Raw genomic sequence first — 70302 nt, forward strand, 5'->3', positions numbered from 1 at the left:
AAAAGTTAGGTGAAATACTCCCACAAGCAGCGGATGTCTCTGTTTCCATTTCCAAAATGCACGCACGCACGGGCCCATGATCCCCACTCACACTCTCCTTCCAATCTCACACACCTCGCTTTGGTTTGAAATCGTGTATGTTTTCACAATGGGATTTAATTTGAAGAAAGCAGTGCTGTAACAACCCGGGGATATTGAAGAGATGCAGTACAAGAAGATACAGAAAAGGCAAATGATAACAATGAATGTTCTCACACTGTGAGCTACAGTTAAAGGCTGACAACATTTAAAGTCTCATGCAGCAGGTCCGGGTCCAAATCTTTCACGTGGCATCTCCTTCTGTTTCTGTCACTCCTTTTCCTCCACGTAGAGTAGATTTGGAATTCCTGTGCGGCTACATTGCGCATTTTCCAGATCTGCTTCGAGCGCAATTCACTCCAGTTCATCAATTGCAAACATTAGTTTGATCAAGGAGAGAGGACACCTTTTCACAGACAAGGGCTGTTCATCCTATTGTTTTTCTAGCAGAGTAGGGCAGATGATCAAAGTAACCGGATTGGGTGAACTGTCCGTACAGGTGCCTGGTGGGCTCGTGGTTATGATTCGGCGTTCACACCTCTATAATTAATTACATGAAACCAAATAAACTCGACGAAAAGAGGAATATTTCTGTAAACACCATTAACCAACCTATAACTTTCTGTTGCAGACTGAAAGAGACGCTAACGTGGTTACCGAGTGACAGTCACAAGTTTAATAATGATTTATTTTGTATGTGAAACGCTTTTCAGACTGCATTTTAGGAGACTGGTTGCACAGCTTGCTGGAGTAAAACATGCCATCATGTCGTGATCGCGGGTTTGATTGCTGTATGGGCTGATAAGGGCCTTTGTTTTGGGTTTTCGTAATTTTAAAATCCAAGCTTTACAATCAGATCCACAGACAAATTCACGGGACAATTTTATTGAATAACATCCATTGCAACTTTACCCCTGGGCCGGAGAAACACGTCTTTCTTTTTCTTTTTCTTTCTCCGGTTTGCAGAGAAACGTTCAACTCGCGGCCTGTTCCCATTAATGATCATCAGCAACAACAGAAAGACAGAGCGGGTCTGACCGCCCCGAGATGTGGAAAAGGGATCAGTTTAGAACAAATGCATCAAATCAAATGGTCACCCGGCACCGAGAGAGGAAAAACCAAGAGGAAAAGGCAGAAGGTAACAGAGAAATAAAAACCAAATACAGACGATATAAATATTTCACATCGTTGATGTCTCTCTGTTCCATTCCCAATCCTTCAGTGGCGGGGATAAAATTTCACTGCAAATAAATGCGAGAATCGACCCAAAGAAGAAGAAACTAAATAACAAAAAACTGCCAAACACTGGGTTACACCAAAGACCTTTAAGTTTTCAGTCTAATGCAACCGCGACTGAGCTGTTGGGACACCAAAGCAAATGCAATTTTTCGCCATTGTCTTGCAAGAAAATATCACCCCAGCGACGCCTTGCTGTTCATTACTACACTTCATATATAAACATCACACTCATATATACACACTCACAGTTCATAGATAAACACCACACTCATATATTCACATCCACTGTTCAAGATATAAACACCGCACTCATGCACACAACAACAGTTCATATATAAACATCGAACTTATATATACACACCCACAGTTCATAGATAAACATCGAACTTATATATACACACCCACAGTTCATAGATAAACATCGCACTCATATATGCACACCCACAGTTCATATGTCAATACTGCACTCAGATATACACATCCACTGTTCGTATATAAACATCTCACTCATATACACTCACACACAGTTCATATTTAAACATCGCACACCTATATATACACCGACAGTTCATATATAAACATCGCACCCACATATACAAATCCACAGTCCATATATCAACATCGCACTCATATATACATACCCACATTTCATATATAAACATCGCACGCATATATAAACACCCACAGTTCATATGTAAACATTGCATTCATATACACTCACCCACAGCTCATATATAAATATCGCATTCATTGATAGTCACCCACAGCTTATATATTAAAATCGCATTTTTTTTATTCGTGCATGCGATGTGGGCGTCGCTGGCGAGGCCAGCATTTATTGCCCATCCCTAATTGGCCTTCCAGAACTGCTGCAGTCCGTGCGGTGAAGCTTCTCCCACAGTGCGGTTAGGAAGGGAGTTCCAGGATTTTGACCCAGCGACGATGAAGGAACGGCGATATATTTCCAAGTCGGGATGGTGTGTGACTTGGCGGGGAACGTGCAGGTGGTGTTGTTCCCATGTGCCTGCTGCCCTTGTCCTTCTAGGTGGTAGAGGTCGCGGGTTTGGGAGGTGCTGTCGAAGAAGCCTTGGCGAGTTGCTGCACTGCATCCTGTGGATGGTAAACACTGCAGCCACAGTGCGCCGGTGGTGAAGGGAGTGAATGTTTACGGTGGTGGATGGGGTGCCAATCAAGCGGGCTGCTTTGTCCAGGATGGTGTCGAGCTTCTTATGTGTTGTTGGAGCTGCACTCATCCAGGCGAGTGGAGAGTATTCCATCACACTCCTGACTTGTGACTTGTGGATGGTAGAAAGGCTTTGGGTGGTCAGGAGGTGAGTAACTCGCTGCAGAATATCTGACCTGCTCTTGCAGCCACAGTATTTATATGGCTGGTCCAGTTAAGTTTCTGGTCAATGGTGAGACCCAGGATGTTGATGGTGGGGGATTCGGCGATGGTAATGCCGTTGAATGTCAAGGGTTAGGTGGTTAGACTGTCTCTTGTAGGAGATGGTCATTGCCTGGCCCTTGTCTGGCGCCAATGTTACTTGCCACTTATGAGCCCAAGCCTGGATGTTGTCCAGGTCTTGCTACATGCCGGCTCAGACTGCTTCGTTATTTGAGGGGTTGCGAATGGAACTGAACACTTTGCAATCATCAGCGAACATCCCCATTTCTGACCTTATGATGGAGGGAAGGTCATTGATGAAGCAGCTGAAGATGGTTGGGCCAAGGACACTGCCCTGAGGAACTCCTGCAGCAATGTCCTGGGGCTGAGATGTTTGTCCTCCAACAACCACTACCATCTTCCTTTTTGCTAAGTATGACACCAGCCACTGGAGAGTTTTCCCCCTGATTCCCATTGACTTCAATTTTACTGGAGCTCCTTGGTGCCACACTCGCTCAAATGCTGCCTTGTTTTCAGGGGCATTCACTCTCACCTCACCTCTGGAATTCAGCTCTTTTTTCCATGTTTGGACCAAGGCTGCAATGAGGTCTGGAGCCGAGTAGCCCTGGCGGAAACCAAACAGAGCATCGGTGAGCAGGTTATTCGTGAGTAAGTGCCGCTTGATAGCACTGTCGACGACACGTTCCATCACTTTGTTGATGATTGAGAGTAGACTGATGGGGCGTTAATTGGCCGGATTGGATTTGTCCTGCTTTTTGTGGACAGGACATACCTGGGCAATTTTCCGCATTGTCAGGTAGATGCCAGTGTTGTAGCTGTGCTGGAACAGCTTGGCTAGAGGCACAGCTCGTTCTGGAGCACAAGTCTTCAACACTACAGCCGGGATGTTGTCGGGGCCCATAGCCTTTGCTGTATCCAGTGCACTCAGCCGTTTCTTGATATCAAGTGGAGTGATTCTAATTGGCTGAAGACTGGCTTCTGTGATGGTGGAGATATCGGGATGAGGCTGAGATGGATCATCCACTTGGCACTTCTTCCTGAAGATGGTTGCAAACGCTTCAGCCTTGTCCTTTGCACTCACGTGCTGGATTCTGCCATCATTGAGGATGGGGATGTTTACACAGCCTCCTCCTCCCGTTAGTTGTTTAATTGTCCACCACCATTCACGACTGGATGTGGCAGGACTGCAGAGCTTTGATCTGATCCGTTGGTTGTGGATTCGCTTAGCTCTGTCTATGGCATGTTGCTTCCGCTGTTTAGCATTCATGTAGTCCTGAATTAAAGCTTCACCAGGTTGGCACCTAATTTTTAGATACGCCTGATGCTGTTCCTGGCATGCTCTTATGCACTCCACATTGAACCAGGGTTGATCCCCTGGCTTGTTTATTAATGGTAGAGTGAGGAATATGCCGGGCCAAGATATTACAGATAATGCTGGAATACAATTCTGCTGCTGCCGATGGCCCACAGCACCTCATGGATGCCCAGCTTTGAGCTGCTAGACCTGTTCTGAATCTATCCCATTTCGCACGCTGATAGTGCCACACAACACGTTAGATGGTATCCTCAGTGCGAAGACGGGACTTCGTCTCCACGAGGACGGTGCGGTGGTCACTCCGACCAATACAGTCATGGACAGATGCATTTGCGACAGGTAGATTGGTGACGACGAGGTCAAGCAACTTTTTCCCTCGTGTTGGTTCTCTCACCATCTGCCGCAGTTCCAGTCTGGCAGCTATGTCCTTCATGCCTCGGCCAGCTCAGTCAGCAGTGATACGACCGAGCCACTCTTGGTGATGGACATTGAAGTCCTCCATCTGGAGTACATTCTGTGCTCTTGCTACCCTCAGTGCTTCCCCCAAGTGGTGTTCAACATGGAGTGGGATTGATACATCAGTTGAGGGAGGGCGGTAGGTGGTAATCAGCAGGTGGTTTCCTTGCCCATGTTTGACCTGATGCCATGAGATTTCATGGGGTCCAGAGTCAATGTTGAGGACTCCCAGGGCCACTCACTCCTGACTGTATATCACTGCACCGCCACCTCAGGTGGGTCTGTCCTGCCGGTGGGACAGGACATACACAGGCATGGTGATGGACGAATCTGGGACGTTGGCTGAAAGATATGATTCTGTAAGTATGGCTATGTCAGGCTTTGCTTGACTAGTCAGTGGGACAGCTCTCCCAATTTTGGCACAAGTCCCCAGATGTTAGTGAGGAGGACTTTGCAGGGTCGACTGGGCTTGGTTTGCCTTTGTCGTGTCCGGTGCCTAGTGGTCCGATGCCGGGTGGTCCGTCCGGTTTTATTCTTATTATGACTTTTACTAGCGAGATTTTACAACTGAGTGGCTTGCTAGGCCTTTTCAGAGGGCAATGAAGAATCAACCACATTGCTGTGGCTCATTTATACTCACTCACAGTTCACATATAAACATCGCATTCATATATACTCACCCACAGTTCATATATAAACATCGCACTCATATATATATACACCCACAGTTCATATATAAACATCGCTCTCATATATAAACTCATTCGGTTTATAAAGCAACAGCGCGCTCATACACCCACACCCAGTTTATAGTAGCAGATCGGTACCGATCGCCGATAGAGCTCTCAGATTCCGAGAGTCCGAAGTAGCAGCGACCGAACAAATTCTGGATCTCATCCTTAACACAGACCGGTCGATCCACCTGTAAAATTACATCGCACTTGGATATCAGGGAGGGTAATGGTTTCTGAGAATGTATCAGGGAGCCTAATGGCTTCTTAGTGGCGATCCATTGGGGCAAGGGGATCTCAGAGAGGGGAAGGGACTGTCAGAGGGTATCAGAGAGTGTAAGGGGATCTCAGAGCGGGGAAGGGATAGTCAGATGTCATCAGAAAGTGTCAGGGGGCTCAGAGAAGGGAAGGGACTGTCAGAGGGCATCGGAAAGTACATTAAGAACTGAGAGAGGGGAAGGACTGCCGAGTCTGAGAGAGTGTAAGGGGGCTCAGGGCAGATCTGTGGAAGGGGAACTCAGTGGGTATGAGAGAAGGTAAAGAACGCTGACAAGGTTCAAAGATGATCATGGACTCTCTGAGGTCAGAGACAGAGTGTATCAGAGAAGTTAAGGAGCTCAGCGAGAATCAAAGAGGGTAAGGGGGCTCAGGATGGATCAGAGAGGCGAATGGATCCAGAGATGTCATCTTCCAAATATTACAATTTCGATCATTCAACATTTTTTATAACAGCAATAAATGAAGCCGATTGAACCGATAATCTGCCGTGTCCCATCTGGAGGGAATGTAGAATCGGGAGGGACTGGATATTTATCAACGCTCAAGGTTTCATTTCACACAGCTCAGTGTTGTGTCTGTTTTTTAACTGGGTTTCATGAACTCGAGAAAAGAGGTTGCAATTTGAAAATTTTATCACCCATTGTGAAAAATAGAACACAAATCGCCCAACGTGGGGCTCGAACCCACGACCCTGAGATTAAGAGTCTCATGCTCTACCGACTGAGCTAGCCGGGCTGGTTGCTAAAATTCTTCCCATTCTATTATTGTAGAGAGACAGCTGTTGGCTTTGCTGCAGGGGTTCAGTTCGTTCTGCAATCTCAGGGTTTCTCCTTCTGTGCACCTGATTTTCATTCTGGAGTCAGTCTGATGCCTTTTGAACGTCATTCAGCACCACGCTGAGCTGAAAAGGAACATCGGAACAGGAGAGGGCCATTCAGCCCCTCTTCCTGCTGTGCCATTCAATTCGATCATGACGTGATCTGCAACTCAACTCTCCTTCCCCGCCTTGGACACATATCCCTTGGAACCCAAACCGAGAAATGATCTATCAATATCAGTCTTGCAAACTTGAATTGAGCCACAATCCACATCCTTTTGGCCGAGAGAGTTCCAGCTTTCGGCCGTATTTTGTTTGCTAAAGTAATTCCTGATTTCTTGCCTGATTGGTCTGTCTCCAATTTCAAGATTAAAACCCCTCATTATGGATTCCGCCAACATCGAGAGAGATGACACAAAGATAGACAGAATTATAAGCAGTGCAGATGGAAGAATGAGATTACAGAGAGATATTACTCGATTAAGTGAATTGGCAAAACTGCGGCAAATGGATTTCAACGTAAGCAAGTTTGAGGCCGTCCACTTTGGACCTCAAAAAGATAGATCAGAAAACATATTAATGGATGTTACTCCAAAAATTTGACCTCATGACATTTTGTGTGGATTCGCTTGTTTCCAAAGTCTGCCAAACTTTTAAAAGTTACCAACGCATTGCAATAGGAACCTTATGGCCCGTACGGGGATCGAACCCGCGGCCTTGGCGTTATTAGCACTACGCTCGAACCAACTGAGCTAACCGGCCATGTATGTAATTAGCTTTATGGGCTTACCCGCGTGTTGGGTAGTTTGTGTTTATTTTTACACCAGCTGACAGGGTTTTGCAACGAATATTGAATAAACCACATCCCTTAAACATTGTTACTTGTTTCTGTATGTACTGTCGAGGATGTAGATCAAAATTAACAAACAAAGAGCACTTTAATGTAACAAATTAAATTCCGATCAATAATATTTTACTCACAATGAACAGACCATCCATAAAACACTGCCCCGCTATAAAACCTGTGGGCAGGACCCTGAGCTACTGTGAAAATGATATCACCGCAACGTGATTCGATCACGCTGCGTTTCGACGTTGAGTCAGATGTCTGTCTGTCTATCCGTCTGATTGGATCTCTGCCTTATTCTCAGGCCAGGCTTTTTCTTTGCTGGCTGCAGGCCTCGCTCCCCGACTGACTGAACAACTACCGGGCCGTGTGTCAGAATCAATGACTGTGACTGACTGTCTGCCCATTTATGGCCACATTTCTGAGTTCCTGCCTTCGCTGTGTGTCGCAGGACTGTCTCTGTCCCTTCGGATCACAACACACCCACAAGCTTCACGACTGAACGCAGGTTTGGTCAGTCTGTCCTCGCAGGTCCTTCGGAAGCTAATGATTTTGAACTGAATTATTTTTCCTGAGTGACTTGTGAAGTTTGGTTCAGCGATATGTTCGCGAAAGAGAACGGAGGAAATAGTTAGTGTGCAACTCGACATTTCTCGACATCGGAATAGAAAACGTGATTGGATGGATAGAAGAGGTCTGAAAGGATGGCCGATCGGCTGTGGGTGGCACCGAATTCTGCAGTGGCTGCAGTGGTTCATTACCGGTAATGAAAATGAGGTAATATACTACCACAAGCTGCCGGTGCAAATCGTTCAATATCCCAAACTTGACCCACCGAATGAAATGAAGCTCCTGGGAAAGGTACAAGACAACGCCGGTCTATCGGGCATCGTTTGAAGCAACTGGCAGTTAAAAGTAGCATCTACAGCCATGCAAGTACTGCCATGTGCCGCTGCGATCGCCGAGTGGTTGAAGCGTTAAATTCAACATCAAATGGAGTTTTCCTTCGCAGGTTTGATTTCTGCTCGCTGAATTATTGTTTAAAGATCCGGTCAATACACAAATGAATGAACTGGATCTAACTCACTTCATTTATCTCTCTCAGAGCATGAGAGATACTCGAGCGTGGCCGGCGCTTTTAATTGGGTGCCCAATGTACTCTTGCAAAATTCAAATACACAAGAAAGAATCTTGCCCAATCTGCAACTAAAATTCTGCTACTTTGCAGAACCACCCATTTATAAGCGACTTTATTCACATGAATCTCTCTATCTCTCCTTGTCTCTTGTCTCGATGTTGTCCCCTGATGGACTTCTCAGGCTTCCTGGAACGGTAAAGGCTGATCGAACCTGCAACACCAGCAGGGAAAGGTAAAGGAAAAAAAAGATTGAGACGGTCGGAAAAGTAAAGGTGCAACCCAGCTGATAAATTCGAAGCTAATGTCTCCACATTTTTGTCTCTTCGCCCTCACAGTGAAAGAAAACAGCAATGTGAGTAAAATATACTTATGGTAGCTTGTCGACTCTGACGATGCCGAGACAGATGCCAATGTAGCTTCAGATTAACTAATTCTGAAAAGTATTATTTGAAAAAACAAGTCGTACATTGTAAACGAATTTAGTAAAGAGAGACTAATATTGGTGACTGGAAATAGGTCGTGTACAACTTGATATTGCTGTATTTTGGAATAGAAAACGAGATTGGGTGGACAGAAGCGGTTGGAAAGGATAGCCGATCGGCTGAAGACGATGGTGAAATTTTAGACCGGCTGCAGGGCTTTCTGGCAAGCGGCTCGTTGGTCTAGGGGTATGATTCTCGCTTAGGGCGTTTTTCTAATAGAATATGCGAGAGGTCCCGGGTTCAAATCCCGGACGAGCCCTGTTATCTCACTGCTTTTTAGTGAAAAGTCACCAAGTGGATTCTGACATCTTTGCAGTTGTTCGAATTGAATTATATTTGAGCTCCAGAGGACAATGTGCAGAAGTTTCCAAGGCGCAACACACACGGAGTAAATAAAATGTCTCAAGATGATGTGGAGATTGAAGCTGAATGTGAATTTACCCCAATTTAGGCGGTCTCATTGATATTCGGTGACGGGATCGAGAACCACATATTCAAGTTTGCCGATGACACAAAGATAGACAGAATTATAAGCAGTGTGGATGGAAGAATGAGATTGCAGAGAGATATTACTAGATTAAGTGAATGGGCAAAACTGCGGCAAATGGATTTCAACGGAAGCAAGTTTGAGGCCGTCCACTTTGGACCTCAAAAAGATAGATCAGAAAACATATTAATGGATGTTACTTCAAAAGATTGACCTCATGACATTTTGTGTGGATTCGCTTGTTTCCAAAGTCCGCCAAACTTTTAAAAGTTACCTCAATATTGCAATAGGAACCTTAAAGCCCGCACGGGGATCGAACCCGCGGCCTTGGCGTTATTAGCACCACGCTCGAACCAACTGAGATAACCGGCCATATATGCAGCTAAGCTTTATGGGCTGAGCATGGTGTTGGGTAGTTTGTGTTTATTTTTACACCAGCTGACAGGGTTTTGCAACGAATATTGAATAAACCACATCCCTTAAACATTGTTACTTGTTTCTGTATATACTGTCGAGGATGTAGATCAAAATTAACAAACAAAGAGCACTTTAATGTAACAAATTAAATTCCGATCAATAATATTTTATTCACAATGAACAGCCCATCCATAAAACACTGCCCCGCTATAAAACCTGTTGGCAGGACCCTGAGCTACTGTGAAAATGATATCACCGCAACGTGATTCGATCACGCTGCGTTTCGACGTTGAGTCAGATGTCTGTCTGTCTGTCCGTCTGATTGGGTCTCTGCCTTATTCTCAGGCCAGGCTTTTTGTTTGTTGGCTGCAGGCCTCGCTCCCCGACTGACTGAACAACTACCGGGCCGTGTGTCAGAATCAATGACTGTGACTGACTGTCTGCCCATTTATGGCCACATTTCTGAGTTCGTGCCTTCGCTCCGTGTCGCAGGCTTGTCTCTGTCCCTTCGGATCACAACACACCCACAAGCTTCACGACTGAACGCAGGTTTGGTCAGTCTGTCCTCGCAGGTCCTTCGGAAGCGAATGATTTTGAACTGAATTATTTTTCCTGAGTGACTTGTGAAGTTTGGTTCAGTGATATGTTTGCGAAAGAGAACGGAGGAAATAGTTAGTGTGCAACTCGACATTTCTCTACATCGGAATAGAAAACGTGATTGGATGGATAGAAGAGGTCTGAAAGGATGGCCGATCGGCTGTGGGTGGCACCGAATTCTGCAGTGGCTACAGTGGTTCATTACCGGCAATGAAAATGAGGTAATATGCTACCACAAGCTGCCGGTGAAAATCGTTCAATTTCCCAAACTTGACCCACCGAATTAAATGAAGCTCCTGGGAAAGCTACAAGACAACGCCGGTCTATCGGGCATCGTTTGAAGCAACTGGCAGTGTAAAGCAGCATCGACAGCCATGCATGCAAGTACTGCCATGTGCCGCTGCGATCGCCGAGTGGTTGAAGCGTTAAATTCAAGATCAAATGGAGTTTTCCTTCGCAGGTTTGATTTCTGCTCGCTGAATTATTGTTTAAAGATCCGTTCAATGCTCAAATGAATGAACTGGATCTCACTCACTTCATTTGTCTCTCTCAGAGCATGAGAGATACTCGAGCGTGGCCGGCGCTTTTAATTGGCTGCCCAATGTACTCTTGCAAAATTCAAACATACAAGAAAGAATCTTGCCCAATCTGCAACTAAAATTCTGCTACTTTGCAGAACCACCCATTTATAAGCGACTTTATTTGCACGAATCTCTCTATCTCTCCTTGTCTCTTGTCTCTATGTTGTCCCCTGATGGACTTCTCAGGCTTCCTGGAACGGTAAAGGCTGATCTAACCTGCAACACCAGCAGCGAAAGGTAAAGGAAAAAAAGACTGAGACGGTCGGAAAAGTAAAGGTGCAACCCAGCTGATAAATTCGTAGCTAATGTCTCCACATTTTTGTCTCTTCGCCCTCACAGTGAAAGAAAACAGCAATGTGAGTAAAATATACTTATGGCAGCTTGTATACTCTGACGATGCCGAGACAGATGCCAATGTAGCTTCAGATTAACTAATTCTGAAAAGTATTATTTGAAAAAAGAAGTCGTACATTGTAAACGAATTTAGTAAAGAGAGGCTAATATTGGTGACTGGAAATAGGTCGTGTACAACTTGATATTGCTGTACAGAGGAATAGAAAACGAGATTGGGTGGACAGAAGCGGTTGCAAAGGATCGCCGATCGGCTGAAGACTGTGGTGAAATTTTAGACCGGCTGCAGGACTTTCTAGCAAGCGGCTCGTTGGTCTAGGGGTATGATTCTCGCTTAGGGCGTTTTTCTAATAGAATATGCGAGAGGTCCCGGGTTCAAATCCCGGACGAACCCTGTTATCTCACTGCTTTTTAGTGAAAAGTCACCAATTGGATTCTGACATCTTTGCAGTTGTTCGAATTGAATTATATTTGAGCTCCAGAGGACAAAGTGCAGAAGTTTCCAAGGCGCAACACACACGGAGGAAAAAAATGTCTCAAGATGATGTGGAGATTGAAGCTGAATGTGAATTTACCCCAATTTAGGCGGTCTCATTGATATTAGATGACGGGATCGAGAACCACATATCCAAGTTTGCCGATGACACAAAGATAGACAGAATTATAAGCAGTGTGGATGGAAGAATGAGATTACAGAGAGATATCACTCGATTAAGTGAATGGGCAAAACTGCGGCAAATGGATTTCAACGTAAGCAAGTTTGAGGCCGTCCACTTTGGACCTCAAAAAGATAGATCAGAAAACATATTAATGGATGTTACTCCAAAAAATTGACCTCATGACATTTTGTGTGGATTCGCTTGTTTCCAAAGTCTGCCAAACTTTTAAAAGTAACCAACGCATTGCAATAGGAACCTTATGGTCCGTACCGAGATCGAACCCGCGGCCTTGGCGTTACTAGCACCACGCTCTAACTAACTGAGCTAACCGGCCATGTATGTCGTTTAGCTTTATGGGCTTATCCGCGTGTTGGGTAGTTTGTGTTTATTTTTACACCAGCTGACAGGGTTTTGCAACGAATATTGAATAAACCACATCCCTTAAACATTGTTACTTGTTTCTGTATATACTGTCGAGGATGTAGATCAAAATTAACAAACAAAGAGCACTTTAATGTCACAAATTAAATTCCGATCAATAATATTTTACTCACAATGAACAGCCCATCCATAAAACACTGCCCCGCTATAAAACCTGTGGGCAGTACCCTGAGCTACTCTGAAAATGATATCACCGCAACGTGATTCGATCACGCTGCGTTTCGACGCTGAGTCAGATGTCTGTCTGTCTATCCGTCTGATTGGGTCACTGCCTTATTCTCAGGCCAGGCTTTTTGTTTGCTGGCTGCAGGCCTCGCTCCCCGACTGACTGAACAACTACCGGGCCGTGTGTCAGAATCAATGACTGTGACTGACTGTCTGCCCATTTATGGCCACATTTCTGAGTTCCTGCCTTCGCTCCGTGTCGCAGGCCTGTCTCTGTCCCTTCGGATCACAACACACCCACAAGCTTCACGACTGAACGCAGGTTTGGTCAGTCTGTCCTCGCAGGTCCTTCGGAAGCTAATGATTTTGAACTGAATTATTTTTCCTGAGTGACTTGTGAAGTTTGGTTCAGTGATATGTTTGCGAAAGAGAACGGAGGAAATAGTTAGTGTGCAACTCGACATTTCTCTACATCGGAATAGAAAACGTGATTGGATGGATATAAGAGGTCTGAAAGGATGGCCGATCGGCTGTGGGTGGCACCGAATTCTGCAGTGGCTGCAGTGGTTCATTACCGGTAATGAAAATGAGGTAATATACTACCACAAGCTGCCGGTGAAAATCATTCAATTTCCCAAACTTGACCCACCGAATCAAATGAAGCTCCTGGGAAAGCTACAAGACAACGCCGGTCTATCGGGCATCGTTTGAAGCAACTGGCAGTGTAAAGTAGCATCTACAGCCATGCAAGTACTGCAATGTGCCGCTGCGATCGCCGAGTGGTTGAAGCGTTAAATTCAAGATCAAATGGAGTTTTCCTTCGCAGGTTTGATTTCTGCTCGCTGAATTATTGTTTAAAGATCCGTTCAATGCTCAAATGAATGAACTGGATCTAACTCACTTCATTTATCTCTCTCAGAGCATGAGAGATACTCGAGCCTGGCCGGCGCTTTTAATTCGGTGCCCAATGTACTCTTGCAAAATTCAAATACACAAGAAAGAATCTTGCCCAATCTGCAACTAAAATTCTGCTACTTTGCAGAACCACCCATTTATACGCGACTTTATGTCTCTATCTCTCCTTGTCTCTTGTCTCTATGTTGTCCACTGATGGAATTCTCAGGCTTCCTGGAACAGTAGAGGCTGATGCAACCTGCAACACCAGCAGGGAAAGGTAAAGGAAAAAAAGACTGAGACGGTCGGAAAAGTAAAGGTGATAAATTCGTAGCTAATGTCTCCACATTTTTGTCTCTTCGCCCTCACAGTGAAAGAAAACAGCAATGTGACTAAAATATACTGATGGCAGCTTGGAGACTCTGACGATGCCGAGACAGATGCCAATGTAGCTTCAGATTAACTAATTCTGAAAAGTATTATTTGAAAAAACAAGTACATTGTAAACGAATTTAGTAAAGAGAGGCTAATATTGGTGACTGGAAATAGGTAGTGTACAACTTGATATTGCTGGAAATAGGAATCGAAAACGAGATTGGGTGGACAGAAGCGGTTGGAAAGGATAGCCGATCGGCTGAAGACTATGGTTAAATTTTAGACCGGCTGCAGGGCTTTCTAGCAAGCGGCTCGTTGGTCTAGGGGTATGATTCTCGCTTTGGGCGTTTTTCTAATAGAATATGCGAGAGGTCCCGGGTTCAAATCCCGGACGAGCCCTGTTATCTCACTGCTTTTTACTGAAAAGTCACCAATTGGATTCTGACATCTTTGCAGTTGTTAGAATTGAATTATATTTGAGCTCCAGAGGACAAAGTGCAGAAGTTTCCAAGGCGCAACACACACGGAGTAAATAAAATGTCTCAAGATGATGTGGAGATTGAAGCTGAATGTGAATTTACCCCAATTTCGGCGGTCTCATTGATATTAGATGACGGGATCGAGAACCACATATCCAAGTTTGCCGATGACACAAAGATAGACAGAATTATAAGCAGTGTGGATGGAAGAATGAGATTACAGAGAGATATTACTAGATTAAGTGAATGGGCAAAACTGCGGCAAATGGATTTCAACGTAAGCAAGTTTGAGGCCGTCCACTTTGGACCTCAAAAAGATAGATCAGAAAACATATTAAGGAATGTTACTTCAAAAGATTGACCTCATGACATTTTGTGTGGATTCGCTTGTTTCCAAATTCTGCCAAACTTTTAAAAGTTACCTAAATATTGCAATAGCAACCTTATGGCCGGTACGGGGATCGAACCCGCGACCTTGGCGTTATTAGCACCACGCTCTAACCAACTGAGTTAACCGGCCATGTATGCATCTTAGCTTTATGGGCTTAGCATGGTGTTGGGTAGTTTGTGTTTATTTTTACACCAGCTGACAGGGTTTTGCAACGAATATTGAATAAACCACATCCCTTAAACATTGTTACTTGTTTCTGTATATACTGTCGAGGATGTAGATCAAAATTAACAAACAAAGAGCACTTTAATGTAACAAATTAAATTCCGATCAATATTATTTTACTAACAATGAACAGCCCATCCAAAGAACACTGCCCCGCTATAAACCCTGTGGGCAGGACACTGAGCGACTGTGAAAATGATATCACCGCAACGTGATTCGACCACGCTGCGTTTTGACGTTGAGTCAGATGTCTCTCTGTCTATCTGTCTGTCTGTTTATCCGTCTGCTTGAGTCTCTGCCTTATTCTCAGGCCAGGCTTTTTGTTTGCTGGCTGCAGGCCTCGCTCCCCGACTGACTGAACAACTACCGGGCCGTGTGTCAGAATCAATGACTGTGACTGACTGTCTGCCCATTTGTGGCCACATTTCTGAGTTCCTGCCTTCGCTCTGTGTCGCAGGCCTGTCTCTGTCCCTTCAGATGACAACACACCCACAAGCTTCACGACTGAACGCAGGTTTGGTCAGTCTGTTCTCGCAGGTCCTTCGGAAGCGAATGATGTTGAACTGAATTATTTTTCCTGAGTGACTTGTGAAGTTTGGTTCAGTGATATGTTTGCGAAAGAGAACGGAGGAAATAGTTAGTGTGCAACTCGACATTTCTCTACATCGGAATAGAAAACGTGATTGGATGGATAGAAGAGGTCTGAAAGGATGGCCGATCGGCTGTGGGTGGCACCGAATTCTGCAGTGGCTGCAGTGGTTCATTACCGGTAATGAAAATGAGGTAATACACTACCACAAGCTGCTGGTGCAAATCGTTCAATTTCCCAAACTTGACCCACCGAATCAAATGAAGCTCCTGGGAAAGCTACAAGACAACGCCGGTCTATCGGGCATCGTTTGAAGCAACTGGCAGTGTAAAGTCGCATCTACAGCCATGCAAGTACTGCAATGTGCCGCTGCGATCGCCGAGTGGTTGAAGCGTTAAATTCAAGATCAAATGGAGTTTTCCTTCGCAGGTTTGATTTCTGCTCGCTGAATTATTGTTTAAAGATCCGTTCAATGCTCAAATGAATGAACTGGATCTAACTCACTTCATTTATCTCTCTCAGAGCATGAGAGATACTCGAGCGTGGCCGGCGCTTTTAATTCGGTGCCCAATGTACTCTTGCAAAATTCAAATACACAAGAAAGAATCTTGCCCAATCTGCAACTAAAATTCTGCTACTTTGCAGAACCACCCATTTATACGCGACTTTATCTCTCTATCTCTCCTTGTCTCTTGTCTCTATGTTGTCCACTGATGGAATTCTCAGGCTTCCTGGAACGGTAGAGGCTGATGCAACCTGCAACACCAGCAGGGAAAGGTAAAGGAAAAAAAGACTGAGACGGTCGGAAAAGTAAAGGTGCAACCCAGCTGATAAATTCGTAGCTAATGTCTCCACATTTTTGTCTCTTCGCCCTCACAGTGAAAGAAAACAGCAATGTGACTAAAATATACTTATGGCAGCTTGGAGACTCTGACGATGCCGAGACAGATGCCAATTCTGAAAAGTATTATTTGAAAAAACAAGTACATTGTAAACGAATTTAGTAAAGAGAGGCTAATATTGGTGAATGGAAATATGTAGTGTACAACTTGATATTGCTGGAAACAGGAATCGAAAACGAGATTGGGTGGACAGAAGCGGTTGGAAAGGATAGCCGATCGGCTGAAGACTATGGTTAAATTTTAGACTGGCTGCAGGGCTTTCTAGCAAGCGGCTCGTTGGTCTAGGGGTATAATTCTCGCTTTGGGCTTTTTTCTAACAGAATATGCGAGAGGTCCCGGGTTCAAATCCTGGACGAGCCCTGTTATCTCACTGCTTTTGACTGAAAAGTCACCAATTGGATTCTGACATCTTTGCAGTTGTTCGAATTGAATTATATTTGAGCTCCAGAGGACAAAGTGCAGAAGTTTCCAAGGCGCAACACACACGGAGTAAATAAAATGTCTCAAGATGATGTGGAGATTGAAGCTGAATGTGAATTTACCCCAATTTAGGCGGTCTCATTGATATTCGATGACGGGATCGAGAAACACATATCCAAGTTTGCCGATGACACAAAGATAGACAGAATTATGAGCAGTGTGGATGGAAGAATGAGATTACAGACAGATATTACAAGATTAAGTGAATGGGCAAAACTGCGGCAAATGGATTTCAACGTAAGCAAGTTTGAGGCCGTCCACTTTGGACCTCAAAAAGATAGATCAGAAAACATATTAAGGAATGTTACTTCAAAAGATTGACCTCATGACATTTTGTGTGGATTCGCTTGTTTCCAAAGTCTGCCAAACTTTTAAAAGTTACCTAAATATTGCAATAGGAACCTTATGGCCCGTACGGGGATCGAACCCGCGACCTTGGCGTTATTAGCACCACGCTCTAAGCAACTGAGCTAACCGGCCTTGTATGCATCTTAGCTTTATGGGCTTAGCATGGTGTTGGGTCGTTTGTGTTTATTTTTACACCAGCTGACAGGGTTTTGCAACGAATATTGAATAAACCACATCCCTTAAACATTGTTACTTGTTTCTGTATATACTGTCGAGGATGTAGATCAAAATTAACAAACAAAGAGCACTTTAATGTAACAAATTAAATTCCGATCAATATTATTTTACCAACAATGAACAGCCCATCCATAAAACACTGCCCCGCTCTAAAACCTGTGGGCAGGACACTGAGCGACTGTGAAAATGATATCACCGCAACGTGATTCGACCACGCTGCGTTTTGACGTTGAGTCAGATGTCTGTCTGTCTATCTGTCTGTCTGTTTATCCGTCTGATTGAGTCTCTGCCTTATTCTCAGGCCAGGCTTTTTGTTTGCTGGCTGCAGGCCTCGCTCCCCGACTGACTGAACAACTACCGGGCCGTGTGTCAGAATCAATGACTGTGACTGACTGTCTGCCCATTTATGGCCACATTTCTGAGTTCCTGCCTTCGCTCTGTGTCGCAGGCCTGTCTCTGTCCCTTCGGATGACAACACACCCACAAGCTTCACGACTGAACGCAGGTTTGGTCAGTCTGTTCTCGCAGGTCCTTCGGAAGCGAATGATGTTGAACTGAATTATTTTTCCTGAGTGACTTGTGAAGTTTGGTTCAGTGATATGTTTGCGAAAGAGAACGGAGGAAATAGTTAGTGTGCAACTCGACATTTCTCTACATCGGAATAGAAAACGTGATTGGATGGATAGAAGAGGTCTGAAAGGATGGCCGATCGGCTGTGGGTGGCACCGAATTCTGCAGTGGCTGCAGTGGTTCATTACCGGCAATGAAAATGAGGTAATATACCACCACAAGCTGCCGGTGCAAATCGTTCAATTTCCCAAACTTGACCCACCGAATCAAATGAAGCTCCTGGGAAAGCTACAAGACAACGCCGGTCTAACGGGCATCGTTTGAAGCAACTGGCAGTTTAAAGTGGCATCTACAGCCATGTAAGTACTGCCATGTGCCGCTGCGATCGCCGAGTGGTTGAAGCGTTAAATTCAAGATCAAATGGAGTTTTCCTTCGCAGGTTTGATTACTGCTCGCTGAATTATTGTTTAAAGATCCGTTCAATGCTCAAATGAATGAACTGGATCTAACTCACTTCATTTATCTCTCTCAGAGCATGAGAGATACTCGAGCGTGGCCGGCGCTTTTAATTGGGTGCCCAATGTACTCTTGCAAAATTCAAATACACAAGAAAGAATCTTGCCCAATCTGCAACTAAAATTCTGCTACTTTGCAGAACCACCCATTTATAAGCGACTTTATTTACATGAATCTCTCTATCTCTCTTTGTCTCTTGTCTCCATGTTGTCCCCTGATGGACTTCACAGGCATCCTGGAACGGGAAAGGCTGATCTCACCTGCAACACCAGCAGGGAAAGGTAAAGAAAATAAAGACTGAGATGGTCGGAAAAGTAAAGGTGCAACCAGGCTGATAAATTCGTAGCTAATGTCTCCACATTTTTGTCTCTTCGCCCTCACAGTGAAAGAAAACAGCAATGTGAGTAAAATATACTTCTGGTCGCTTGTGGACACTGACGATGCCGAGACAGATGCCAATGAAGCTTCAGATTAACTAATTCTGAAAAGTATTATTTGAAAAAACAAGTCGTACATTGTAAACGAATTTAGTAAAGAGAGGCTAATATTGGTGACTGGAAATAGGTAGTGTACAACTTGACATTGCTGTCAAGAGGAATAGAAAACGAGATTGGGTGGACAGAAGCGGTTGGAAAGGACAGCCGATCGTTTGAAGACTATGGTAAAATTTTGGACCGGCTGCAGGTCTGTCTAGTAAGCGGCTCGTTGGTCTAGGGGTATGATTCTCGCTTTGGGCGTTTTTCTAATGGAATATGCGAGAAGTCCCGGGTTCAATTCCCGGACGAGCCCTGTTATCTCAATGCTTTTTCGTGAAAAGTCACCAATTGGATTCTGACATCTTTGCAGTTGTTCGAATTGAATTATCTTTGAGCTCCAGAGGACAAAGTGCAGAAGTTTCCAAGGCGCAACACACACGGAGTAAATAAAATGTCTCAAGATGATGTGGAGATTGAAGCTGAATGTGAATTTACCCCAATTTAGGCGGTCTCATTGATATTCGATGACGGGATCGAGAAACACATATCCAAGTTTGCCGATGACACAAAGATAGACAGAATTATGAGCAGTGTGGATGGAAGAATGAGATTACAGACAGATATTACAAGATTAAGTGAATGGGCAAAACTGCGGCAAATGGATTTCAACGTAAGCAAGTTTGAGGCCGTCCACTTTGGACCTCAAAAAGATAGATCAGAAAACATATTAAGGAATGTTACTTCAAAAGATTGACCTCATGACATTTTGTGTGGATTCGCTTGTTTCCAAAGTCTGCCAAACTTTTAAAAGTTACCTAAATATTGCAATAGGAACCTTATGGCCCGTACGGGGATCGAACCCGCGACCTTGGCGTTATTAGCACCACGCTCTAAGCAACTGAGCTAACCGGCCTTGTATGCATCTTAGCTTTATGGGCTTAGCATGGTGTTGGGTCGTTTGTGTTTATTTTTACACCAGCTGACAGGGTTTTGCAACGAATATTGAATAAACCACATCCCTTAAACATTGTTACTTGTTTCTGTATATACTGTCGAGGATGTAGATCAAAATTAACAAACAAAGAGCACTTTAATGTAACAAATTAAATTCCGATCAATATTATTTTACCAACAATGAACAGCCCATCCATAAAACACTGCCCCGCTCTAAAACCTGTGGGCAGGACACTGAGCGACTGTGAAAATGATATCACCGCAACGTGATTCGACCACGCTGCGTTTTGACGTTGAGTCAGATGTCTGTCTGTCTATCTGTCTGTCTGTTTATCCGTCTGATTGAGTCTCTGCCTTATTCTCAGGCCAGGCTTTTTGTTTGCTGGCTGCAGGCCTCGCTCCCCGACTGACTGAACAACTACCGGGCCGTGTGTCAGAATCAATGACTGTGACTGACTGTCTGCCCATTTATGGCCACATTTCTGAGTTCCTGCCTTCGCTCTGTGTCGCAGGCCTGTCTCTGTCCCTTCGGATGACAACACACCCACAAGCTTCACGACTGAACGCAGGTTTGGTCAGTCTGTTCTCGCAGGTCCTTCGGAAGCGAATGATGTTGAACTGAATTATTTTTCCTGAGTGACTTGTGAAGTTTGGTTCAGTGATATGTTTGCGAAAGAGAACGGAGGAAATAGTTAGTGTGCAACTCGACATTTCTCTACATCGGAATAGAAAACGTGATTGGATGGATAGAAGAGGTCTGAAAGGATGGCCGATCGGCTGTGGGTGGCACCGAATTCTGCAGTGGCTGCAGTGGTTCATTACCGGCAATGAAAATGAGGTAATATACCACCACAAGCTGCCGGTGCAAATCGTTCAATTTCCCAAACTTGACCCACCGAATCAAATGAAGCTCCTGGGAAAGCTACAAGACAACGCCGGTCTAACGGGCATCGTTTGAAGCAACTGGCAGTTTAAAGTGGCATCTACAGCCATGTAAGTACTGCCATGTGCCGCTGCGATCGCCGAGTGGTTGAAGCGTTAAATTCAAGATCAAATGGAGTTTTCCTTCGCAGGTTTGATTACTGCTCGCTGAATTATTGTTTAAAGATCCGTTCAATGCTCAAATGAATGAACTGGATCTAACTCACTTCATTTATCTCTCTCAGAGCATGAGAGATACTCGAGCGTGGCCGGCGCTTTTAATTGGGTGCCCAATGTACTCTTGCAAAATTCAAATACACAAGAAAGAATCTTGCCCAATCTGCAACTAAAATTCTGCTACTTTGCAGAACCACCCATTTATAAGCGACTTTATTTACATGAATCTCTCTATCTCTCTTTGTCTCTTGTCTCCATGTTGTCCCCTGATGGACTTCACAGGCATCCTGGAACGGGAAAGGCTGATCTCACCTGCAACACCAGCAGGGAAAGGTAAAGAAAATAAAGACTGAGATGGTCGGAAAAGTAAAGGTGCAACCAGGCTGATAAATTCGTAGCTAATGTCTCCACATTTTTGTCTCTTCGCCCTCACAGTGAAAGAAAACAGCAATGTGAGTAAAATATACTTCTGGTCGCTTGTGGACACTGACGATGCCGAGACAGATGCCAATGAAGCTTCAGATTAACTAATTCTGAAAAGTATTATTTGAAAAAACAAGTCGTACATTGTAAACGAATTTAGTAAAGAGAGGCTAATATTGGTGACTGGAAATAGGTAGTGTACAACTTGACATTGCTGTCAAGAGGAATAGAAAACGAGATTGGGTGGACAGAAGCGGTTGGAAAGGACAGCCGATCGTTTGAAGACTATGGTAAAATTTTGGACCGGCTGCAGGTCTGTCTAGTAAGCGGCTCGTTGGTCTAGGGGTATGATTCTCGCTTTGGGCGTTTTTCTAATGGAATATGCGAGAAGTCCCGGGTTCAATTCCCGGACGAGCCCTGTTATCTCAATGCTTTTTCGTGAAAAGTCACCAATTGGATTCTGACATCTTTGCAGTTGTTCGAATTGAATTATCTTTGAGCTCCAGAGGACAAAGTGCAGAAGTTTCCAAGGCGCAACACACACGGAGTAAATAAAATGTCTCAAGATGATGTGGAGATTGAAGCTGAATGTGAATTTACCCCAATTTAGGCGGTCTCATTGATATTAGATGACGGGATCGAGAACCACATATCCAAGTTTGCCGATGACACAAAGATGGACAGAATTATAAGCAGTGTGGATGGAAGAATGAGATTACAGAGAGATATCACTAGATTAAGTGAAAGGGCAAAACTGCGGCAAATGGATTTCAACGTAAGCAAGTTTGAGGCCGTCCACTTTGGACCTCAAAAAGATAGATCAGAAAACATATTAATGGATGTTACTCCAAAAATTTGACCTCATGACATTTTGTGTGGATTCGCTTGTTTCCAAAGTCTGCCAAACTTTTAAAAGTTACCAATACATTGCAATAGGAATCTTATGGCCCGTACGGGGATCGAACCCGCGACCTTGGCGTTATTAGCACCACGCTCTAACCAACTGAGCTAACCGGCCATGTATGCATTTTAGCTTCATGGGCTTACCCGCGTGTTGGGTAGTTTGTGTTTATTTTTACAACAGCTGACAGGGTTTTGCAACGAATATTGAATAAACCACATCCCTTAAACATTGTTACTTGTTTCTGTATATACTGTCGAGGATGTAGATCAAAATTAACAAACAAAGAGCACTTTAATGTAACAAATTAAATTCCGTTCAATAATATTTTACTCACAATGAACAGCCCATCCATAAAACACTGCCCCGCTATAAAACCTGTGGGCAGGACCTTGAGCTACTGTGAAAATGATATCACCGCAACGTGATTCGATCACGCTGCGTTTTGACGTTGAGTCAGATGTCTGTCTGTCTATCCGTCTGATTGGGTCTCTGCCTTATTCTCAGGCCAGGCTTTTTGTTTGCTGGCTGCAGGCATCGCTCCCCGACTGACTGAACAACTGCCGTGCCGTGTGTCAGAATCAATGACTGTGACTGACTGTCTGCCCATTTCTGGCCACATTTCTGAGTTCCTGCCTTCGCTCTGTGTCGCAGGCCTGTCTCTGTCCCTTCGGCTCACAACACACCCACAAGCTTCACGACTGAACGCAGGTTTGGTCAGTCTGTCCTCGCAGGTCCTTCGGAAGCTAATGATTTTGAACTGAATTATTTTTCCTGAGTGACTTGTGAAGTTTGGTTCAGTGATATGTTTGCGAAAGAGAACGGAGGAAATAGTTAGTGTGCAACTCGACATTTCTCTACATCGGAATAGAAAACGTGATTGGATGGATATAAGAGGTCTGAAAGGATGGCCGATCGGCTGTGGGTGGCACCGAATTCTGCAGTAACAATGTTTAAGGGATGTGGTTTATTCAATATTCGTTGGAAAACCCTGTCAGCTGGTGTGAAAATAAACACAAACTACCCAACACGCGGGTAAGCCCTTAAAGCTAAGACGTATACATGGCCGGTTAGCTCAGTTGGTTAGAGCGTGGTGCTAATAACGCCAAGGTCGCGGGTTCGATCCCCGTACGGGCCATATGGTTCCTATTGCAATATTTTGGGAACTTTTAGAAGTTTGGCAGACTTGAGAAACAAGCGAATCCACACAAAATGTCATGAGGTCAATTTTTTGGGGCAACATCCATTAATATGTTTTCTGATCTATCTTTTTGAGGTCCAAAGTGGACGGCCTCAAACTTGCTTACGTTGAAATCCATTTGCCGCAGTTTTGCCCATTCACTTAATCTAGTAATATCTCTCTGTAATCTCATTCTTCCATCCACACTGCTTATAATTCTGTCTCTCTTTGTGTCATCGGCAAACTTGGATATGTGGTTCTCGATCCCGTCACCTAATATCAATGAGACCGCCTAAATTGGGGTAAATTCACATTCAGCTTCAATCTCCACATCATCTTGAGACATTTTATTTACTCCGTGTGTGTTGCGCCTTGGAAACTTCTGCACTTTGTCCTCTGGAGCTCAAATATAATTCAATTCGAACAACTGCAAAGATGTCAGAATCCAATTGGTGACTTTTCACTAAAAAGCAGTGAAATAACAGGGCTCGTCCGGGATTTGAACCCAGGACCTCTCGCATATTCCATTAGAAAAACGCCCAAAGCGAGAATCATACCCCTAGACTAACGAGCCGCTTGCACGAAAGCCCTGCAGCCGGTCTAAAATTTCACCATAGTCTTCAGCCGATCGGCTATCCTTTCCAACCGCTTCTGTCCACCCAATCTCGTTTTCCATTCCGATATCCAGCAATATCAAGTTGTACACTACCTATTTCCAGTCACCAATATTAGCCTCTCTTTACTAAATTCGTTTACAATGTACGACTTGTTTTTTCAAATAATACTTTTCAGAATTGGTTAATCTGAAGCTGCATTGTCATCTGTCTCGGCATCGTCACAGTGTGCAAGCGACCATAAGTATATTTTACTCACATTGCTGTTTTCTTTCACTGTGATGGCGAAGAGACAAAAATGTGGAGACATTAGCTGCGAATTTATCAGCTGGGTTGCAACTTTACTTTTCCGACCGTCTCAGTCTTTATTTTCTTTACCTTTCCCTGCTGGTGTTGCAGGTTCGATCAGCCTTTACCGTTCCAGGAAGCCTGAGAAGTCCATCAGGGGACAACACAGAGACAAGAGACAAGGAGAGATAGAGAGATTCATGCAAATAAAGTCGCTTATAAATGGGTGGTTCTGCAAAGTAGCAGAATTTTAGTTGCAGATTGGGCAAGATTCTTTCTTGTGAATTTGAATTTTGCAAGAGTACATTGTGCACCCAATTAAAAGCGCCGGCCACTCTCGAGTATCTCTCTTGCTCTGAGAGAGATAAATGAAGTGAGTTAGATCCAGTTCATTTATTTGAGCATTGAACGGATCTTTAAACAATAATTCAGCGAGCAGAACTCAAACCTGCGAAGGAAAACTCCATTTGATCTTGAATTTAACGCTTCAACCACTCGGCGATCGCAGCGGCACATGGCAGTACTTACATGGCTGTAGATGCTACTTTAAACTGCCAGTTGCTTCAAACGATGCCCGATAGACCGGCGTTGTCTTGTAGCTTTCCCAGGAGCTTCATTTGATTCGGTGGGTCAAGTTTGGGAAATTGAATGATTTTCACCGGCAGCTTGTGGTAGTATATTACCTCATTTTCATTACCGGTAATGAACCACTGCAGCCACTGCAGAATTCGGTGCCACCCACAGCCGATCGGCCATCCTTTCAGACCTCTTATATCCATCCAATCACGTTTTCTATTCCGATGTAGAGAAATGTCGAGTTGCACACTAACTATTTCCTCCGTTCTCTTTCGCAAACATATCACTGAACCAAACTTCACAAGTCACTCAGGAAAAATAATTCAGTTCAAAATCATTAGCTTCCGAAGGACCTGCGAGGACAGACTGACCAAACCTGCGTTCAGTCGTGAAGCTTGTGGGTGTGTTGTGATCCTAAGGGACAGAGACAGGCCTGTGACACAGAGCGAAGGCAGGAACTCAGAAATGTGGCCATAAATGGGCAGACAGTCAGTCACAGTCATTGATTCTGACACACGGCCCGGTAGTTGTTCAGTCAGTCGGGGAGCGAGGCCTGCAGCCAGCAAACAAAAAGCCTGGCCTGAGAATAAGGCCGAGACCCAATCAGACGGATAAACAGACAGACAGACAGACAGCTCAGGGTCCTGCCCACAGGTTTTATAGCGGGGCAGTGTTTTATGGATGGGCTGTTGATTGTTAGTAAAATAATATTGATCGGAATTTAATTTGTTACATTAAAGTGCTCTTTGTTTGTTAATTTTGATCTACATCCTCGACAGTATATACAGAAACAAGTAACAATGTTTAAGGGATGTGGTTTATTCAATATTCGTTGTAAAACCCTGTCAGCTGGTGTAAAAATAAACACAAACTACCCAACACGCCGGTAAGCCCATAAAGCTAAGATGTCTACATGGCCGGTTAGCTCAGTTGGTTAGAGCGTGGTGCTAATAACGCCAAGGTCGCGGGTTCGATCCCCGTACGGGCCATAAAGTTCCTGTTGCAATATTTTGGTAACTTTTAGAAGTTTGGCAGACTTGAGAAACAAGCGAATCCACACAAAATGTCATGAGGTCAATTTTTTGGGGCAACATCCATTAATATGTTTTCTGATCTATCTTTTTGAGGTCCAAAGTGGACGGCCTCAAACTTGCTTACGTTGAAATCCATTTGCCGCAGTTTTGCCCATTCACTTAATCTAGTAATATCTCTCTGTAATCTCATTCTTCCATCCACACTGCTTATAATTCTGTCTATCTTTGTGTCATCGGCAAACTTGGATATGTGGTTCTCGATCCCGTCACCTAATATCAATGAGACCGCCTAAATTGGGGTAAATTCACATTCAGCTTCAATCTCCACATCATCTTGAGACATTTTATTTACTCCGTGTGTGTTGCGCCTTGGAAACTTCTGCACTTTGTCCTCTGGAGCTCAAATATAATTCAATTCGAACAACTGCAAAGATGTCAGAATCCAATTGGTGACTTTTCACTAAAAAGCAGTGAAATAACAGGGCTCGTCCGGGATTTGAACCCGGGACCTCTCGCATATTCCATTAGAAAAACGCCCAAAGCGAGAATCATACCCCTAGACTAACGAGCCGCTTGCACGAAAGCCCTGCAGCCGGTCTAAAATTTCACCATAGTCTTCAGCCGATCGGCTATCCTTTCCAACCGCTTCTGTCCACCCAATCTCGTTTTCCATTCCGATATCCAGCAATATCAAGTTGTACACTACCTATTTCCAGTCACCAATATTAGCCTCTCTTTACTAAATTCGTTTACAATGTACGACTTGTTTTTTCAAATAATACTTTTCAGAATTGGTTAATCTGAAGCTGCATTGTCATCTGTCTCGGCATCGTCACAGTGTGCAAGCGACCATAAGTATATTTTACTCACATTGCTGTTTTCTTTCACTGTGATGGCGAAGAGACAAAAATGTGGAGACATTAGCTGCGAATTTATCAGCTGGGTTGCAACTTTACTTTTCCGACCGTCTCAGTCTTTATTTTCTTTACCTTTCCCTGCTGGTGTTGCAGGTTCGATCAGCCTTTACCGTTCCAGGAAGCCTGAGAAGTCCATCAGGGGACAACACAGAGACAAGAGACAAGGAGAGATAGAGAGATTCATGCAAATAAAGTCGCTTATAAATGGGTAGTTCTGCAAAGTAGCAGAATTTTAGTTGCAGATTGGGCAAGATTCTTTCTTGTGAATTTGAATTTTGCAAGAGTACATTGGGCACCCAATTAAAAGCGCCGGCCACTCTCGAGTATCTCTCTTGCTCTGAGAGAGATAAATGAAGTGATTTAGATCCAGTTCATTCATTTGAGCATTGAACGGATCTTTAAACAATAATTCAGCGAGCAGAAATCAAACCTGCGAAGGAAAACTCCATTTGATCTTGAATTTAACGCTTCAACCACTCGGCGATCGCAGCGGCACATGGCAGTACTTACATGGCTGTAGATGCCACTTTAAACTGCCAGTTGCTTCAAACGATGCCCGATAGACCGGCGTTGTCTTGTCGCTTTCCCAGGAGCTTCATTTGATTCGGTGGGTCAAGTTTGGGAAATTGAATGATTTTCACTGGCAGCTTGTGGTAGTATATTACCTCATTTTCATTACCGGTAATGAACCACTGCAGCCACTGCAGAATTCGGTGCCACCCACAGCCGATCGGCCATCCTTTCAGACCTCTTCTATCCATCCAATCACGTTTTCTATTCCGATGTAGAGAAATGTCGAGTTGCACACTAACTATTTCCTCCGTTCTCTTTCGCAAACATATCACTGAACCAAACTTCACAAGTCACTCAGGAAAAATAATTCAGTTCAAAATCATTAGCTTCCGAAGGACCTGCGAGGACAGACTGACCAAACCTGCGTTCAGTCGTGAAGCTTGTGGGAGTGTTGTGATCCTAAGGGACAGAGACAGGCCTGCGACACAGAGCGAAGGCAGGAACTCAGAAATGTGGCCATAAATGGGCAGACAGTCAGTCACAGTCATTGATTCTGACACACGGCCCGGTAGTTGTTCAGTCAGTCGGGGAGCGAGGCCTGCAGCCAGCAAACAAAAAGCCTGGCCTGAGAATAAGGCCGAGACCCAATCAGACGGATAAACAGACAGACAGACAGACAGACAGACAGCTCAGGGTCCTGCCCACAGGTTTTATAGCGGGGCAGTGTTTTATGGATGGGGTGTTGATTGTTAGTAAAATAATATTGATCGGAATTTAATTTGTTACATTAAAGTGCTCTTTGTTTGTTAATTTTGATCTACATCCTCGACAGTATATACAGAAACAAGTAACAATGTTTAAGGGATGTTGTTTTATTCAATATTCGTTGTAAAACCCTGTCAGCTGGTGTAAAAATAAACACAAACTACCCAACACCATGCTAAGCCCATAAAGCTAAGATGCATACATGGCCGGTTAGCTCAGTTGCTTAGAGCGTGGTGCTAATAACGCCAAGGTCGCGGGTTCGATCCCCGTACGGGCCATAAGGTTCCTATTGCAATATTTTGGTAACTTTTAAAAGTTTGGCAGACTTGAGAGACAAGCGAATCCACACAAAATGTCATGAGGTCAATTTTTTGGAGTAACATCCATTAATATGTTTTCTGATCTATCTTTTTGAGGTCCAAAGTGGACGGCCTCAAACTTGCTTACGTTGAAATCCATTTGCCGCAGTTTTGCCCATTCACTTAATCTAGTAATATCTCTCTGTAATCTCATTCTTCCATCCACACTGCTTATAATTCTGTCTATCTTTGTGTTATCGGCAAACTTGGATGAGTGGTTCTCGATCCCGTCATCTAATATCAATGAGACCGCCTAAATTGGGGTAAATTCACATTCAGCTTCAATCTCCACATCATCTTGAGACATTTTATTTGCTCCGTGTGTGTTGCGCCTTGGAAACTTCTGCACTTTGTCCTCTGGAGTTCAAATGTAATTCAACTCGAACAACTGCAAAGATGTCAGAATCCAATTGGTGACTTTTCTCCAAAAAGCACTGAGATAACAGGGCTCGTCCGGGATTTGAACCCGGGACCTCTCGCATATTCCATTAGAAAAACGCCCAAAGCGAGAATCATACCCCTAGACCAACGAGCCGCTTGCTAAAAAACGCCCTGCAGCCGGTCTAAAATTTCACCATAGTCTTCAGCCGATCGGCTATCCTTTCCAACCGCTTCTGTCCACCCAATCTCGTTTTCTATTCCAAAATACAGCAATATCAAGTTGTACACGATCTATTTCCAGTCACCAATATTAGCCTCTCTTTACTAAATTCGTTTACAATGTACGACTTGTTTTTTCAAATAATACTTTTCAGAATTAGTTAATCTGAAGCTACATTGGCATCTGTCTCGGCATCGTCAGAGTATACAAGCTACCATAAGTATATTTTACTCACATTGCTGTTTTCTTTCACTGTGAGGGCGAAGAGACAAAAATGTGGAGACATTAGCTACGAATTTATCAGCTGGGTTGCAACTTTACTTTTCCGACCGTCTCAGTCTTTTTTTCCTTTACCTTTCCCTGCTGGTGTTGCAGGTTCGATCAGCCTTTACCGTTCCAGGAAGCCTGAGAAGTCCATCAGGGGACAACACAGAGACAAGAGACAAGGAGAGATAGAGAGATTCATGCAAATAAAGTCGCTTAGTTCTGCAAAGTAGCAGAATTTTAGTTGCAGATTGGGCAAGATTCTTTCTTGTGTATTTGAATTTTGCAAGAGTACATTGGGCACCCAATTAAAAGCGCCGGCCACGCTCGAGTATCTCTCATGCTCTGAGAGAGATAAATGAAGTGAGTTAGATCCAGTTCATTTATTTGAGCATTGAACGGATCTTTAAACAATAATTCAGCGAGCAGAAATCAAACCTGCGAAGGAAAACTCCATTTGATCTTGAATTTAACGCTTCAACCACTCGGCGATCGCAGCGGCACATGGCAGTACTTACATGGCTGTAGATGCTACTTTAAACTGCCAGTTGCTTCAAACGATGCCCGATAGACCGGCGTTGTCTTGTAGCTTTCCCAGCAGCTTCATTTGATTCGGTGGGTCAAATTTGGGAAATTGAATGATTTTCACCGGCAGCTTGTGGTAGTATATTACCTCATTTTCATTACCGGTAATGAACCACTGCAGCCACTGCAGAATTCGGTGCCACCCACAGCCGATCGGCCATCCTTTCAGACCTCTTATATCCATCCAATCACGTTTTCTATTCCGATGTAGAGAAATGTCGAGTTGCACACTAACTATTTCCTCCGTTCTCTTTCGCAAACATATCACTGAACCAAACTTCACAAGTCACTCAGGAAAAATAATTCAGTTCAAAATCATTAGCTTCCGAAGGACCTGCGAGGACAGACTGACCAAACCTGCGTTCAGTCGTGAAGCTTGTGGGTGTGTTGTGATCCTAAGGGACAGAGACAGGCCTGCGACACAGAGCGAAGGCAGGAACTCAGAAATGTGGCCATAAATGGGCAGACAGTCAGTCACAGTCATTGATTCTGACACACGGCCCGGTAGTTGTTCAGTCAGTCGGGGAGCGAGGCCTGCAGCCAGCAAACAAAAAGCCTGGCCTGAGAATAAGGCCGAGACCCAATCAGACGGATAAACAGACAGACAGACAGACAGCTCAGGGTCCTGCCCACAGGTTTTATAGCGGGGCAGTGTTTTATGGATGGGCTGTTGATTGTTAGTAAAATAATATTGATCGGAATTTAATTTGTTACATTAAAGTGCTCTTTGTTTGTTAATTTTGATCTACATCCTCGACAGTATATACAGAAACAAGTAACAATGTTTAAGGGATGTGGTTTATTCAATATTCGTTGTAAAACCCTGTCAGCTGGTGTAAAAATAAACACAAACTACCCAACACGCCGGTAAGCCCATAAAGCTAAGATGTCTACATGGCCGGTTAGCTCAGTTGGTTAGAGCGTGGTGCTAATAACGCCAAGGTCGCGGGTTCGATCCCCGTACGGGCCATAAGGTTCCTGTTGCAATATTTTGGTAACTTTCAAAAGTTTGGCAGACTTGAGAAACAAGCGAATCCACACAAAATGTCATGAGGTCAATTTTTTGGAGTAACATCCATTAATATGTTTTCTGATCTATCTTTTTGAGGTCCAAAGTGGACGGCCTCAAACTTGCTTACGTTGAAATCCATTTGCCGCAGTTTTGCCCATTCACTTAATCTGGTAATATCTCTCTGTAATCTCATTCTTCCATCCACACTGCTTATAATTCTGTCTATCTTTGTGTCATCGGCAAACTTGGATATGTGTTTCTCGATCCCGTCATCTAATATCAATGAGACCGCCGAAATTGGGGTAAATTCACATTCAGCTTCAATCTCCACATCATCTTGAGACATTTTATTTACTCCGTGTGTGTTGCGCCTTGGAAACTTCTGCACTTTGTCCTCTGGAGCTCAAATATAATTCAATTCGAACAACTGCAAATATGTCAGAATCCAATTGGTGACTTTTCACTAAAAAGCAGTGAGATAACAGGGCTCGTCCGGGATTTGAACCCGGGACCTCTCGCATATTCCATTAGAAAAACGCCCAAAGCGAGAATCATACCCCTAGACCAACGAGCCGCTTGCTAGAAAGCCCTGCAGCCGGTCTAAAATTTCACCATAGTCTTCAGCCGATCGGCTATCCTTTCCAACCGCTTCTGTCCACCCAATCTCGTTTTCTATTCCAAAATACAGCAATATCAAGTTGTACACGATCTATTTCCAGTCACCAATATTAGCCTCTCTTTACTAAATTCGTTTACAATGTACGACTTGTTTTTTCAAATAATACTTTTCAGAATTAGTTAATCTGAAGCTACATTGGCATCTGTCTCGGCATCGTCAGAGTGTACAAGCTACCATAAGTAAATTTTACTCACATTGCTGTTTTCTTTCACTGTGAGGGCGAAGAGACAAAAATGTGGAAACATTAGCTACGAATTCATCAGCTGGGTTGCAACTTTACTTTTCCGACCGTCTCAGTCTTTTTTTCCTTTACCTTTCCCTGCTGGTGTTGCAGGTTCGATCAGCCTTTACCGTTCCAGGAAGCCTGAGAAGTCCATCAGGGGACAACACAGAGACAAGAGACAAGGAGAGATAGAGAGATTCATGTAAATAAAGTCGCTTAGTTCTGCAAAGTAGCAGAATTTTAGTTGCAGATTGGGCAAGATTCTTTCTTGTGTATTTGAATTTTGCAAGAGTACATTGGGCACCCAATTAAAAGCGCCGGCCACGCTCGAGTATCTCTCATGCTCTGAGAGAGATAAATGAAGTGAGTTAGATCCAGTTCATTTATTTGAGCATTGAACGGATCTTTAAACAATAATTCAGCGAGCAGAAATCAAACCTGCGAAGGAAAACTCCATTTGATCTTGAATTGAACGCTTCAACCACTCGGCGATCGCAACGGCACATGGCAGTACTTAATCTAGTAATATCTCTCTGTAATCTCATTCTTCCATCTACATTGCTTATAATTCTGTCTATCTTCGTGTCATCGGCAAACTTGAATATGTGGTTCTCGATCCCGTCATCTAATATCAATGAGACCGCCTAAATTGAGGTAAATTCACATTCAGCTTCAATCTCCACATCATCTTGAGACATTTTATTTCCTCCGTGTGTGTTGCGCCTTGGAAACTTCTGCACTTTGTCCTCTGGAGCTCAAATATAATTCAATTCGAACAACTGCAAAGATGTCAGAATCCAATTGGTGACTTTTCACTAAAAAGCAGTCCGATAACAGGGCTCGTCCGGGATCTCTCGCACATTCCATTAGAAAAACGCCCAAAGCGAGAATCATACCCCCGAGACCAACGAGCCGCTTTCTAGAAAGCCCTGCAGCCGGTCTAAAATTTCACCATAGTCTTCAGCCGATCGGCGATCCTTTCCAACCGCTTCTGTCCACCCAATCTCGTTTTCTATTCCTGCAGACAGCAATATCAAGTTGTGCACTCACTATTTCCAATCACTAATATTAGCCTCTCTTTACTAAATTCGTTTCCAATGTACGACTTGTTTTTTCAAATGTTACTTTTCAGATTTAATTAATTTGAAGCGACGTTGGCATCAGTCTTGGCATCATCACAGTAAACAAGCTACCATAAGTATATTTTACTTACATTGCTGTTTTCTTTCACTGTGAGGACGAAGAGATATAAATGTGTAGACATTAGCTACGAATTTATCAGCTGGGTTGCACCTTTACTTTTCCTAACGTTTCTGTCTTTTTTTCCTTTTCCTTTCCCTGCTGGTGTTGCAGGTTAGATCAGACTTTACCGTTCCAGGAAGCCTGAGAAGTCCATCAGGGGACAAATTGGAGACAAGAGACAGGGAGAGATCGAGAGATACATGTCAATAAAGTCGAGTATAAATGGGTGGTTCTGCAATGTAGCAGAATTTTAGTTGCAGATTGGGAGAGATTCTTTCTTGTGTATTTGAATTTTGCAAGAGTACATTGGGCACCCAATTAAAATTATTTTCGAGTATCTAATTGATGTCGAGACAGCTGTTCCATTGATCGCTGCAATCTGAAACGTTAGCTCGGTGAATTAGCTGTTCAACCAGCCAACCGTCGTGTCTCTGTGGCGCAATTGTTTAGCGCGTTTGGCTGTTAACTGAAAGGTTGGTGGTTCGAGCCCACCCGAGGACGATGAGGAGCTTTTCCCTTCACATTCGTTGTTTCGCGTTTCGGATGTGTGTTCTGTTGGCATGAAAATATACCGTAAACGTTGCCGGCTGATCTTCCGCCATTTGATCTGCGGTCGGATGACAGGTGTCTGAACAATGTCCAAAAAACCGAGAATGGCTTGAAGGAAATCGGAATACTTCTTGACGGACAAGGTTGAAAAAGGAGGGCTCACGATTGAAGTGAAATGTTATTCACCTTCCGACAGGTTTCAGTTTATTTGTGAGAAATCGTTGAAGGATCCTGAAGCGCTCCCTCAGTTCACAAAAGTAGCTCTTAGCCGCATTTTTGCCGCAGCAACAAATCCATCAGTTTTTCGCTATTCCCCAGCTCCCCGAGTGAGTGAGGCCGTGACAGCAACAACATTGTCCGGCTCCGCTCTCTCCAATCACCCGCTGCCGGCGGAAAGCAGCGAATGCAGTCTCAGACAGCGCATTACTGTCCAACCCTGGGAAACAATTTCCCACTGAAACAGATTGGAGTTGTGCTGAGCTTTGAGTCTGTCGCGTGTCCGTGACGAGGTTCAGGTTGATATCATCGATTCGTTTTCTTTTATCTCAGAAGCGGAGCAGGAGAAAACCGGAACTGAGAATCAAATTGTCCCTGTAGGTGATGAATTCAAGAGAATATCGCTCCAAGCAGATCTGTGAAAGTCGCAGAGCGACCGCACAGAAGTTCCACATATTCTGGCCTGGTGTCACCTCCCTCAAACCGTCTCTTTCGCGTATGATAATTCACGAGTGCAAAGCGTCCCCCGCTTCACTCAAGCTGCAATCGACATTTTCTTCTCGATGCCATGTCATGGACCAAATAAAGGATGTGCACAGTTGCTGCTGAGAACAAATTACAAAGTAGCAGAAGTTCATCAAACTTGCACCATTGAAAGTCCTGGGTGGAGGTTTAGAGGATGCGATTGTGGAAGAGTTTTATTGCAAATTTAACAGACCCTCACGTGAATTGCCGGGATATCCAGAGCACCGAAAAAGCTCAGTCAGACTGAAGATCTAAAGGGTTCAATCCCGGGTTACAGGAGCCTTTTCTCTCCCTCTCTGTTATCTTGATACCTCCTCCGTGCCCTTTACATTCTCTGATACGCTCGGAGTGCCCCTTACCCACTGACACACCCTGACTCTCCCTGATAACACCTGGCAGTCCCTTGCCCTCTCTGATAACTTCTGAGAGTGCCGTTAACTCTTTGATACCTCATAGCCTCATACCCCTTTATAACCCCTGAGAAGCCCTTTGATTCCCTTACAGCCTCGGGGATCCGGTTGCCCCACCGGATCGACACGAAGAAACCCTTAGACTCCCTGAATCATTCTCAGGAGCCATTAACCTCTCTGCTCCCCAAGTGCGATTTAATTCCACATGTGGATCTACCAGTCTTTGTTAAGGATCAGATCCACGGTTTGTTCGCTCCCATTCCTCCGAAGTACTCTGTTAACCGAGAGTACTTCGGAGGAATGGGAGCGAACAAACCGTGAAAGGGAAGCGTGAGCGTGGCCAAATATCCGGTCCCTCCCGATTCTACTTTCTCATTCCGTCCACATGGGACATGGCAGATTATCGGTTCCATCGGCTTCACTTTTTGCTGTTATTAATCTACGTTCATGTGATTTTCATAGAAAAATAAAACATTGCATGTACAGAAAACAGAAATAGCTCAGATGGGGTAGCATTAGAATTAAAATCCAGAGATCCTTTGTTCAATCTCCGCTTAAGGCGGCCTTTTTATACTCTCTCTCTTTTGGCGGAATCCATAATGAGGGGCTTAATCTTGAAATTGGAGCTCGATTAATGAGGCAAGAAATCAGGAATCATTTTAGCAAAAAAAATACGGCCGAAAGCTGGAAATCCCTCCAAAAGGATGTGGATTCTGTCTCAATTCAAATTTTCATTACTGATATTGATAGATCTTTTTTTCGGTTCGGGTCCCAAGGGATATGTGTCCAAGGCGGGGAAATAGAGTTGAGTTACAGACCACCTCATGATCCAATTGAATGGGATAGCAGGTTGGAGGGTCTGAATGGTCTTCTCTTGCCCCGCTGTTCCTGTCCTGCTCGGCGCAGGTCTGCATGGCAGGTAAAAGGCATCAGACTGACTCCAGAATGAAAATCGGGTGTTCAGAAGGAGCTGCCCTTGGATTGTCCGACGAACCGAACCCCTGCAGCAAAGCCAACAGCTGCCTCTCTTCAATGATAGAAATGATAAGTAGCGCTCTGACGAGCGTGGTTAGCTCAGTCGGTCGAACATCAGACTCTTGATCGTGGGTTCAAACCACACTTTAAGCGATTTGTTTTCCATTTTCTCACTGGGTGACAAAAAGTTCGAAGTGCAACCTCTTATCTCCAGTTAATAAAATCCAGTTATCTCAACGGACACAACACTGAGCTATGTGAAAGGGAAGCGTGAGCGTGGCCAAATATCCGGTCCCTCCCGATTCTACTTTCTCATTCCGTCCACATGGGACATGGCAGATTATCGGTTCCATCGGCTTCACTTTTTGCTGTTATTAAATAGGTTGATGGTTGGAAAATGCAATGTTTAGAAGATGATAACTCTGGATCCATTCGCCTCTCTGATACCTCCTGAACCCCCATTATCCTCTTTTATTCTCCGTGAGCTCCTTATCTTCTCTGACACGCTCTGTCTCTTATCTTCTCCGATAACCTCAAAGAGTCCATTATCCTCTTTCAACCTTGTCAGCGCCCTTTACACTCTCTGATACCCCCTGAGTGTCCCTTACCCAATGATATGCCCTGAGCCCCCTTACTCTCTCTGATACACTCTGATATTCCCTTCCGCTCTCTGAGATCCCCTTACTCTCTCTGATACCCTCTGATATTCCCTTCCGCACTCTGAGATCCCCTTACTCTCTCTGATACCCTCTGATATTCCCTTCCGCACTCTGAGATCCCCTTACTCTCTCTGATACTCTCTGACAGTCCCTTCCCCTCTCTCGGATCCCTTTACACTCTCTGATACCTTTCATTTTTGAAATCTCACCAAGCACCAAAGAAAAGAAACTTAGAATCAAACTGTCCCTGTAAGTGGTGAATTGAAGGGAATATCGCTCCCAGCAGATCTGGACAATGCGCTGCGCAGCCGCACAGGAGTTCCAAATCCACCTTCTCGCCACTTGGCAATCGCATTAACTGATCTTTGCTCTGGCCCTGTGTCACCGCGCTGAAATCGAGTATTTCTTGGCAACATTTTTTCTTGGTATCATAGTTACTGTTTCAAGAGTAAAAACCTGCCGTAAGCTTCAGTGTAAGAACAAAAGATAAATTAGTAGACACCATGTACTGTCGCAGACCTCCTCGTTCGACCTGCTCATTTCATCTCATCTCATTTTCAGCAAACCTGAATATTACTAAAATAGAGAATGGTGAATCACAGCTCGAAAAATCAATCCTCTCTACCACTGGGGGATCGAATCTTCCAACATTCAGGCATGTAGGGGCAAGGGGAGTTTGATGTTCAGAAATAATACAGCACAGACTTTCACTCGTGCAAGCTGCACACCCTTTATTTTGGAAAATTAAACTGATAGTAAGGCAGCTGTTACATTGATCGCTGTAAGCTGATACGTTAGCTCGGTGAATTCGTTGTTCATGAAGCTAAATGTCGTGACTCTGGCGCAATTGGTTCGCGCGTTCGGTTGTTAACTAAAAAGTTGGTCGTTCGAGCCCATTCAAGGACAGCAGGGTACTTTTACCTTAACATTCTTTGTGTCGCATTTCCAGGTTTCTGATGTGTGTCTTGTTTGCAAGAAAATATACCGTAAACATTGCCAGCTGAGCGCGGCTGATATTCCACTTGCGGTCGGATAACAGGCACCTGAACAATATCCAAGAAACTGAGAATGGCTTCAAGGTAGTCAGAATACTATTTAAGAGACAAGGTTCCAAGTGAGGACTCACTGTTAAAGTAAAATGATATTGACATTCCGGCAGATTTCAGTTTATTTGTGAGAGATCGTTAAAGGATCCTGCAGCGCTGCCTCCATTAACAAAAGCAGTTCTGAGCCGCATTTTTGATACAGCAAAAAACCCATCAGTTTTTTGCTGTTCCCCAGCTCCGCGAGTGAGTGAGGCCGTGACAGCAGCAATGTTGTCCGGCCCCGCTCTCTCCAATCACCCGCTGCCGGCGAAAAGCAGCGAATGCAGCCTCAGTCAGCGCATGTCGTCTCATGGCCACCATTATTGATGCTAGTTTTTTTTAATTCCAGATTTTTTTATTTAATTCCACTTAAATTCCCCAGTTGCCGTTAGCAGGATTTGAACTCATGACTCTGAGATTATTTGACCAGGCTTTTGTTACACAACCACTCTGCAACCGTACCCTAAAATAAATGGAGCTGCATGACAGATCACCTCATGATCGAATTGAATGGGGCAGCAGGTTCGAGGGCCTGAATGGTCTTCTCTTGTTCCGATGTTCCTATACTGCTCGGCGCGGGACTTGATGACAGGTAAAAGGCATCAGATTGAGTCCAGAATGAAAATCGGGTGTCCAGAAAGAGCCACCCTGAGATTCTCGGACGAACTGAACCCCTGCAGCAAAGCCAACAGCTGCAGCTCTGCAATAAGAGAAAGGGAAAACTTTTTGCAACCGGCCCGGCTCGCTCAGTCGGTAGAGCATGAGACTCTTAATCTCAGGGTTGTGGGTTCGAACCCCACGTTGGGCGGTTTGTGTCCCATTTTTCATACTGGGTGACAAAAGTTTCAAAGTGCAACCTCTTATCTCCAGTTGATAAAGTCCAGTTCTCCAAACAGACTCAACACCGTGCCGTGTGAAAGGAAACCGTGAGCGTTACCAAATATCCACTCCCTCCCCATTCTACCTTCTCATTCTTTGCACACGGGACACGGCAGATGATCAGTTCAATCGAATACATTTTTTTTTGCTGTTATTAAATATGTTGATGGTGAGAAAATGTAATATTTCGAAGATGACAACTCTGGATCCATTCGCCTCCCTGATTCCTCCTGAATCCACCTTACTCTCTTGGATTCGCCCTGAGCTCCTTATATTCTCCGACACGCTCTGTCTCTTACCGTCTTCGATACCCACAGAGAGAGCATTATACTCTTTCAACGTTGTCAGCGCCCTTTACACTCCCTGGTACCCACTGAGTGCCCCTTACCCACTTATACGCCCTCAGCCCCCTTACACTGTCAAATACACTCTGACAGTCCCTTCCCCTCTCTGAGATCCCCTTACACTCTCTGATACCCTCTGACAGTCCCTTCCTCTCTCTGAGATCTCCTTACTTTCTCTGATACCCTCTGACAGTCCCTTCCCCTCTCTGGGATCTCCTTACTCTCTCTGATACCCTTTGACAGTCCCTTCCCCTCTCTGAGATCTCCTTACTTTCTGTGACACCCTCTGACAGTCCCTTCCCCTCTCTGGGATCTCCTTACTCTCTCTGATACCCTCTGACAGTCCCTTCTCTTCTCTGAGATCCCCTTGCCCCACCGGATCGTCACTAAGAAGCCATCAGACTCCCTGATACATTCTCAGAACCCATTACCCTCACTGATACCCAAATGCAATTTAATTTCACAGGTGGATCTACCTGCCTGTGTTATGTATGAGATCCGGAGTTTGTTTGATCCCATTCCTCCGAGGAGCCGCATTCACCGAGAGGGAGTTGCCATCTGCCCTTTTGTGGGTTCATCAAAGAAAAAGAAAACGCTGCCTGTACCGAATACAAAATCGCTCAGTTAGGAGAGCGTTAGATTGAAGATTCACAGGTCCATGAATCACTCTTGGGTTTCGGCGGCTCTCTCTTTTGGGAGAATCCAGGATGACGGGGCTTATTCTCAAAAGTAGAGCTGGACCATTCAGGATATACATCAGGAAGCACTTTATCACAGGATGTGTAATAGAAATCTGGAACTCTCTCCAACAGAAGGCTTTCGATGCTGCGTCAATTCAAAGTTTCAAGACTGAGCATCAAGGGATATGTGCCAAAGTCGGGTGAATAGAGTTGATAGACAGATCACCCCGGATCTAATTAAATGGTGCAGCAGATTCGAGGGGCTGAATGGTCTTCTCCTGTCCCTGCTCCAAAAATTCTCAGCGCGGGGCTTGATGACAAGTTTCATATCAAGTTCTGAAGAAGGGTCATCGGCCTGAAACGTTAACTTTATTTTTTTCTCCACAGTTGCTCCCTGACTTACTGACAGTTTCCAGCATTTTCTGTTTTTAGCGCAGACATTAGAATCGTCAAGAGGACAGGAGCCGTTTCCAGAGGTAAAAGCCTCTCACCTTAAGATTCTTTCCACCAGAGTGTGACAGATGCTCAAAGTGACTGGGCTGTATTGGTGTAATTAGTCAGTGCGCGGTGTTTATATGACAGTGCAGGATCGCGAAATACCGAGTTTGTTAGTTCAAGACTCACTTCAAGCAATCAATTCTATTGCTTGTGCACATTTCGAACAGGGTTGAATGTACAATTGGTGTGTTTCAAAATGGTTCTACTTCTTAGTGTTGCCACGTGGTTTCTCCTCCCTACAGTGTTCCAATATCACACGAGAGGTTCAAAGCAGCACTTTAGTATTACTTGTCTCCAGCAGGGAGGCTGCGGCTTTGGAGCGACAAGCTATGAATTTGAATCAGCCAGTCTGGCATCTTGAATTTGCGTCGGACTGGAGCGACTGGTATAAGAGGGAGTGTCGGGGGCAGTTTACCTGTGAAGATATTGTTGACCCTGTTGCCACTTGCTTGAAAATTTCACATCCCACCGCTATAACTCAACTCTGGTGAAATTCGAAATTACAACGGTTGAAATTCTTTTTAACTATTTGCATTAAAAGTCCAATGCGCTATCCATTGCGCCACAAGCCCATTAAAAACGCACTCAATCACATTACCTACATGCTGCTAAGGAACTCCAGCCAAAATGTAACAAATGGTTCGAAAGCTCAGTGGGAGCTCAAATCAGTTCTTGAGAAATCTGCACAGCGACAGTTTGTTCAATACAGAGTGCCGTCACTCTCTCCATTTTACTCTCTCTCTCACTCTGTTGCGATCTCTCTCTCCTCCTTTATCTCAAGTGGGCTGGAATGCAAAGGGGTGAAACTTATCTTACAGCTGTGCGGAGCTCTGGTTAGACTTCATCTGCAGTACTGCATTCAGTTCTAAGCACCGGTCCTCAGGAAGGATATATTAGCCTCGAGGATCGAGGTGCTGAATAACCTACTCCTGTTCCTATGTTCCAATGAATGAAACAATAATTCAAGTATATAGATCCTAATGCATCAGGATGTGTGAGGGAATAATGTTTAAAGTGCTGATTTCAGTATTTGACTGTCTTCAGTGTCCGAGCTCAGTACAGTCCAGGTAAGCTGCTCAAAGTGACATTTTATGAGAGAACATGAAATATTTCTTCAGGCCATGACAGTACCGAATGCAGGTGGGCCTGCGCGAGAAATGGAAAAATGAGGTGAAATATTACCACAAGCAGCGGATGTCTCTGTTTCCATTTCCAAATTGCACGCACGCACCGGCAAAATCGATGCAGCTCCTGGGAAAGCTGCGAGGCGACGCAGAGCTGCCGTGCATCATTTGAAGCAATTGGCACGCACAAGTTTCGGCCCGTTTCACGGGCATCTCCTGTTTCTGAATCTTCTTTCCCGCCTGCTTCAACAACTTCTCCAGCTTCCAGGGGAGTTAAATGCTTGATGAAAACACAGGGAATTCATGAAACCCATCCTCACATGGACAACAGGAAGAAAGAGGGAGAGAACGGTGCTGGCCGTTGAGAAGGGATAGATTTTGCACATTCCCGGATGAATAGACACTAAGATTTCCATTGCGCAATTTCCAGATCTGCTTCGAGCGCAATTCGACCAGGACACTTTCCATCCGACACTTCAGGAGCTAGTTTTACAGGAATAGAATTACTACAAGCAAGAATTCTATCCCTGCAGCACCAATACTCGCACGGCAGCAGGATGCATGTGTCCAGTTACAAACATGTCTGAAGGAACGTGCAGTCTGGCAGAGCCGGAAGTCCAACAGATTGACTTTACATCTGAGCAGATGTTGAGTCTCCTTCTTGAGAGTGTTTCACCAACCCTGCTCAGGGTGAATTAAGAATCATGAATTCGGGTGTGACTGGAGCCATTTGTATAAGATGAAGTGTCGGGGGCAGTTTCCCGTCCTTGACAGACATTAATGATCCTGTTGCGGTTTTGCTGCAAAATTTTACTTCCCATCGCCCGAAACACCGAACCCTGAACTAAAATCCAACTTTGGTGAAACTCGAAACCACAACTTTTGAACACCTTCGCTAATACATTACGTAGAAATAGCAACACCCTAGCCATTGCGCCACAGATTCAAGTATGCTCTTTGCTCGGGAGCGAGGATCGTGTTCTGTCGTTGAGACGGTCTGACTGCAGCTGCTTCGACCTCGAATATTCCGAGAGCCGCAGTGGCGGTCCGGACCAATCGCCCGCCAATGGCTCCAACTCCACTTTCAACAGTTTGCTGTGGACCTGGTACAAGAACAACAGTGTGATTCCCGTTCAGAAATCTGCATGTTTGAACCAGATTCAAATCATTGCATTTTCACTTTGGCTTCGGGTCCTGCCGACTGATTTTAGACCGGGACAATGTTTTAGGAAAGGGCTGTTCAGTCTTTGTGCAACAATATTAAAATTAAATTTGATACGTTAATGAGCTTTTTTTTCTGTTACTTTCCATTTACACCCTCTCCAGTTTTATGTAGAAACAGTTAACAATGTTAAAGGGATGTGGTGTGCAGTGCTTGTGGAATCAGTGCAATTACATTTGATACTTTCATCTGTTCCTTCTCTGACCCAGACACTTATCATTAGATTTGTAGCTTCACGCTGCTGAAAATAGGTGACGCAGTGATTTAGATAAATTAGTAACAATCCCGAAACCTCAGCCGGTATATTTGTTCCAATGCTTTGTGATGGTCTCGATTTCCAGTGAAAATTTCAATCAGTTAATCCCAGCAGATGTTTTGGGTTTGACAAACTAATTTAAGCACTTGACCGGTTCCTGGAAATGATCCAATGGGGATTTACTTTCCTGCACAGATATAAAAATAAATCTGCGGGTTGATTCTGAATGAAAAATGAAATAAAACACGCACGTTATCATATGGGCCAGTGGCGCAATGGATAACGCGTCTGAGTACGGATCAGAAGACTGTAAGTTCGACTCCTACCTGGTTCGGATTGATGCGATTTTCCCTCTCACAGGGAGGGAAGAATCATTTCGCAAATAACAGTTGCGTAAATAAGTATATCGCGATATCCAACATGGAAAAGCAACCGATCATGTTCTGAAACAAATTTCCTCATTTTATTTTATTAATCCACTTACGTTTCAATGTGGAACATATATTCACAACATCCCTCTAAACCTATAGAGTGGTAAAACAATTGCAGAAATTTGTATTCTAATTCTCTTTATGATGTAACGAAAAATATTTCCAGATGCTCGTCCCCAACTGAAAGGAGAAACTAAGATGAAAAGCGAAACGATTTTTCAAAAACTATTTGGAGCGATTTGATCGGTTCCCCTTCTCCTTTCTTTAATTGTGACATTTTGCTAATTGTTCATCTTGATCCATTTGCTTCATTTTGTTCTCAGGCATTTTTGGTGAATTTTCTATCTGTTAACGTTCTTAAATATTTGAGTTGTTTGTTCCCTCCCTTTTGAATTGTGATTTGTTAACCTTCAGGTAAAAGTCTGAAGCAGGAATGTGTTTATATACAGGCGTGACTCTGAAGTGTGAGACCGAGAGGTGGTGCCGGATGTGTGACCGAGAGAACAACTGCTGGAGGCAGAACTGGTGGTAACCTAACATACCCCGTGTGGCATTGCTCATTGTAGGTCGGGTGACAATGGTTTATATTGAATAAACGGCTATGTATATAACACACAACGGATTTTACTGCTGCTTTAACTCCACAAAGTATAATCACCATAAATGGCCAAAGTCTCAGATCAGTTAGAATTGAATTGCTGTTGTTGAGGGGAGTTTGTACATTGGAAGGAGTTTATAAATTTACAGCTCCAGGTGAAACTGCAAACCTCCCTCGCCTGTAGGTGACGTCACCATGAGGTGTCCACCTTCCTTTGCGCTTCTGGACTTCTGAAGTGTGATTGAATCTGACCAAAAGTTTCCGATAATTAGTGAGGAAGGAAGGTTTCAGTGTAAATGTGAGATATAAACGTGGATATTTCCATGGGAACCAGATACACTGCTCATTCCAGTTATTTTTCCAGCAGGAAATAGAAATCATTCTCTTCAACTGTATTCGCCCGAGGGAAAAAGAAACAAACAAAACTGTTTTAGCTTCTTCTGTTGGTTTACGTTCACTCACCGAGAAAGTGACGGAGAGAGACTAAGAGATTGGATTGGCTTTTTCACTTTGTGATCTATTAAACTTTGTACTTATTGTAAGAGACGGTTCCATCCAAATTATCCTGTGCCTGACATTCTCATTGATACCAAGATGTGTTCAAAATGAGTTTCTACCAATTTTACAAAAGCTGAACACCGAAAACTGCGATGAAAAGAATTTCGTTTCGCAACTTTTAATAGAGATTCGGTTGCTGGTTGTCAGTACAGAAGTTTGTAAAATCAGCCCTCTGGAGCAATATCCTTGAAACGTGTTTCGGACACATTGTATGATCGGTCCGTCTGTGCAGTGAAGGATCACTTCCGCACTGCAGTTCTGGAATCCTTTCCTTGTTGGCTCCGGAACCAAGACAAACACCGCCCTGTGTTAGTTTGTTGTTCAATTCACAAATTGGGTAAATATCACATCGAAGGCTTAAGACAATAAAGGCCCCGACCAAACGGGCACTTTGAGCAGCTAAGCCACGGAGTCAATTCAAGCTGCAACTTCACCACCTCCTCTCACTGATACCTGTCTGATACTCGCTACTGTCTGTTGGAGTTTGAGGCCGTTTGGTACATTTCTATATCTATTGTCTATTTCGCTGTGTTCAGCGATACTGTCTGTATCTCTCGCTGTGTTGATCTCTCTCTGTCAATCTGCGGGTTGATTCTGAATGAAAAATGAAATAAAACACACAAATTATCACATGGGCCAGTGGCGCAATGGATAACGCGTCTGAGTACGGATCAGAAGACTGTAGGTTCGACTCCGACCTGGCTCGGATATATGCAATTTTCCCTCTGACAGGGAGGGAAGAATCAAACTTCGTTATGAGATTTTATTTAAGGTGAAGCAGCAAAGAAAACATTCCATCTTCAATGATTTAGGATCAGTGATGTGCAGACAGAAACTGTGACCACAACGTGTTTCGAGCACGCCGCCTTTTAAGTTGATGTCAGGCACGCTAACATTGCAGCACGAGGTGTGGACCTTCATGTGTATACGGACCTTTCAGACACGTCGTGAGACACAAGAGCTTTCCAATCCCCGCCAACTCCTGGACACCGAGACGTCCGTTAGAAGCAGCATTCACCACAAGGACCGATATTGCGATCCCTTTGCCGATCTGCAGGAAATCCGATGCTGAAAATGCAAAGCAGGACGGACAGTATCTGGAAAACAGTTAAGCTTTCCGTGTTCAGACTTTGGTGAGAACTATAAACAGGACTTTGGGTCGATATTAAATACGTGTGTCTTCGGAGAGCGCTGTTCTTTTATAAACTGTGGGAGTGTAGATATGAGTGCGATTTTTATACATGAATTGTGGTTATGTTTATATGAGTGCGATGTTTATATAAACTGTTTGTGTGTATATATGAGTGCGATGTTTATATATGAACTGTGGGTGTGTATATATGAGTGCGATGTTTATATATGAACTGTGGGTGTGTATATATGAGTGCGATGTTTATATATGAACTGTGGGTGTGTATATATGAGTGCGATGTTTATATATGAACTGTGGGTGTGTATATATGAGTGCGATGTTTATATATGAACTGTGTGTGTATATATGAGTGCAATGTTTAAGGGAACCAAGTAACAATGTTTAAGGGATGTGGTTTGTTCTATATTCGTGCAATAACCGTATTACGCAGTGTGAGAAGTAAAACACAGACCACTCAACGAGCGCCCCAAGCCGATGGCCGACAAAATGGCGAATGGGCGTGAAATTGGTGAATGGCTGGTTAGCTCAGTTGGTTCGAGCGTGGTGCTAATAGCATCATACAATCGCAGGTTCGTTCCCCGTACGTACCATCAGTTATCTATCACGTTCTTCTTGGAACTTTGAAAATTCAGATTTTAAAAAAAAGCAAATTCAAGCAATCAGTTGGAAGGAATAGTTTATGGAATAACATTCTTTACAATGTTTGATATATCTTTGCCCCTGGGGCGGAGGAACACATCTTTCTTTTAATTTTTCATTTATCCTTCTTTTCTCACGCACCTTTCCGTTTCTCGATCTATTTCCATCTGTCTCTTTTCTCTCTATCCTATCTCTCTATTTCTTTCCATTTCCGGAACCATTTTTCCGGGTATGCTTACTGACAAACATTACAATCTGTGTCACTCAGTATCCGGGTATGTTTACTGACACACATTACAATCTGTGTCACTCAGTATCCGGGTATGTTTACTGACACACATTACAATCTGTGTCACTCAGTATCCTGGTATGTTTACTGACACACATTACAGCCTGTGTCACTCAGTATCCGGGTATGTTTACTGACAAACATTACAATCTGTGTCACTCAGTATCCGGGTATGTTTACTGACACACATTACAATCTGTGTCACTCAGTATCCGGGTATGTTTACTGACACACATTGCAATCCGTGTCACTCAATATCCGGGTATGTTTACTGACACACATTGCAATCTGTGTCACTCAGTATCCGAGTATATTTACTGACACACATTGCAATCTGTGTCACTTAGTATCCGGGTATGTTTACTGACACACATTACAACCTGTGTCACTCAGTATCCGGGTATGTTTACTGACACACATTACAACCTGTGTCACTCAGTATCCGGGTATGTTTACTGACACACATTACAACCTGTGTCACTCGGTATCCGGGTGTGTTTACTGACACACGTTGCAACCTCTGTCACTCAGTATCAGGGTATGTTTACTGACACACATTACAATCTGTGTCACTCAGTATCCGGGTATGTTTACTGACACACATTACAACCTGTGTCATTCAGTATCTAACAATGTGAGGCAACGAGTTTTATTCCCGCTGTGTTATCTCTCTGCCGGTTTAAACCTTTAACTCGGGGCTTTTTCTCTTTAATGGTCACAAGCAGTAACAAACAGACAAAGCGTATCTGGCCGCCCCGAGATGAGGAAAAGGCATCAGTTTAGAAATCAAATGTTTCAAATCAGATGTTCGCCCGGCACTGAGACAGGCAAAAAACAGTGAAAAATGCAGAAAGAAATAAAGCTAAATAAAGATGCTATCAATATTTCTCAATCTTGATGCCTCTCGACTCCGTCCCCAGGCCTCCAGCGCCGGTTAAAATTTCAGTGTAAATTAAAGCGAGATTCGACCAAAAGAACGAGATCCAAAAAAACAAATTTTGCTGAAATTCGGAATTGAACCAGGGACTTTCAAATTTTCGCATTCTCAGCTGAGCTATTTCGGCTCCATCCCAAGATGGACAGTGTGGCGTTGCTTTTAAAAAAAAACATAAACCGGGTAGAATTGCCTCTCCCGCTCATTCCTTACTTCGGGGGAATGGGACCTGACCAGATCTCGGAGCTCAGGTTTTGTTAATGTTCTGCTGATGATATGTATTAGCATTTTGTATTATCTTGTGTTTGGGCCATATTTAACTCGGTTCGTGGACACATTCTTCCATCATCCCGTCTCCCACATCGCGCCTCTCTCTCATTCATTCTTTCCTCCATTCAATCCATCAGGGAGCGTGAATCAGAGCTCACCCTCAAACCCCCAACACACTAACACCCGGCTAATAATTTACACTCTTTATAAATACAAAATGCTAATACACCAGGGGAGACTTCACAGTTATGGACACGGAACGAAATACACCGAAGTGTTTTGAACAAAGAAAGTGGACACACCAGGGGAGACCTCACAGTGTTGGACACGGAGTGAAAAACACTTTAGTTTTCATGAGAAGTTACAGAACACGTAATGTCTGTAAAATTTCCATTCTTTTCCCGGCATTGATGGGCTCTGAAGGGAGAGATGGGCCCGAAGACACTCTGATCCGCAATGATCCCGAGCTGCAGGTGAATTGAAATAACTTTCAATCTGTAGCAGCGAGCGGTTGGAGAGAGATCAAGGTCCAAAATCAAGGAGGACATTTCTGATACTGCCCTTGAATCTAATTTATATCAAAAACTCCTTGAACTCTTTGCCGTGGGAATTTTGAACTGGGGACCGCCTGTGAAATCAGCCTAAAAATTATAACACAAACCACGTCTCGAAACCACGAGCCTGACAATAGAAAATTCAGCACAGGCCTGGGACTGAACCTGGGCGATTCCTGCTCTGTGGGGCTCAGTACCACTCCGGTGAGATCAGGAAACGCACCCCAGATCGGAAACTGTGCTTGTCCTGTTTTGTTTGGAGCAGGTGAACGGCCTCTCCCCAGTGTGACTGCGTCGATGAGTTTCCAGCTCTGATGGGTAATTGAGTCCCTTCCCACCGACCCCACATTTCCACGGTTTCTCCGTGGTGCGGGTGTCCTTGTGTCTCTCCAGGTTGGACGATCAGTTGAAGCCTCGTCCACACACAGAACACGTGTACGGTTTCTCCCCGCTGTGAATGGTGCGGTGATTTTTCAGGCTGTGTAACTGGTTAAAGCTCTTTTCACAGTCAGTGCACTGGAACACTCTCACTCGGGTGTGTGTGTCTCTGTGCTTTTCCACTCACACTGATGTTTGAAATCTTCTCCCACAGACAGAAAATACAAACATTTCTCCTTCCACATTCAAAGACCGATGATATTCCTGGTGAATCGAGTGACTCTGTCAGATCTTGACGTGATCTTTCGTTTGAATTTCCCGTCTGCAAATCCTCCCCTTCTGATACCCTGTAAGAGTTTACAAAAGTCATCACTCCAAACACAGGATCGAAATTTGGAACAGATGATTCTAGTTTCTATGGAACTTTCTATCCTCTCTTTTCCGTCAAAGCCTGAAATCCCCCGTCCCACACACTATCCCTCCTCCCTGTGCTGAAATCCAAACCCATCCCACCATCTCCAATATTTCCTCCCTCCACTCCCAGTTTTCTCCCTCCCTCTCCTCTGATTGGATTCAGTTCTACACCCATTGTGGGCAGAGTGAGAACAAAATAAATGAGGCAATAATTTTTTCTCCTGGTCACTGGGACCCGGAAACCCCGCCCACTCATTGTTCCCGGTCACTGGGACCCTGAAGCCCCGCCCACTCATTGTACCTGTGCCAAGGTGGACGCGCATTCCACGAGCGATGCCTCAATGCACAAGGGACCACGTACACTGTGACACCAAATCGAGGGAAACTTACACTGGGACACCAAATCCAGGAAACACTTGCACTGAGACACCAAATCCAAGATTCTACCATGACTTCCGCTGGCAAGACAGCGGCCAGTCACACTGATTTTCCGACGGCTGCTGGTCGGGCCTGTCACTGAGGTGCAAACACTGGGCCTGTGGACTCGTATTTGTGGCCTCAAGACGCCATCAGGTGCTTGTGAAGCTTCTCCACCTACCCACAGGTTCAATTACTCCCCCGTCTTCTACCGGCCTCCGACTCGCCTGTTCCTCCTCAGTCCTTCGCCACCACTCGCACTGCTCAGAGCGTGGCCCGGTCCTGCCACTGCGCATTGATCTCCTGTAGTCATTGAAAGGGCACATTCTGAGGCGCGGGGGATTGTGGGGATATGCCCCGCCATTGAAAGCCGGAATTGATGAAAGAAAATTAATTATTGTCATCCCATCGAGGTTGGTGACAGGGAGGCAACAAACATAATAAATGAATAAATTATACAGATACCCGAGTGCTCAGCAATTCCCCATGGTGCGAAGTAAACTGGCCGCTACTTTTCCGTTAGTAAGTCGCAACTCAGACCCGACCCGCCCAGTCTGGTTTAATTGCTAAATGTTCTCTAACTCGAATTCAGACCTGTCATTCTCCGGGAAACTGACGAGGTCTATTTTTTTCTGTGCCTACCCGAGAGCCAGTTAACGGCTTTAATAAGCTGGCAACAATTTTTGCAAAAGTGGAAAGTGGAGAAAACTTCCACGAGCGATGCCTCAATACACAAGGGATCGCGAACACTGTGACACCAAAGAGAGGGCAACTTATACGGGACACCAAATCCGGGAACAACTTACACTGGGACACCAAATCCAGGGACCACTTACACTGGGACACCAAATCCAGGGACCACTTACACTGGGACACCAAATCCAGGGACCACTTACACTGGGGCACCAAATCCAGGAATCACTGACACGGAGACACCAATTCCAAGGACACGTGCACAGGGATACCAAATATTGGGACCACTTACACAGAGACACCAAATCCAGGGTCCACTTACATTGGGACACCAAATACAGGGATCAGTTGCACAGAGACACCAAATCCAGCGACCACTTATATGGTGACATCCTTTTTGCACCTTCTCCAGTATCTCTATATCATTTTTCTAATATGGAGACCAGAATTGTTCACAGTACTCCAAGTGTAGACCAATCAAGATTCTATACAAATTTAACATAGCTTTCCAATTCTATCCCTCTAGAAATGAACCCTAGAGCTTGGTTTGCTTTTTTATGGCCTTTTTAACCTGCATCACTAATTTTAGTGATTTGTGTATCTGTGTCCCCAGATCCCTCTACTCCTCTACCCCATTTAGACTCTTATTGTCCAAGCATTATGAGGCCTCCTTGTTCTTGCGACCAAAATGCTCCACTTCATCCTCATCTTTATTAAAATTAATTTGCCAATTACACCCCCATTCTGAAAGTTTATTAATGTCTTCTTGTATATTCTTGTAGTCTTCATCAGTATCAGCTATACCCCGCCCCAAACTGGTGTCATCCGTAAATTTTGAAATTGTACATCCGATTCCCGAGTCTAAATCGTTTATATAAATTGTGAACAGTGGTCCCAGCACCGATCATTGTGGAACAGCACTTTACACCTTTTAGCAGTCTCAGTAGCGAACCTTAACCCCGTCTTTCTGCTTTAGTGCAGTGATCAAGAGAAACTTCTTTACACAGGGAATGTGAAACTGTGGAAATCACTTCCAAAGTTCTGTAATGACAAGTGGCCTCATGTTTTTATCCAAGACATCACACAGCCCAGTCATTTACTCCAAATATTGATGCAATGGTTCAAGCTAAGAGGTGCCAGGTAGCGGGAGCAGCAGTAGCAGTAAATAAAATCTAAACGTAAGTAAGTACCAATATGGTTCATCTTCATCTATTTCTAGTTTAATAACTTTTGCTGAATGTGGCCCAGGCCAAGTGCCATGATATCGGATCAGGCTCTTCATCGAAAATTAGTTTGACAAGCCTGAGATAGACAACGTGAAGCGGATTACCCTCATCCACTAACCCAGCAACTTCTTCAAAAAACTCAGGCAAGTTTGTAAGACACGACCTTGTGTTCCAGAAGCCGCGTTGAGTATCTGTAATGGCCCCTTCTCTTTCCCCGTGATCATAAACAGCATCTCTTAGGATCCCTTCAAGCACATTCCCTCTGATCGAGGTCACACTGATGGGCCTGTCATTCCCTGGCTATGATGTGTCCCCTTTAATGAAAATGGGAACTACGTGAGCTACCTTACAATCTCAGGCGACAATCCTTGACTCTATTGAGCTGTTGAAGATACAGGCAAGGGGCTCACAGAGCACCCGTCGCATCTCTTCAAACACCCGTGGGTGAATATCATCTGGACCTGGAGCACAATCTATTTTGAAATTTCGTATTTTATCCAAGATGACATCCCTTTCTATTTTAATATTTATGATGTTATTGTTGACAGCACATCCCGCAGCTGGAATCTGAGCATCATCTACAGGAGAGTAGGCTGATGAGAAATAGTCATTTAACAGCTGTGCCATAGCCTGGGAATCTGCCCTGAACTGTCTCTCAGTGGACCTAAACTATCTTTAATGGTCTTCTGACTCCTGACGCAGCTGAAAAGGCGTTTGCTTTTATTCCCACAATTCTGCACCATCTTCTTTTCCAATGATCTCTGAGCTCCTCTAATGGCTGCTTTTGTCTCCCTCGATTGTGGGTAATATTTGACACTATCCTCCTGTAAACTGAATTCATCCTGATCTGACCTGAGTTTAATGTAAGACAGTTCGGGGAGTCAGGAATCATTCACCCTGAGACCTAAACTAACAGGCAAAACCCCAGACGGTTCCTTCGTAAGGTTTCCTCTGGTTCCTCGGTATAAATTTGATAGGATGCCGAAGCCCAGCTTTCTTACAGTCCACTCCTGGAGGTCCCATTCCCTGAGCCTACAACCTTCAGCAGTGTCAGTGGTGGAGTTCACAAATGAACTGAAACCCTTCAGAATGCGAAAACAATTTTGCGTTTCCAAAATAAAAGGACTGACATTTATTGTGGAAACAGTCTGGTGTCACTCACTGCAGAAACATCCATGTCAGAGTGAAGCGGCTCTCCTGCAATCTTTGGACCTTGTCTGTCAAGAAGAATTCTGATTTCCGTGAAGGCAATCTCAGGTTCAATGGTGGAAGATCGGCCGTGCTCAGCTGGCCATCGAAACCGTGCATTTTTTTGCAGACAAAACATGTATTTGAAACCAGGAAATACGAGACCACGAATCTTCCGGTAAAAGTTTCCCTACCGTCCCTGGGTGGGCTTGAACCACCAACCTTTCAGTTAACAGCCGAACGCGCTAACCGATTGCGCCACAGAGACACGACACGTTTGCTTTTGAACCATTGATTCAACGAGCTAAAAATTCAGGTTGCCGCGATCAATATAATATCTCTCTACCATCAGTTTACTTTTCCAAAATAAAGTGTGTGCAGCTTGCATGAGTGAAAATCTGTGCTGTATTATTTCTGAACATTAATCTCACCTTGCCATTAAACATCTGTATGTTGGAAGTCTCAGTCCCATCGTGGCAGAGAGGATTGATTCATCGAGCTGTGATTCTCCATTCTCCATTCCAGTAATATAAAGGTGTGGTGAAAATGAGATGAGATGAAACGAGCAGGTCCAACGAGCAGGTCTGTGGCACTACACGGTGTCTACAAAATTGTCTCTTTTACTTACAGTGCAGCGGACGGCAGTTTTCACCATTAAACCAGTAACTATGGTGTTAAGAAAAAATGTGGCTGACAAACATTCGATTTCAGCGCGGTGACACTGGGTCAGAGTAAAGTTCAGTTAATGCGAATGCCGAGTGGCGAGAGGGTGGATTTGGAACTCCTGTGCGGCTGCACTGTGCATTGTCCAGATCTGCTTGGAGCGATATTCACTTCAATTCATCACTGACAGGGACAGTTTGATTCAATGTCTCTTTTTTCTTGTAATTGGTGAGATTTCAAAAGTTGAAAACGACCCGTGCTGACCCCAACCTCGCCACTGACACGCTGACAGATACAATGCGGTCACAGTCTGGTTCATTGAGATGGAAACCGACAGCGATATCACAGTCGAATGCAACGCGAACAAAACTCATCTAAAGAAAGTGCAGGTCATTGCAATGCCTTTAAAGTCCCGATTGTTCGAAGCAGATCTGGAAAATGCGCAATGCAGCCGCACAGGAATTCCAAATGAACTCTCCGTGGAGGTAAATGAGTGACAGGAGCAGAAGGACATGCCACGTGAAAGATTTGGACCCAGACCTGCTGCATGAGACTTTAAATGTTGTTCATCTTTAACTGTCGCTCATAGTGTCAGAACTGTCACTGTTATCATTAGCCTTCTTGCACTGCAACTCCTCAATAGCCCCAGGTTATCACAGCATCGCTTTCTTCAAATTGAATCCCAGTGTGAAAACTTACACGATTTCAAATCTAAGCAAAGGTGTGCGAGATTGGAAGGAGAGTGCGAGTGGAGATCATGGGCCGGGGGGCAGTGATATCATCACCTGAGCATTAAGATATCCCACATACCAAAGAAGCAGGGAGATGAGATCTTTGTGTCTATTTTCCGGGCATGTGCAAAATCCATCCCTTCTCAATGGCCAGCATTGTTCTTTCCCTCTCTCCCTGCTGTCCAGGTCAGGATGGGATTCATGAATTCCCCTGTGTTTTCATCAAGCATCTAATTCAACTGGCAGCTGGAGGAGTAGAGGAAGCGGGAGGGGAAAAATAGTCAGAAACAGGAGATGCCACGTGAAAAGAGCGGAATCTTTTGCGTTTCAGTTGCTTCAAATGATCCACTGCAGCCCTGCCTCGACTCGTAGCTTTCCCAGGAGCTGCATCGATTCGGCCCGTGCGTGCGTGCATTTTGGAAATGGAAACAGAGACATCCGCTGCTTGTGGGAGTATTTCACCTCACTTTTCCATTTCATGCACAGGACTATCCCCACTCGGTACTGTCATGGCCTGAACAAGTCTTTCGTGTTCTCAAGAAAATGCCACTTTGTGCGAGCAGGTGTTTCGACTGGACTGCACTGAGCTGAGTCACTGAGGATATTCAATTAATGAAATCAGTACTTCAAACAGAAAGCATTCTTCACTCACTCATCCTGATACATTAGCGTCTCGATTCTTCAATTATTGTTTCATTCATTGCAAAATAGGAACAGGAATAGGCCATTCAGCCCCTCGAGCCTCCAGGTTAATACAGACTTCCTGAGGTGGGGTGCCCAGAACTGAATGCAGTCCGCCAGATGGCGTCTCACCAGAGCTCTGTGCAGCTGAAACATAACTTCCACCTCTTTGCATTCGACCCCTCTATAGATAAACGGGGAGAGTGAGAGCTCAAGAGAGAAAGCGAGAGAGAGCAAAAGGAAGAGAAAGAGGGAGAGAGAGCACTATGCATTGACAAACTTTCTCATGAGTTCATTTGAAACCCCACTGAGCTTTCGAACCACTTGCTCTACCGCATCAAAAGTTCATAAGCAGCATATGGGTAATGTGAAATCATATAATTCATAACCGGTTTAGTCGCGCAATGGGGAGCACATCGGAGTTTTCGCTCAGAAATTGTGTGTTCGCATCGCACCACCGTTAAATTTTAGTTCGTTGATTTCGGAGCTGGGAAGTGAAATTTTGCAGCAAAACCGGAACAGGATCATTAATATCTGTCAAGGAAGGGAAACAGCCCCCATCCACTTTCTCTTATACTAGTGGCTCCAGTCCCACCCGAATTTATAATGCTTAATCCAATCTGAGCTGGATTGGCGAAACACTCTCAAGAAGGAGGCTCATCATCTGCTTACCGCGGAAGACAATCTGCTGGACTTCCAGCTCTGTCAGACGGGATGTTCCTTCAGACAGGTTTCTAACTGGACACATGCATCCTGCTGCCGTGCGAGCATTGGTGCTTGAGGGGTAGAATTCTTGCTTGCAGTAATTCTATTCCTGTAAAAGTAGCTCCTGAAGATCGCAAGATGGAAAGTATCGTGGCTGAGCGGTCTAACGCGCTCGTTTAAAACTCAAGCTAAATCCCACAATTTGTAGATGGATCAAAATCATAGTTTGTGGCTCCAATTCCGAAGCCTCCCTCTGTAAACTAAGAAGACTAAACATCTCATCTGCGATTGCGACAGAGTAGGCCGGAGGAACCACATGGCTGAACAAATAACTAGATGCATTACGGAACACACCAATTGTAAATAGAAATTTAGAAAATTGGAGCAGGAGTTGGCCATTCGGCCGTTCGAGCCTGCTCCGCCATTCAATACGATCATGGCTGATCCTGGACCTCAATACCATATTCCCGCTCTCTCCCCATACCCCTTGATGCCTTTTGTGTCTAGAAATCTATCCAGCTCCTTCTTACATATATTCATTGACTTGGCCTCCACAGTCTTCTGTGGTAGAGAATTCCATAGGTTCACCACCCTCTGATTGAAGAAATTTCTCCTCATCTCAGTCCGAAATGTTCTCATCTGCTATTGCAACAGCATACGCCGGAGGAACCACACGGCTATGCAAATAACTAGATGCATTTTGGAACACACTAATTGTAGCTTCAACTCCGGCCGAAATTTTCACAAGGAAAAGGATTGGTTGGTTTCGGTGGGCCTCGACTAACAACCTCGCCATTTCCCGGCCCTGGACTGTCATATAAGGACCGCGCACTGACTGGTTGCGCCGCAAGAGCCCAGTCACTTTGATCACCTGTCCCACTCTGCTGGAAAGAACCTTAAGGTGAGAGGCCCTTACCTGTGGAAACGTGTCCAGTCATTGCGATGAAAATAATATCTGCACTCTCACATTCAGCTTCTTTCACATCCTCTGCTCCATCGCACGACAATCGGGTTTTCTGCGAACAGGCCAAAATTAACATTGGCAGAAATTCTAACAGCAGTGGGGTTCAAACCCACGCCTCCGTAGAAATTTGATGGAACTGCTTAGACCGCGAGGCCGCGCTACCATAATGTCACAGCAACGTTTAAAGAGCTGTTTAATGCTCAAATAAATGAATTGAAGCTAATTGACCGCATTTACCCCGTGCTGGGGTTGTTCTCCTTGGAGCAGAGAACATTGAGAGGAGATTTGATAGAAGTGTTCACAATAATGTAAGGTTTAGATAAAGTAAATAAATAGAAACTGTTCACATTGGCGGTAGCGTCGAGAAGCAGAGGACACAGATTTAAGGTGATTGGCTAAAGACCCAAGGGCGACATGACGAAACACTTTTTTTACCAACGAGTAGTTGTAATCTGGAATGCGCAGCCTGAAAGGATGGTGGAAGCAGATCCAATCGTGGCTTTCAAAAAGGAATTTGATAAGTACTTGAAGGGAAAAAATGCAGGGCAACTGGGAAGGAGCGGGGGAATGGGACGAACTGGATTGCTCTGACAATGAGCCTGCACGGGCTCGATTGGCTGAATAACTTCCTTCTGTACTGTAACCATACCTCAAGGGCAATGAGGGATGGGCAATAAATGCTGGCCTCGCCAACGACGCCCACATCCCATGAACGAACTCAAAAAATAATGACTGTATAATTCTATTTATACAGTTTATTTTCATTGCATGCATTTCTCTATCTCTCCCTGTCTCTGTCTCTTGTGTTATCCCCTGATGGACTTCTCAGGCTTCCTTGCACGGCGATTGCTGATCTAACCTGCAACACCAGCAGAGGAGGTTAAAGAAAGATTGGGACAGGAGGAAAAGTAAAGGGGCAATCCAGCTGCTGGAGCCTATGTCTACACATTAATGCCTCTTCTCTCTCGCAGTGAAACAGAGGCACCAATTTGATTAAAGTATACTTATAGTAGATTGTATATGAACACCATTCCGAGACAGACGGCAAACATATCATGGAATCATAAAATCATAGAAAGTTACCCCACAGAAGGAGGCTATTCGGCCCTTCGTGTCTGAGCCGTCCGAAAAAGAGGTATCGAGCCTCAACCCACTTTCCAGAGTTTGGTCCACAGTCTTTTGGGCCAAACCCTCTGCCTCCATGAGTCGATCTCCTTGATGCTCCCGAATCAGAGTCGGGTTCTCACGACCCGTTTAATGTTTACATGCCTGTGGAAGACTTTTGGATTGCCTTTTATGTTGGCCGCCAGTCTATTCTCATACCCTCTCTTTGCCCCTCTTATTTCCCTTTTCAGTTCCCCTCTGAACTTTCTATATTCTGCCTGGTGAATGAATAAAAAAAAAAGTTAGGATTTCCGTCAGCCTGAAACAGAAAGTTATTAGTTGATTAATGGCGATTTGAACAACTATTCGTCTTTTTTTTAGAGTTTAATGAGTATTGCGAAATTAATACAGTAAACTATTTTGTCGAAGTTAATTCCCTGAACGGGAAAGGGACCCGTCTCCCACACTGAGAGCACTTGCAGACGGCAGCTATCTTCTGAGGGTTTCCTAAAACAACGTGTGCAGCAGAGGCTCTGTAATGTACTGGTTATCACATTCGCCGAACCCCCTCTGCCTCCATGAATCGATCCCCTTGATGCTCCCGAATCAGAGTCGGGTTCTCACTACCCGTTTAATGTTTACATGCCTGTGGAAGACTTTTGGATTGCCTTTTATGTTGGCCGCCAGTCTAATCTCATACTCTCTATTTGCCCCTCTTATTTCCCCTTTCAGTTCCCCTCTGAACTTTCTGTATTCTGCCTGGTGAATGAATAAAAAAAAGTTAGGATTTCCCTCAGCCTGAAACAGAAAGTTATTAGTTGATTAATGCCGATTTGAACAACGATTGGTCTTTTTTCAGAGTTTAATGCGTATTGCGAAATTAATACAGTAAACTATTTTGTAGAAGTTAATTCCCTGAACGGGAAAGGGACCCGTCTCCCACTGAGAGCATTTGCAGACGGCAGCTATCTTCTGAGGGTTTCCTATAGCAACGGCTGCGGCAGAGTTTCTGTAGTGTCGTGGTTATCACGTTCGCGAAACACGCGATAAGTCCCCGGTTCAAAACCAGGTAATAACATTTTTGGGCCACCCCCTCGGCCTCCATGAGTCGATATCCTTCATGCTCCCGAATCAGAGTCGGGTTCTTACTACCCGTTTAATGTTGGCCGCCAGTCTATTCTCATCCACTCTCTTTGCCCCTCTACTTACCACTGTCAGTTCCCCTGTGAACTTTCAATATTCTGCCTGGTGAATAAATAAAAAAAAGTTAGGATTTCCGTCAGCCTGAAACAGAAAGTTATTAGTTGATTCATGGCGATTTGAACAAGTATTCGTTTTTTTTTAGAGTTTAATGAGTATTGCGAAATTGATACAGTAAACTATTTTGCCTTAGTTCATTCCCTGAACGGGAAAGGGACCCGCCTCCCACACTGAGAGCATTGGTAGGCGGCAGCTGTCTTCTGAGCGTTTCCTAAAACAACGTGTGCAGCAGAGTTTCTGTTGTGTAGTGGTTATCACGGCTACTAAACACGCGAAAAGTCCCCGGTTCAAAACCAGGCAAAAAAAATTTTGGGCTGCCTCCATGAGTCAAATCTCCTTCATGCTCCCGAATCACAGTCGGGTTCTTACGACCCGTTTAATGTTTACATGCCTGTGGAAGACTTTTGGAGTCCCTTTTAAGTTGGCCGCCAGTCTATTCTCATACCCTCTCTTTGCCCCTCTTATTTCCCCTTTCAGTTCCCCTCTGAACTTCCTGTATTCTGCCTGGTGATTGAATGAAAAAAAAGTTAGGATTTCCGTCAGCCTGAAACAGAAAGTCATTAGTTGATTAATGGCGACTTGAACAACTATTCGTCTTTTTTCAGAGTTCAATGAGTATTGCGAAATTAATACAGTAAACTATTTTGCAGAAGTTAATTCCCTGAACGGGAAAGGGACCCTTCTCCCACACTGAGAGCATTTGCAGACGGCAGCTGTGTTCTGAGGGTTTCCTATAACAACATGTGCAGCACAGTTTCTGCAGTGTTGTGGTTATCACGTTTGCCACACACGAAAAGTTCCCGGTTTCAAAGTGGGCAGCAATATTTTTGGGCCACCCACTCTGCCTCCATGAGTCGATCTCCTTTATGATCCCGAATCAGCGTCGGGTTCTTCCCACCCGTTTAATGTTTACATGCCTGTGGAAGACTTTTGGTTTGCCTTTTATGTTGGCCGCCAGTCTATTCTCATACCCTCTCTTTGCCCCTCTTATTTCCCCTATCAGTTCCCCTCTGAACTTTCTATATTCTGCCTGGTGAATGAATTAAAAAAAAGTTAGGATTTCTGTCAGCTTGAAACAAAAAGTTATTAGTTAATTAATGGCGATTTGAACAACTATTCGTCTTTTTTCAGATTTTAATGAGTTTTGCGAAATTAATACAGTCAACTATTTTGCAGAATTTAATTCCCTGAACGGGAAAGGGACCCGCCTCCCACACTGAGAGCATTTGCAGTCGGTAGCTATCGTCTGAGGGTTTCCCATAGCAAAGTGAGCAGCCGAGTTTCTGTAGTGTAGTGGTTATCACGTTCACCTAACACGCGAAAGGTCCCCGGTTCAAAACCTGACAGAAGCATTTTGAAAATGTTACCCACTAAAAATCAATTCGTCTGAAAACAAGCAAGAATTCAGTCTGTGGTAAAATGTGAATAAAATACCACACCTCACAGAACCGATATATTTTCCATTCTCTGTATCGTTCAATACACATTCAAACACGACAGAAATACACATCTCGCCCTCATTCACGTTTCATGTCCCGACTGTGCAGGAATCCCCTCTCAAAGCTGCACATTGCGATTGTTTTCAGTTGATTTGTGAGAGGTCATTAAAGGATCCTGCAGCGCTGCCTCGGTTTATAAATTGTAAACAATTTTACAACACCAAGTTATAGTCCAGCAATTTTATTTTAAATTCACAAGCTTTCGGAGGCTACCTCCTTCCTCAGGTGAACGATGTGGAAATGAAATCCTCGAAATGAAGTCGCATTTATAATTCACAGAACAATGCTCGGTGATAACACAGTTTTTTTCAACTGCCTGTTGCCAAGGCAATCAGTGTGCAGACAGACAGGTGTTACCTGTTTATAAATACAGTTATAAACAGCATTGCAGCCGCGGCAACAAACAGATCAGTTTTTCGATGTTTGATGTTCCCCAGCTCCCGCATTGAGTGAGGCTACGAGAGCAACAACATTCAGGCCGCCTGTCCGGCCCCGCTCTCTCCAATCACACGTTGCTGGCGGGAAGCTGCCATTGCCGCTTGCAGACAGCGCATTACTGCCCATCCCTGGGAAAGAAGTTTACAACGAAGCTTTGACAACACATCACATGCATCGTCTGTCCCGTAGTTGTTGCTCCGCTGCGAAGACAGAACTTGCCAGCTGTTTCAAAATTTACAACCAGAACACTGGATCCTCAGATCACTACCCGTTTTAAAAGTCTGTTGCTCCACCAATTGAGCTACGCAGGCTCGCAATTTGTTAAGTTCCTATAGTACATATTCAATGTAGGACTCTGAATTATCCATCGTGGACGTCGAAATTGGGTGAGCGTCCCTGTTATAAAATTGTCAGCAACGTGTTGAGGAGAATCCTTGTTTCTGTTGAACATGATGTAAGAAACATGGACAGTGAACTCGTGAGTTTACAATTCTCGTGTTTGTGCCAAATAAGAACATAAGAACATAAGAAATAGGAGCAGGAGTAGGCCAATCGACCCCTCGAGCCTGTTCCGTCATTCAATAAGATCATGGCTGATCTGATCCTAACCTCAAATCTAAGTTCATGTCCAATTTCCTGCCCGCTCCCCGGAACCCCGAATTCCCTTTACTTCCAGGAAACTATCTATTTCTGTTTTAAATTTATTTAATGATGTAGCTATTATTTAACAATGTCTTGTCATTCGTTAGCAGCAATTAAAATAACACTGTATATAGTGGCTCAAAAGCTAAACTTGTCCCACACGGGAGTTGGAAAAGGCCTCTCGACCTTTCAGCGTATGAACATCTGTAAGCTGAATAATTTCACCCGTTACACAGTGACACCAGGGAGGATATTTCCCATCCAGATTTTCCCCAAACGAAACTTCCAACTGATGAATATCCGCTGAACGAAAAGAAGAATGGTATGTTTAGTTCTTTAGATTGAAAGTTCTCGTACCGGCTCCTTTGCCATATCAGCTGTCGCTAATAGCTCCCTCTCCCCTATGAACAAGTAAATTCACACCTACTATTGCAAGACGGTAGGCCAGAGGAACCCAAGTGCTCACATGTGAACACTAAGAAGTAGATGCGTTATGGAACATACCAGTTGTACCTTCAACTCAAAATGTTCGATTGTTCCAGATGAGGCTCAAACTCACAACCTGGGCATTTCTGGAGTTCATAAATGTACCGCACGCTGAGCGCTTGCGCCACAAGAGCAGCGCACAATCGGTTCTATCAGTGCTCCCGTCAAACAGCTTCATTTTCCGTCTCTGAATTATCGCTTTGTGATCTTTCTCCGATTTCTCCAAGAAGCGTCCAATCAAGATGCGCTTCGATAAATATCCGCAGTGAACTTTAAAAGGCCTGGAATCTGAAACAAAACCCCAGAAGATAAGAACTTTTATTGATCTTACTATTAACTAAAGGACAACTTTTGATGGTGCTTTTAAGGAGGATTTGGAAAAAGTGTGAAATGAAACTGAGAAACTCTCCCTGAGCTGTCGTTCATTGAAGAGATGGGCGTTATTTCATTTGAAAACCGAGGCTCGGAACTTTCTGATGGAGAAGTGTGACAGAAGATTGTGGTTAGTGGCAGTTACCGGGGAGATCGAGAGGAGAGGGAGAAAAGTCAAAGTCACAGCTGTGACAGCTCAAGTGCTCTGCTTATCTGTAATATTTATAAAAGTAATGTACAGTACAGGGAAAACCGATTTGGTATCGGTTCTCAAAAATACTAAAGGTTCAAAGACGGATTTGTGAAGAGGGAACGGATTTAACCGCCAGACCGAAATCATTCCACATGAATCTGAAGCGTCTTGAGGAAAATGGCAGCGCGAACTGTGATGTTCGTGTCATCACTTCAATTACCGACAGTATCTTTGAACGAGTTGTGCAGCAAAACCGTGAGTGAAGCCGCTTTGCATTTGTCAAACGTGTAGGTGACGATATTGGCGTTAATAAGGTTCGATTTCAATTATTTGAAATCTCACCATACCTCTTGACCAGAAAATCGACGATAAAATCGTGTTTTTCCTGTCGGTCGTGAATTGAAGGGAAAGGCGCATCAAACAGATCAGAGAAATGAAGAGCAGAAAATGTGGATGAAATTTGCACGAGTGAAAATCCCTGTTTTTCGGAAGACTCTATCCCCAGTGGTGTAGAGGATTGATATTTCGAGCTGTTATTCACCAGCCTTAACTTCAGTAATTTCCTGTTTGCTGACAATGAGATGAGACGGAATGAACAGGTCTAACGAGCCGGTCTGTAACACAGGACAATGATTCAGTGCAGCTCGTTACCCAGTCACTGGGCTCCGTTATAGCCGCTCCTGTCAGTCACACACAAAGATAAATTGTAAATCGGAAACAGAAAGAGTTAATGTACAACACTTAATATCAACCACCAGTTTTTCCCTCTTTCCGGCTTTTAAAACAATCTGTTTCACAGTTTGTCAAACCCAAAACAGCCTCTGGTATTTGCTGATCGAGAATTTCAGTGGAAATTGGGACCGTCACTTAGTATCGGAACAAATATACCCGCTGAGGTTTCGGGGTTGTTACTGGTTTATTTATATCAGTGAGTGACTGGTTTTAAACTAGGTGAGGATCTAAGCCTGAGGTAAGAGCCTGGGATGGACAAGAGATTCTACAATATATCAAGTTAAATTACATTGATTCAACCAACACTGTACATCACATCCCTGAAATATTGTTGCCTGTTACTGTATAAAACTGGTGTGGGTGGAAATGGGAAATAACTGAAAAAACCTTCATTGTATCAAACGTATTATTATTATACAAACAATGTACAGTCTATCCCATAAAAAAGATTCAATGTAAAACCAGTCGCCAGTTCCAGAGCCGCTGTGCCGGTTCTGTGATTTGCATCCGATTCTGACTGACTTAGTATCAGACGCGCTCCCGTCAACAGTAAACGGATGGGGCCGGATCGATAAGAGAAAAATGAGGACCGACCTCCGCATAACCTGTCCTCATAATTTAACCATTTTAGCCCCGGTCTCATTCTGGTGAATCTGCGCTGCAGCCCCTCCAAGGCCAATATTTCCTTCCTGATGTGTGGTGCCCAGAGCTGAATGCAGTACTTTAAATGGGGTCTCAGCAGATATTTCTATCTGTAACATTCTCCCCCTTTGAATACCAGCTTCTTTGAGATAAAGGCCAACATCCCATGAGACATTTAAATCAATTTTTCGACCATTCCACTGGCTTTTAGCGATTTCTGTACTTGGACCCCTAAATCTCTCTGCTCCTCCACAGTTCCTAGCTTCTCACCTTTCAGAAAATACTCTGATCTATCTTGCTTCAGTCCAAAGTAGATGAACTCACACTTCTCCATATTGAAAGTTTGAACAGACTGGAACTCTTCTGTATAGAAAAGAGAAGGCTGAGGGGTGACCTGATCTAGGACTTCAAGATTATGCAAGGGTTTGATAGGTTCGACGTAGATAAGGTGTTTGCATTTGTGGAGGTGGGGACTCCAAATCATTAAGGCAATGAATATAAGGTATTCACAATTTAATTCAATATGGCATTCAAGAGGAACACATGCACCGAGAGAGTGGTTAGAATGTTCAATTCGCTCCCACAAGGAGTAGTTTAGGCGAATAGCATGGATTCGTTTACAGCGAAGCTAGAAAAACAAATGGAGGAGAAAGGAATCTAAGGGTTTGCTCATAGGGTTTGATTAAATGGGGTTGGCGGAGGCTTGTTTGCAGCATAAACACCGGCATTGTCTAGTTGGGCCGAATTGCCTGTTTCCGTGATGTACTTTCCATGTAATTCGATGTTGCTCCATCTGCCACAGTTTTGCTAACTCTCTTAATTGATCAATTTCCCTTTGTAACTTTATGCTTCCATCTACACGACTCACTGCGACACCTATCTTGGTGTCAGCGACACACGTGGATACACGGCTCTCTATTCCTTCGTCTATGTCATTTATATACCGGGACTCTGTCTCCCACCTTCTATCCAACTCCCTGCCCATTTCATTAGGTTGCCTTAAATTCTACGCACTGTCATTGTCGTTAACAGTCTTTTATATGGTACCTTATCGAATACCTCTGGAAGTCAATATCATATAACAACCATGGACACTCCATTATATACCACGTTAGTTACATCTTCATAAAGTTCAACTAGTTTTGTTAGACTTGACTTACCCTTTACAAATCCATGCTTGCTCTCCCTGATCAATTCATGTTTATCCAAGTGCTCAATCTTTCTTTCCCTAACAACGGATACTGGCAACTTCCCCACAACGGATGTCAGACTAATGGGTCTATAATTTCCAACATCATCTCTGCTACCCATCCCAAATAATGGAGTGACATTGAAATTGTTTCCATCAAAGGAACAATTCCTGAATCAAGAGATTTTGAACGATCATGACTAAAGCATGTACAATTTCCTCACCTAGTCCTCTCAGTCCCCTGGGATGGTAACCATCAGGTCCTGGAGATTTGTCTATCTTTCATCTAATTATTTTCTCCATTGCCATTATTTTACTTATACTGAAACCCCTTGATTTATTTACAGTTTTCCTCATATCTCTGATATGTTAGCCTCATTTATTTCTGTGACGAACGAAGCAAAGTAAATATTTAGCAGCTCTACATTTCATGATTTTCAATTACAATATCACCTCCATCTGTCTTTAAGCGGCCCACATTACTCTAAGCCTCCCTTCTTTCACTTAATATACTGGTAAAAATCTTGACTGTTGTCCTCATTTTCCCTAACAGGTTTATCTCCTTTTCCCTGTTTGGACCTCTTCCGGTTTTTTTATTTTCAGCACCAAAATAAACAATACTTTGCTGTGAAGTGCGTCTCAATAGTTCTTCACTTTCAGAGCGAGAATTGTCTAAACCGGTAATTTATTTAATGTAACAAACATAAGTACACATACTCATCCGTATATCAACGCATTGATGGAGACACAAAGATAAACAAAACGAGATATGTCGGCAGCATCGGGATGCACAGGTGAACGGACAAACCAAACAGACAAAGATGAAACGGTCTGAACCCCAAACAGACAGTGACGTATCGCTGATAGATATTAGTGAGAGGAGGTGGAGCTGAGCTATCATGAATGGGCGCTGTGGCTTAGTTGGTTAAAGCATCTGTCTTGTAAACAGGAGATCCTGGGTTCAACTCCCACCAGTGCTTTGCATAACTAATTATTTTTACCTAATTTGTGGAATTAAGCGACAAAATGGCACTTTGGAATTGGTATTTGTTCAGGTTTGAGGAGGAAACTGATATCAGATTGACTCTTCTAAAACGCCCTTTCATTGGACAGTCAGACCTCTCATAGAATGTGTCAGCAACGGGTTAACTTAAAGACACGTTCTCGTTTTTGGGCTCGTTGAGGTCAGGGTATAATTCACGATTTGAGGTTCAAACCCGGAAGTAGTCCTAATTTGGACCTGGACTTGTGATCTTGACCTGCGGTGAAAATCTTTGCAAAGAGGAAAATGAAGTCCGCAGATCACTCCACCTGAATCTCCCGACCCCGATGAAATATATCCCAGGCTGTTAACAGAAGCAAGGAAGGAAATAACGGAGGCTCTGGTCAACATTTTCCAATCCTCCCTGGTTACAGATGATATGCCGAAGGATTGGAGGACTCCTAAAGTTGTGCTGTTGTATTAACAGGGAGAAAAGGATGGATCAAGTAATTACAGGCCAGTCAGCCTAACCTCGGTCAGGCTGAAGGTATTCTATTAAATCTACTCTGCACTTCCTCCACGGCCAATACACGGAGGAGAGGACTCTTGACTGACAAGCCTCAGCTCTATCAGGAGAGGGAGACTGACCCACGCTCTCTCTTGCTTCTGGGATGTACCACTTTTGAAAAAAGAAGTTGAATTTCTCTATATCTTTAAACGCTCTGTCTCACTGCACATGATTGAAAGTGTATTGTGGGACGCTGTGAGTGTCTCTGTACCTGTAAACTCTCTGACTCACTGCACGGATGTTTAATGTGTACTGTAGGATAGTATGTAAGTATCTCTGTATCTTTAAACTCTCTGTCTCTCTGCACAAGCTTTCGGAGGCTTCCTCCTTCCTCAGGTAAATGTTCAGGAGCTCCTTGAAGCCTACGCATTTATACATATAGAACAATACATGGTGTTTACAGAATGCCCCTGCAACTGCCCGTTGCCAAGGCAATCACCGTGTTCAGACAGAGAGGTGTCACCTGCAGAACCCCCGAATACACATTCAACAAAAAAACAAACAGGAAAAAAAACAGAGAGAGGCAGAAACATCCGGAAGGCAGAGAAAGCCAGCAAATGACCCATTATATTAAAAACAGATAACATTTGTTCGCTGGTGGGGTAACGTGTAGCGTGACATGAACCCAAGATCCCGGTTGAGGCCGTCCTCATGGGTGCGGAACTTGGCTATCAATTTCTGCTCGACGATTTTGCGTTGTCGTGTGTCTCGAAGGCCACCTTGGAGTACGCTTACCCGAAGGTCGGTGGATGAATGTCCATGACTGCTACACGTTACCCCACCAGCGAACAAATGTTATCTGTTTTTAATATAATGGGTCATTTGCTGGCTTTCTCTGACTTCCGGATGTTTCTGCCTCTCTCTGTTTTTTTTCCTGTTTGTTTTTTTGTTGAATGTGTACTCGGGGGTTCTGCAGGTGACACCTCTCTGTCTGAACACGGTGATTGCCTTGGCAACGGGCAGTTGCAGGGGCATTCTGTAAACACCGTGTATTGTTCTATATGTATAAATGCGTAGGCTTCAAGGAGCTCCTGAACATTTACCTGAGGAAGGAGGAAGCCTCCGAAAGCTTGTGAATTTAAAATAAAATTGCTGGACTACAACTTGGTGTTGTAAAATTGTTTACAATTGTCAACCCCAGTCCATCACCGGCATCTCCACATCATCTCTCTGCACTGGTATTGAACGTGTATTTTAGGATGATGTGTGTGTCTTTATGCCTTTGAACTCTCTGTTTCACTGCACAACATTGACAGTGTATTGACGGATGGTGTGAATGGGATGAGGGTCTGTGGGGCGAAGTGTAGCCGATTGGGAGCAGCGCCCGTTTGCGGGGTGAGTATTGCACGCTTGATTTTCTCTCTCCCTTCTATCTTTCTTTCTCTCTTTCTTTCTTTCACCTCCCTCTCTCCCATTCTTTCTTTCACTCTCTTTTCATTCCTCTCATTTCGTGCTTTTTCTTTCTTCCCCAGCACCTTTGTCTTTATCCTGTTTTTGTTCTCCATGTGTCTCTGCTGGATGATCCACAGTTCAGACCTGCCGCTTCTTCCAGCTTTTCCTTCCTTCGACGATCATGGTCGACTTCATTGAGACTTTCCTGCGGCCTTGCCGAATCTAACATTCATTTTCACATTCTTCCGGCTTTAAGTTTGCTCTCCATCGACCGCTGTTTCTCGGGGGCACATGTCCCGTTCGCATCAATGTTAATTTGTGCCTTGAAACCAGTCGATACATTTCGATCTGCTCCAGAGACAAGCTCTAAGAAAGCAGGGCTGGCATTCGGAAGGACAGCGCAGACTTTTCCGTGAAATTTCCATGGGGTATCTTGTGATACGGGGGATGTTAACTGAAGAACTGGGTTTTGTTTCCATGGTCGTTGGCGCTTTTCCCCGAACAGTTGATGTGCGGGAGAGACGGGCGGCGCTACATAGCTGCGAAAGACGGCTGAAATGTGCATTTTTGGCAAACTGGGCGGTGCAGGAAAGTCGGAAATGTTCCGCTTGATCTTAATAGGTCTGTGGAAATGTCCGATTGAAAAGGAATGAGGAGAAATGAAAAGAGCGGCAATGGTGAAAAGGTGTCGATTACAGGAGATTGGCCGTGAGCGAAAGGTCCTTTGAAAGCTCGGCGTGGAGGAGATTTAGTTCGGAAACGGCAGACTTTAAGCGCGTGAGGAAAGTAAAGTGCGAGCTGCGTCCTTGGGTCAAATTGGGTGTTTTCAGGAAAACAGCCACTGTGAAATCACAAAAATGAAAACAGAACATGCTGAAAACGCTAAGCAGGTCAGGCAGCACCTGTGGCGAAAGAACCAGAGGAAACGTTTCAGCTGTATGAGCTTTGTCATCCGATCTCAATGGCTTACCATGTACGTGAGTAACTGCGCTGTTTCAGATGCTGGTTTCCATCTCTGAATTATGTGGGTTCGAATCTCACTGCTGCCAGAATTTGTGCACCCTTCCATTTTGGCCGCCTCACCAAAACCCTTCTTTGATTAGAAGTGCTTTTCCGCATTGCTGATTTGCACCTGTTTGCACAATTCAGCAAAGTCTGGATTGCCACCCAACTGTTTCTTGGACGGAGGTGTTGGGACTGTAAGGGGTGATCTCGGCGAAGTATCAACCAATGTGCACAATGGCGCCCTGGTGAACCGAGTACCTCTTATCGTCAGTATAATATAAAAGATATGCACCATAATTATGAATTTCTTCTTTGCATCACACAAGGATTTATTATCAGGGAATGTACATGAGCAGGTCGATTTAGGTCACGCTCCGGTCGCTTCGCATCGCCTCCCACAAATAGAATAGAATCATAGAAAGGTCACAGCACGAAAAAAGGCCATTCGGCACATCGAGTCCGTGCCGGCTCTATGCAAGTGCAATCCAGACAGACCCACTCCCCCATCCTTTCCCTGTAGCCCTGTATTCTCTTTCGTTTCAAATACTTATCCAGTTCTTTATTGAACACCATGATTGAATCTGCCTCCACCACCACCTCGGGCGGTGTATTCCAGATCCTAAACACTCGCTGTGTCGAAAAGTTTTTCCTCATGTCACCTTTGGTTCTTTTGCCAAACACCTTAAATCTATGTTCTCTGGTCCTTGAACCTTCCGCCAATTGGAACAGTTTCTCTCTATCTCCTCTGTCTAGATCCTTCATGATTTTGAATACCTCTATCAAATCTCCTCGTAACCGTCTCTGTTCCAAGCAGAACAACCCCAGCTTCTCCAATCTATTCATGAAACTTATACCCCTCATCCCTGGAATCATTACAGTAAATCTCTTCTGTGGGGATTCGTTAGTAACATCGCCGAATCCCCCACCATCAACATACTAGTGGTCATCATTAACCAGAAATTTAACTGGACCAGCTACATAAATATTGTGGCGACAAGAGCAGGTCAGAGGCTGGATATTCTGCGCCAAGTGACTCACCTTCTAACTCCCTAAAGCCGTTCAACCATTTACAAGGCGCAAGTTGAGTGAGTTGGAATACTCATGTGATGGTCATGGACCTGAAACGTTAACTCTGTTTCTATGTCGAAAGATTCTGCCTGACCTGCTGAGGATATACACATTTACAGTTTTTATTTCAGATTGGCAACATAGCCAGAATTTTAATTTTGAATAAAGGGGGTTTCGCATATTTCGGCATGCGACGAGGTGGCCGAGAGGTTAAGGCGATGGACTGCTAATCCATTGTGCTCTGCACGCGTGGGTTCGAATCCCATCCTCGTCGTTATTGCGTTTAAGTTTTGTTTCTCCCATTCAGTCCACCCAGAAGGTCTGGTGAAAGTCCCATCCTTCTCGAAACGGCAGACGGAGGGTTTTGCATTGTTTGCTGATATCAGCAACAGTTCCTTCCAGGATGGTGTTCAGATTGTAAGGTCGCGAAGTATCAGATTGTACATTGGTGTCATTGTAAAAAGAGCAAATCTTATGGTCAACGTAAGAGAAACTTATGCACCATAATTATGATTTATGTCCGGATCATTCCGTGTCTGTGTCTGTTTAAAAGGGGTGTGCTGTTCGTCCCGGATCATTCTGTGTGCGTTTTACCCGATTTTCTTGATACCCTTTTTCCTTCTGAAC

The 70302-nt window shown here is 44.2% G+C and overlaps 24 non-coding genes across 24 annotated transcripts; 13 read left to right on the forward strand and 11 right to left on the reverse strand.

The window, feature by feature from the left end:
• Positions 1–6165: 6165 nt before the first annotated feature.
• Positions 6166–6238, reverse strand: trnak-cuu (transfer RNA lysine (anticodon CUU)). The gene has a single exon. It is a non-coding gene; the product is annotated as a tRNA-Lys (tRNA).
• Positions 6239–7008: 770 nt separating this feature from the next.
• Positions 7009–7082, reverse strand: trnai-aau (transfer RNA isoleucine (anticodon AAU)). Its single transcript has one exon. It is a non-coding gene; the product is annotated as a tRNA-Ile (tRNA).
• A 1874-nt stretch (positions 7083–8956) lies between these two features.
• trnap-agg (transfer RNA proline (anticodon AGG)) lies at positions 8957–9046 on the forward strand. Its single transcript is given in 2 exon segments — positions 8957–8992; positions 9011–9046. It is a non-coding gene; the product is annotated as a tRNA-Pro (tRNA).
• Positions 9047–11524: 2478 nt separating this feature from the next.
• Positions 11525–11614, forward strand: trnap-agg (transfer RNA proline (anticodon AGG)). Its single transcript is given in 2 exon segments — positions 11525–11560; positions 11579–11614. It is a non-coding gene; the product is annotated as a tRNA-Pro (tRNA).
• A 2449-nt stretch (positions 11615–14063) lies between these two features.
• On the forward strand, positions 14064–14153 carry trnap-ugg (transfer RNA proline (anticodon UGG)). The gene is given in 2 exon segments: positions 14064–14099; positions 14118–14153. It is a non-coding gene; the product is annotated as a tRNA-Pro (tRNA).
• Positions 14154–14679: 526 nt separating this feature from the next.
• On the reverse strand, positions 14680–14753 carry trnai-aau (transfer RNA isoleucine (anticodon AAU)). Its single transcript has one exon. It is a non-coding gene; the product is annotated as a tRNA-Ile (tRNA).
• A 2473-nt stretch (positions 14754–17226) lies between these two features.
• Positions 17227–17300, reverse strand: trnai-aau (transfer RNA isoleucine (anticodon AAU)). Its single transcript has one exon. It is a non-coding gene; the product is annotated as a tRNA-Ile (tRNA).
• Positions 17301–19190: 1890 nt separating this feature from the next.
• trnap-ugg (transfer RNA proline (anticodon UGG)) lies at positions 19191–19280 on the forward strand. Its single transcript is given in 2 exon segments — positions 19191–19226; positions 19245–19280. It is a non-coding gene; the product is annotated as a tRNA-Pro (tRNA).
• Positions 19281–19806: 526 nt separating this feature from the next.
• trnai-aau (transfer RNA isoleucine (anticodon AAU)) lies at positions 19807–19880 on the reverse strand. The gene has a single exon. It is a non-coding gene; the product is annotated as a tRNA-Ile (tRNA).
• Positions 19881–21770: 1890 nt separating this feature from the next.
• trnap-ugg (transfer RNA proline (anticodon UGG)) lies at positions 21771–21860 on the forward strand. The gene is given in 2 exon segments: positions 21771–21806; positions 21825–21860. It is a non-coding gene; the product is annotated as a tRNA-Pro (tRNA).
• Positions 21861–22386: 526 nt separating this feature from the next.
• trnai-aau (transfer RNA isoleucine (anticodon AAU)) lies at positions 22387–22460 on the reverse strand. Its single transcript has one exon. It is a non-coding gene; the product is annotated as a tRNA-Ile (tRNA).
• A 947-nt stretch (positions 22461–23407) lies between these two features.
• On the forward strand, positions 23408–23481 carry trnai-aau (transfer RNA isoleucine (anticodon AAU)). Its single transcript has one exon. It is a non-coding gene; the product is annotated as a tRNA-Ile (tRNA).
• A 526-nt stretch (positions 23482–24007) lies between these two features.
• trnap-ugg (transfer RNA proline (anticodon UGG)) lies at positions 24008–24097 on the reverse strand. The gene is given in 2 exon segments: positions 24008–24043; positions 24062–24097. It is a non-coding gene; the product is annotated as a tRNA-Pro (tRNA).
• A 1819-nt stretch (positions 24098–25916) lies between these two features.
• On the forward strand, positions 25917–25990 carry trnai-aau (transfer RNA isoleucine (anticodon AAU)). Its single transcript has one exon. It is a non-coding gene; the product is annotated as a tRNA-Ile (tRNA).
• A 526-nt stretch (positions 25991–26516) lies between these two features.
• Positions 26517–26606, reverse strand: trnap-ugg (transfer RNA proline (anticodon UGG)). Its single transcript is given in 2 exon segments — positions 26517–26552; positions 26571–26606. It is a non-coding gene; the product is annotated as a tRNA-Pro (tRNA).
• Positions 26607–28434: 1828 nt separating this feature from the next.
• On the forward strand, positions 28435–28508 carry trnai-aau (transfer RNA isoleucine (anticodon AAU)). The gene has a single exon. It is a non-coding gene; the product is annotated as a tRNA-Ile (tRNA).
• A 526-nt stretch (positions 28509–29034) lies between these two features.
• Positions 29035–29124, reverse strand: trnap-ugg (transfer RNA proline (anticodon UGG)). The gene is given in 2 exon segments: positions 29035–29070; positions 29089–29124. It is a non-coding gene; the product is annotated as a tRNA-Pro (tRNA).
• A 1811-nt stretch (positions 29125–30935) lies between these two features.
• On the forward strand, positions 30936–31009 carry trnai-aau (transfer RNA isoleucine (anticodon AAU)). The gene has a single exon. It is a non-coding gene; the product is annotated as a tRNA-Ile (tRNA).
• A 526-nt stretch (positions 31010–31535) lies between these two features.
• Positions 31536–31625, reverse strand: trnap-ugg (transfer RNA proline (anticodon UGG)). Its single transcript is given in 2 exon segments — positions 31536–31571; positions 31590–31625. It is a non-coding gene; the product is annotated as a tRNA-Pro (tRNA).
• A 1997-nt stretch (positions 31626–33622) lies between these two features.
• Positions 33623–33696, forward strand: trnan-guu (transfer RNA asparagine (anticodon GUU)). The gene has a single exon. It is a non-coding gene; the product is annotated as a tRNA-Asn (tRNA).
• Positions 33697–38349: 4653 nt separating this feature from the next.
• Positions 38350–38422, forward strand: trnak-cuu (transfer RNA lysine (anticodon CUU)). The gene has a single exon. It is a non-coding gene; the product is annotated as a tRNA-Lys (tRNA).
• Positions 38423–52553: 14131 nt separating this feature from the next.
• On the reverse strand, positions 52554–52627 carry trnan-guu (transfer RNA asparagine (anticodon GUU)). The gene has a single exon. It is a non-coding gene; the product is annotated as a tRNA-Asn (tRNA).
• A 12939-nt stretch (positions 52628–65566) lies between these two features.
• On the forward strand, positions 65567–65640 carry trnat-ugu (transfer RNA threonine (anticodon UGU)). The gene has a single exon. It is a non-coding gene; the product is annotated as a tRNA-Thr (tRNA).
• A 4227-nt stretch (positions 65641–69867) lies between these two features.
• trnas-gcu (transfer RNA serine (anticodon GCU)) lies at positions 69868–69949 on the forward strand. The gene has a single exon. It is a non-coding gene; the product is annotated as a tRNA-Ser (tRNA).
• The last annotated feature ends 353 nt before the right edge of the window (positions 69950–70302 follow it).

This window comes from Heptranchias perlo, chromosome 20, assembly GCF_035084215.1.
Source record: "Heptranchias perlo isolate sHepPer1 chromosome 20, sHepPer1.hap1, whole genome shotgun sequence".
Classification (NCBI taxonomy): Eukaryota; Metazoa; Chordata; class Chondrichthyes; order Hexanchiformes; family Hexanchidae; genus Heptranchias; species Heptranchias perlo.